Source organism: Anabrus simplex, chromosome 5 (genome assembly GCF_040414725.1).
Source record: "Anabrus simplex isolate iqAnaSimp1 chromosome 5, ASM4041472v1, whole genome shotgun sequence".
Lineage (NCBI taxonomy): Eukaryota > Metazoa > Arthropoda > Insecta > Orthoptera > Tettigoniidae > Anabrus > Anabrus simplex.
Window position 1 is genome coordinate 27,367,215 of NC_090269.1, and position 72,089 is coordinate 27,439,303.

Here is a 72,089-nt window from a genome sequence, read left to right on the forward strand (position 1 = left end):
GTGGTATGGGCATATGATGAGAATGGGAGAAGAGATTGTGCCAAAAAAAGCTTTTTTCAGTGAAGTTAACAGGAAAGAGACCACAAGGAAGACCCCAAAAGATGTGGACAGATTCAGTGTGGGAGTGCATACAGAAGACTGGAGGAAAACCAGAAGATGTACTTAAAAAAGGAGAAGAGCAGTGGAGAGACAGGCAGCGATGAAGGTCCTTGATTCACAATCCGACCCGGGAAGCTGGAAACGGGAAATGAAGATGATGATATTTCAATTAATGCTCGGCAAAGGACGTCAATAAAATTAAGACAATATGAAGATTTTGAAGTAATTTTGACTTGAATGGCTTCAACAATATAACAATGAACCTGTAACCAGATGTAATGGCCAATGACCTTTATATCTGGTCCCTTAAAACAACCATCAACATGAACTGCAACTCGACAGACCATTAAGTTTTCTGTCTTAAAAAAGAATAATGCTATTTATTTTACATCTCACTAACTACTATTTATACAGCTTTCAGAGATGCTGAGGTGCTAGAATTTTTGTCCGACAGGAGTTCTTTTACGTGCCGCTGAAATCTATACTCTCATGAAGCTTGCATTCGGTTTATGATTGGATAGATTTAAAGACAATTATGATATTGTTTATCATGAGTAAAAGTAAAAAATAGCATGAATAAGAGATGTTGAAGTAACATGTTTTTATGTACAAGTTTTAAATACAATTCCTGGAAAATTTTGAATGCAAGTGAACATGGAAATATTAGCAAATGCATGGACAACAAATTATATGGTATTCAAAGGCGATGTATTGATAAATTCAACAGTGATATGGTAATAGCACTGATTTCTAAATTGCCAATCCCATACTGTTTCAAGAACGTAAAAATAGACTCTACTCGATCTTCAGTTAATGTAAGAATCCTCTAGCAATTTCATAGAAAGCATGCTAACGTTCACTATCTAAGAAACAATGACAATGAGAAGATAAACCTGTCGCGAAACCAGATGTATCAAATTACAATACCGTACATTAAATTCTCAGGTTCTTGCAACTGCTTTGGCTTTTCAAAACATTACAGTGGATAACATATTTACAGATCATGCTGCAATCAGGAATAAATAAATCATGTTAACTAATGAAGATGATAACCTTGTATGACCTAAAGCCCTTACAGTGGTGCTTTGATTTACTGATATTTTAGTACTACCACTTGTGTGTCAGGTGTAATTAACCCAACGAATGCTACGCCCGCCTGTAGACGGGCTGACGCGGCCGGTCCACCACTGCTACGCCTGTCTATAGACGGTGCGTGAGAATTTTAATTTTTTTTCAGTTTCCCGGTTCACTTTTGAGTGCGAATTTGATCTCTGACATGTTCTGCCATCTGTTGGGCATTATGTAGAACTAATTGATCAGAGATTATAGCTTTGCGAAGTAACTTGCAGAGCTTTTTGTAGACATCTGTGATGTAAACAAACATGGCAGAACAACAATCTATTTGATCTTGCAGCGATGTTATTTCAGATCACAGAATCTTTCACTTATTATCCACAGTGGAAAGTGATAATGGAGATGATCATTTTAATGAATTGTTAAGCGATTTTGAAAGTGCGAGTGATGGAGAGAGTGCCGAAATATTGTATGTAAAAGAGCTTCCTTCTAAACGAAAGAAGAAAAACACTGAATACAAGGCTATTTTATCACTATTTTCGTGGCGGATGGATTACTTTTCTTCACCAGAGATCAAGTAACTGACAGGCTCTGAGGGCCAAGTAGTGTTTGATGACAACCCGAAAATCATTGATTTTTGAAACTTTTGTGCCAATGGAGTTGGTGAAGATAGTTGAACAAATCGGCATCACAAAAAACCAGTAGAAAACATTTAACTATCACCAAATTCCAGGTTTGGAAAATATTTTAGAATATCAACTTGTATACTTCTAAGAACTTACATGTATTAGTTGCCTTCAGATTTTAGGAAATAATATTATTTTGGGCTCTTTACTTTGTATAAAGATAATGCACGCATGGGCACATAAGTGTAATTTTGTTTCTCTCAAAATAATATTGAACGTAAGTGTAGGATTTTCCATTTGCATTTAGATTTATAAACAACCAACATTTATAAACATTTTAAGGTAATCACCCCACTGATAAGTTAAAAATTGATACTTTTATCAATTTTTTTACATACGAATATAAAAACTCAGCACTGAGGTACCAAACAGCCAAGTGGTAACTCAGCACTTACAAGGTTAATTCCAATTCAATAATGAAGGGAAAGTAGCCAAGGAAATATATCTCCTTCTCCTTACCAATTAAAAAAAAGAAAACACTACATGAAAATGTGCAATTTCATTCTCCTTTAACATCTTCAAATATTTACACGTCAAATTCCTCTTGTTACACGGTTTTCACACATTCCCTTGCAAGGAATTTTGATTTTACTTGGATTTAAAAAACTCCATAAAATTATTCATAAACTCCCTAACTGTATGAAAGTTAATTTGGCAAATAACATAACAGGAGGAATGCTCTTACATTGAAGTGCAGCATACAAATAGAATGATATATCTTCATTAGAAAATTCAACAAAGTATACAATGGTAAGCTATTGATTCAGGAAGAGAAACCTCTCCTTTTTAAAATATAAAAATCTTTCACAATTTTTGTATTTCAATAATTTCTAAAAATATATATATTTCAAATTGAAAAAAAGATCATGCATGCTCAGATGAATGACTTTCAGCATAGTTTTATTTGTACAGATCAATCATTTTAAAAACATTTACAAGGTTGTCACAAATCCGTTACCTAGGATTGTCTCTTCATTGTAATATATTAAACAAAATATTTGATGAATCCTCATCGCTTTCACCTTCACTGCTGGACAGCTGATATGGAAGGAACTTTGCACTTGATTCCCGTAAATCACCACCCAACAAAGGTACACGAACTTCTGAACCAGCAGACTGAAGTTTAAGCTTCTCAATACTGTTAATGGACTGTACATCGAGAGTGCTTTGAAGATTTGCTTGCCGAGTGGCCAAGGCTTTTCGAAAAGAGTGAAACGATATGCCACCCAAACACAAAATAAGCCCAATAAGCTTTTGGAAACTCATTTGATCACCAGCCCATTCCACAGCCAGCACTAATGTAATTACTTCCTGAAATACAAGAACACAGAAGGGTGAAACAAACAGAACTAAATAACATGAGGTACACAAAATTAGAAGAGTCTTCTGAGAATTAGCAATGAGAAGAATAATACAGCAAAGAAACTAGGTATAGAATGCCAGATGAAAACATACAATATATTTCTACTCCTTAGTCCCCTTCCCGATATGGGATGAAGTGAGATGAAATTGTATGGCATGTTTCATGTCTGGAGACTCTTCCTGTCACCAACCCCAGTTGAGGAGCTGATAAACATGAAATGGATAATTGAGAATGAAACTGGGTAAGGAAGTGGAAGAAATCAGCTGTGGCCTATGACTAGGAACTGACCTGTCATTTTAAAGTGAAAATGGGAAACCACAGAAAACTATTCTCAGGACAGCTGATGGTGGGGTTCAAACCCACTCGTGCTCCACATGCAGAGCTTGGCTCCATAGCCATACCAAGTTAACATGCGTGACCACTCACCTTGGTAGAAAAACGTAAGGTATTTGAAGTAAACTAACTTCATAATGCATGATAAGTTATAGCAAATAATTTCATGATCATTCATAGCTAATAGTTCCAATTTATAAGGACCTTCATTAAATTTAAATACAACGACCAGAGTGGTCGCATGTGTTAACGCGCTATAGAGCCAAGCTCTGCATTCGGGAGACAAGTGGGTTCAAACCCCACTGTTGGCTATCCCGAGAATTTTTTGTGGTTTTCCTTTTTCACTTCCAGCCAAATGCTGGTACAATTCTTATTCATAAGCCACAGCTGATTCTTTCCACCTCCTTACACAATTGCATTTACCATCATTTTCATCTTCATTAGCTCCTCAACAGTGGTTGGCGTGAAGGAAGGGCATCTGGCCATGAAAAACATGCCACATAATTTCATCTCACCTCATCCCCGATACCATATCAGGAAATACACACACACATTAGATTTAAATACATTTTATAGATTTCCATACGATAAGTTGAGAATCCAGAAGTCAGTACACGTATAAAATGAAATAAGTGTAATGCTCACAACATAGTTACACTCAATGGTAATAATAAGTACAGTATATGGACAAATCATACCCCTGAGCACTTTAAGTTTGATGCCCCCTGCTAAGGTATATAATACAGTGGAACTTCGATTATCCGTTCCCAGAAACTACGTTTTCCCGCCTTATTTGTTCAAATTATAGCGCCCCGCAAACATTCTAAGTAAATCAAACTATAAAAATCCTGCGTTATCTGTTCCTCGAAGAAACGATTTCCCAGATCAACCATCCAGAAATATCAGTCCCATCAATACTACATCCTTGATCATTCAAGAAAGAGTATCTCACAAAAGGACAGCTACAATGTACCTATGGATCTTAACGTTAACGTCCCATCATTGCGATAATTAGAGCAAGTACTGTACCGAGAAAGCAATTGGTAGTGAACTTGCATAAGTGACCATCTTAGCATCGTATTCAGCTAGAATTATTTAGGGAATCCTTAGACATCGTTAAGCACAGTGGCCACAACAGCTGGAAGGAGACAGAGAGCATTTTGACAGCTCTACTTGAAGATGGAATGAGTTTTGTCAAATGTCCGTACTTATAAAACATCTACACTATGTCCAGAGTTAGATGTTTATTTTTGACTTTTTTCTATTGTATTGCCAAACAGGTTTTCGGCACTTCCTAAAGGACACTAGTTACAGTCACTGGGCTTTCAGACAGGAATCAAAATTGCTCCTTCCTAACAGGAACATAGTATTTTAATATGTTCGGATATGATTATGTTCTCGAGCCCAGAAGAGATGTTGCACCTTACATATATAAAGCCATTTTTGTTCTGGACCTAATATAAGACGGGAAGTTTTAAGTTTACATTTTGATGTTAAATGTTCTTATGAAAACAGCAGTCATTTTAATTGCGCAGCATAACATTTAAAAAGTTTCTATCATTCCTAACTCATACTTGCTTTTGCTGTGAGCGCGCTTTCCATCTGAGCTCTAAGTCACGAAGAAACCAAAATTTCTGGTTGATCCCTTTCCTCCGAGTTTCACTCATTTTCACTTATAACCAACATTTGCACACTGATATTATAACTAACTTCACTGACTATTCACACTAATGACGACGCTACACTACGCCAAAGAGTAGGCCTATGCTCATGCCAATCCTTAGCTTATCCTTACAAGCGTGCTACAACTCGTTATATGTTTTTGGTCTTGTTCGCACCCCTTATACCTGCTTCAAGGTTAACGGTAGCAAATGAGAAATATAGCAACTTTTTCTTAGAACCTATATTGTCCCTGCATTCCTACTGGTTATCATGGCAACGGGCATAACTGTCAAGAATTTCATAAATACCGTACAGCACACTCAAACCAGTAGGCCTATTAAGTTTATTTTCCCATTTTAACCCTACACAGCATGATTTTTTACTTTCTCTTTATTTTAATTCTAGACATGCATAATCTAATGTATGTATGTTGGGTATTCAGCCCGAAGGCTGGTTTGATCCTCTGCAGCTCCGCCAACACTGTCATAAATAGCCTAGGCGTCACTGAAGAGGTGTACTAGGGAAATGAGGAGTGAGGTATTTTCCAGAGTAAGGGAAAAATAGTTTAAAATATTCTTAAAGTGGTTTTGACAGAGTTTTAGCATGAAAACCCACATCTGACTAATTAGTCCTACCATGCACAGATGACATTTGTTTTCAAGGTTCATTTCCCATTTTCAGTTTGCTCACTTGAGATGGAAGACCTTGAAACAGTTCTTTCTGTTTGTGATACACAATGCTACATCACACTTTTCACAAAATATCAGGATTTTCCCCTTAGATGAGGGAAATTTGCACCATTGTCGAGTGTCTTTGTAAATTGCCAGTGTTCCAAACGATCTTGGCAAACTGCTGCTGGGGCCTTCTTTCACTGCTTTATGAGGTCTCCTTCTACTTCAAAACTTGGCCGTCCTCATTTTGGGATGATTGACAGCCCTACTTGACTGAGGGAAAGCGCTAAATCTTCCCGGAATGATGCCAAAGTCGTCATGGTATTGGATACCCCGCTGGGCAGCAACTCGTTGATACAAAATCCATGCATTCACAACGTCATTTCTAAACTTAAATGTACACTAGGTAAGCTGACTCACACTAACATCTTTGTAGCGAACGTGCCCAACAGGCATGATTTGATTAGAGACTCGTGTGTGAACACTGAAGTGGACAAAGTTAATACAGATATGGTTAAAATTTGTAAACATTTTTGTAATACACAGGTAACTGATAGCAGCAGTTTTGAGAGACACTGTTACATAAAGCATGGCCTCCATCTAAACAATACAGGTAAACAAAAGATAGCAAATATTGTTCTATATTTTATTAATCTTAAGATATGTACTGTAAAAAAGGCAACTCCCTTGAGTTATAATACTGACCAGGAAAACTAGTAGAAAGAGCTAGCTGTACTTCAAGCTGGCTCAGTCAACTAGAAAATGTAACTCAGGAAAGTAAGGAAGTTCAAGTTACCCAATTGCAACAGTCAAGTTTTAGGGAGGAAGGGGGTCTGAGATTGCTCTTGGTAAACTGTAAGAGTGTAGTAAATAAACAATTAAAATTCGATACATTGATGGAATCTTATGAGACTGATGTGGTGATAAGGAGTGGAATTGTGGTTGAGAGAAGGGGAGGGTAATAGAGAAGTATATCCAGAAGGGTACACAGTCTATCGTAGAGACCGAGGAGATAAAAAGGGAGGGTGTTTATTCTGGTGAAGGAAACTTATTGTTCACATGAATGGTTTACCGATGAAAGGGATGAAATATTAGGGATAAAATTAGTTTGTGATAATATGAAGGAGGTGGGAATTATAGGAACATACAGGCCTGGAAGAGAGGAAAGAGACATGGAAATATTTGAGAAAATAATCATTATACTCATAAAAACAATAATAATGATATGGTAATAATTGGGGGAGATCTAAACTTGCCTCAAGTTGAATGGAATGGACCAAGTGAAGCCCATGAACAGAAACTGGCAAATAAGTTAATTTGGGAGGGAGGATTTACACAAGTAGTACAAGAACCGACTTGTCTCAATAACTTACCAGATGTATTATTGGTTAAACCATGGAAAATTGTTGATAAAACTGAGGTAATTGAAGGAATAGGTAACCACAAGGCTGTAATAATGGATGTAGGACTGGTACCAAAAAGGCTTATTAAGAGGGTCACATAAGACAAGAAATTGTACAGAAAAACTAAAGTTGATGAATTTAGGACTTACCTTAAATCACAATTCAGTTGTTGGATAAGTGAAGGGAGTAATGTGGATACACTTTGGGCTAAATTTAAAGGAATCATTTGGGAAGGAGAGAAGAGATTTGTACTTGTTAATAAGGGTAAAATGACCTCAGACCCTGTTTATTATACAAGGTAAATAAGAAAATTAAAAAGAAAATGTAGAATAGTAAACAGGAAAATCAAAGAGGGTAGGGAGAGTAGAGATACTAGAAAACAGCTAATGAGGGAACTGAATAGGGCGAAAAAGGAAGCAAAAGAGAATTATATGAATGGCATACTTCAAGAGGGTAATGACCATAAAGGGAAATGGAAAAAGCTGTATTCATATATCAGGAATCAAAAAGGAAAAGGAATCCAAATTCCTACAATGGTGGGAGAAGGGGGTGAACACCATTTAACAGATACTGAGAAAGCAAATCTATTTAGTAGGGAATTCAGAGATTCAGTAGATGATTTCAGGAGTTGGAAACCGAAACAGAAGATAGAGAGGGAGAGAGACAGAGGGAAACAAGAAGCTTCTCATTCACAAATGAAGATATTTTCAGAGAAATCCAACTGCTTCAGCAAGGAAAAGCAGCAGGAAGTGATCAAATTACTGGGGAGGTGTTAAAGACAATGGGGTGGTACATAGTGCCTTATTTAAAATTTTTCTTTGACTCTTTCATAAATGATAGTGTAATACCAAAGGAATGGAAGGAATCTATAATAATACCAATTTATAAAGGAAAGGGTGATAAAAGGAAACCAGAGAACTACAGACCAATCAGTCTGACCAATACAGTTTGTAAAATACTGGAGAGTTTAATATCGAAGTACATCAGAGGGATACATGATGATAAAAATTGGTTCATGAGGAGCCAGTATGGATTTAGAAAGAAATTTTCTTGTGAGGCACAACTGGTAGGATTTCAGCAGGACATATCAGATCAATTGGATTCAGGAGGCCAGTTAGATTGCATAGCCATAGATCTTTCCAAAGCCTTTGATAGAGTGGAACATGGAATTTTATTAAAGAAATTGGAGGGAATAGGATTGGACGTACGGGTTACACGTTGGATAAAAACATTTCTAAATTCAAGGGTTCAGAAAGCCAAAGTAGGAAATAATGTATCACAGGACGAGAAAGTTTGGAAGGGAATTGCACAGGGTAGTATAATCGGTCCGTTACTGTTGTATGTCCGGCGCTCCCTTCTCGCTCCGCCAGCCAGCTACACGCGCACCAAGTGTCATTCTTCTAGCCTCAACGCGCAGCCCTCAGTGCGCGTGCCTGAACAGTCGTGTGTGTACTATAAAGAGGAACTCCCAGCCTGTCCAGATGCCCACTTGCCCCGGTGTCCAGCTCCAGAATACACCCTACGTCGAGCACGGAGGCTACTCCTCTTGAAAATGTGCTTCGACCAGGTGGACTGAATTTCTGGCAGTACGAGGTCTCACCTCTGGTCACCGCTCCTCTTCCGCTGCCCATATCCAGTCATACTATTACATACCGTCATATTTCCTTAATTGATGCAAGCTCCCTTGGTTTCGCCAAGTAAGAATTCTTCCAACATTGAATTTGCCTTTATGAACTCAACAAGGAAGGACTTTCCAAAACATTTATGTCAGTACTTCTGATAGTTTTCGACTATCGACTTTCCATATCAAGGACTATCTTTTCGAGATAGAAGTGGATGTAAATACTGTAAACTTGTATATAGTGTACAAAAGATAGACTCTTTCTCAAGATTCCTAATTCATTTGCTTCAAGTTAAATTTCATTTTATTTGTGTAAATAGTGTATATTGCATTTGAAGCGAATAATAAAGTTGTGTTTTGTAAATCTCAACCTTGGTTACAACACAACTCTATGGCGACGAGGTAAAAAAAAAAAAAAAAAAAGGAACGCAACAAACACTCCAATTCATCGGCCCCAGTCACCAACTCTGTGGCGACAGGATAATAACTTGCTATTCATCCACTCCTTCACGAGGTACAGCAAACTCAGTGCCCTCCTACACTTAGACATTGGCGACGAAGTCAATCAGTGCTCGGTGTGTCGCCCACTTAACAGACATTCCACAGCTCTCTGTCGTGCGCTCCACCTGTGTGGCACGCTCCAGCGTGTTTGCTTGCTCTCTCTCTCACTCCCAGCATATATCGGTCAAGGTCGCGCCTACAACCAGTTCTGACACACAGCTCTCCTTGCTCTTTATTGCACGCATCTCGCAATGGCTACAGCTGAGCAACTCGCTACGGTATTCCAAGCCTTACAGCAGCAACAACAACAGTTTATGCAACAACAACAGGCAGCATTAATTCAGGCTATTCAAGCTATTTCTGTCTCTACACAGCCATCAGCTATTCCTCCGTTCTCTGCTTTTGATCCGGCTAAGGAAGAATGGTCAGTTTATTTAGCACGCTTACAACAGCATTTCATCTGCCATTCTGTCACAGATGGCAGTTGGCAATGCTACGTGTGAATTACTACGTAAATTAGGTCCAGAAGAAAACCTTTCTGAGGTACCATTCGCACAGCTCCTGGCCCGTCTCACTGAACATTATGCCAAAGCTCCTCACATAGTGGCTGCTCGCTATAAATTTTTTCAGAGCAGAAAGCAACCCCATCAGACACATACTGAATGGATAACTGAATTGCGTGGTCTAGCTAAACCCTGCCAGTTCATATGCTCCAAGGACGGTTGTGGTTCACCCTACACTGATTCTCTCATTCGGGACATGGTAATTTTACATACTCCTGAGGACAAGATACGTTTTGACGCTGTCAAGCAGAGTAACCCTTCTTTAGAAGACGTCCAGCGTATTGCTACGGTTTATGAGCTTACTACCAAGACTGCCGCAGCCATAGCTTCTCCACACGAAGTTGCTCAAGTCTCGACTCAGGCCCGCAAGTCCTCTGCTACAGTGAACCGTCCAGATAAGGCGCTCTCTACCAAGCATTCTCGCCAGGGTCCCTCTCGTAATGCTACAAGGAAGCCCAATTCTAAAAGCACCTCGAAACTCCTGCCTTCCTGCCGAGGCTGTTTCAAGCATCATGAACGTCGTGACTGTCGTTTTTTCAAAGCCACTTGTGAACGATGTAATAAACTTGGACACATTAAGACTGTATGTCGGAGTTCGCTCCGCCCTGCTAAGACTCCTGCAGCACGCCCGAAGCATATACAGCCCCGCCAACAATCTTATTCTGCCCACAAGGAATTCTCACAAGATCATCGTTCCTCTCTCATTCTCTACTCGATCTGTCGATTTTCAATTAGACACTGGATCACCTGTCTCTATTATTAATCTGGCTACCTACCATGACTTAGGTTCCCCTTCATGCTCTCCAGCTGACATCCAGCTTGTGACGTTTAACAAAAGGAAAATTGACATTAAAGGTCAAATCCAGCTTCAGGCTAGTTATAAAGGAATTCAGAAGGCCATTCCTCTTCTCGTAGTTAACAACTACACTGCATCCAACATTATGGGCATGGATCTATTTAACTTATTTGGTTTCCAGATACATGACAACATTAACGTTGTATCTACATTGCATCCTACTTCTGATGTTACCGATCTCCTAAAGCAGTTTCCTGAAGTCTTCGACTCTCAGCTCGGAACAGCAAAAGACTATACAGCTCACATACAGCTGAAATCCGGAGCTAAGCCTCGCTTCCTCAAAGCACGTCCAGTACCCCTAGCACTTCAAGACCTGGTCACGAAAGAATTAGACCGATGGATACAAACTGGAATTGTGGTACCAGTTACTTCTAGTCAATGGGCTACTCCACTAGTGGTAATCAAGAAACCTGATGGTAATGTTCGACTTTGTGGCGATTTTAGATCTACAGTCAACGCACAACTCGACACAGATATCTTTCCTATTCCACGTCCAGAAGACTTATTCCGTCGTCTCGCTGGTGGACAATTCTTCTCTCGAGTTGATCTTAAAGAAGCATATCTCCAGCTACTTTTAGACGAAGACTCTAAGAAATTTCTAACACTCAACACTCCTCTCGGACTGCTCCAGCTCCAGCGGCTCCCATTTGGTGTTTCATCCTCAGCGGCTATTTTTCAGCGCTATTTAGCTCAACTCACTGCCTCCATTCCCGGTTGTGCTAACTACCTGGATGATATTATTGTTACGGGAAAAGATCATCAGGAACATCTAAACAATCTATGCCTCCTTCTACAGAAATTGAAAGACAATGGCCTACGAGCGAATCTCGCTAAATGTACATTCTTTCAGCCTCAAGTTCACTACCTAGGACATATCCTTGATAAGACTGGAATTCGCCCTAGTGCACAGAATGTCTCAGCTATCGTCAACATGCCAGCACCTCAGAACCTCAAGCAGCTCCAGTCCTTCATAGGCAAAGCGAACTACTATAACAAGTTCATTCCCCGCTTCGCTACAGTGGCAGCTCCATTAAACGCTCTACGTAAAAAAGGTGTTAAATTTCAATGGACTCCGCAATGCCAACAGGCATGGAAAACCATCAACAACGCCTTAATTCAAGCTATACAACTCACTCATTTTCAGCCCGACAAGCTCCTCACGCTAGCTGCTGACGCTTCAGACTACGGTGTCGGTGCCGTTCTCTCCCAGAAGGATCGTCATGGACGGGAACGCCCCATCGCTTTCGCTTCGAAAACACTTAATGACCATCAACGTCGATACTCACAGATAGAGAAAGAAGCTTTAGCCATCATCTTTGGTATTCGCCGTTTCAATGAATATCTCTATGGCAACCATTTCCTGATCATTACTGATCATAAGCCTCTCGTACACTTATTCCATCCTGGTAATAAGATCCCTGAGAATTCCCTCAGAAAGCTTCAAAGATGGTCCATGTTCCTTTCTGATTATTCCTATCAGATTGTCTATCGAGCCACATCCCAGCATTGTAATGCTGATGCCCTCTCACGCTTACCAGTTGGTCCTGATACTGCCTTCGATTCTCAAGAATCTGAATGTCTTCAGTTGGACATAGAACTTGAAGATACTGTCTCCAGTTTTCCTATTGATGCTACCTGCATAGCTCAAGCTACGGATAAGGATAGTACACTTGCTACTGTGCGTACTTACATCCGCAACGGTTGGCCTCTTCAGAGCAATCTTCCTGCCCACCTTGCACCTTATCATCGTATGCAGCATCGTCTCACGACTCGTGCTGGAGTCGTACTCCTAGAAGCAGGCACCATCTTCCGAGTGGTTATCCCACTTAGCCTACAGAAACAAGTTCTCGAATTATTACACCAAAGCCATTGGGGTATATCCCGAACGAAGCAACTAGCACGTCAACACTGCTACTGGCCCGGTATTGATGCCGCCATCGAAAAGCTCATCCGTCATTGTGAACAATGTCAACTGAATCAGAACGCCCCGTCTTCTGATCTAGCTTCATGGCCTCCTGCTACTACTCCATAGGAACGAGTTCACATCGATTTCGCAGGTCCTTTCCTCAATTCTATGTGGTTAATAGTCATCGACTCACTATCGCACTTTCCATATGTAGTGGATATGCATTCGACTACTACGACCGAAGCTACCATTCGTGCTCTACAGAAGATATTTACTACAGAAGGCTTACCTCAAGTCCTCATTTCGGACAACGGACCTCAATTTACAGCTACTGCTTTTAAGAAATTTTGTACATATAATGGCATTCGTCATATCCTAGCACCGCCTTTTCACCCTCAATCTAATGGTGAAGCTGAATGCTTTGTACAAACATTTAAGAGAAGTATGAAAAAAGCTGTCTCTTCAGGCTTAACTAAAGACCAAGCATTGCTCCAACTCTTAACCAACTACAGAACTCTGCCCGGCGCTGATAATATCACTCCTGCACAGAAGCTCCATGGACGACCTCACAGAACTTTACTTTCTCTGTTGCAGCCTATTCCGGCCCAGTCTCAGACCTCACCAACGAAGTTCTCAGTCAACGACAAGGTCTACACCCAGACATTCAGGTCAAACCCACTCTGGATACCTGGAGTCATCTGCAGATCTTTGGGTCATCGTCTCTACGAAATACAGACTACGGAGAAACGTATCTGCCGCCATCAAGACCAGATACGTCTGTGCTACCGCCCATGTCCAGCTATTGATTCTATTGCTCAGCCAGATAAATCTATTGCTGAACGAGCTTTAGACCATTTAATAACAATGGGTTCCTTTCAGGACGAGACAGCGCCACTCCGCCCGGTCCCAGCTCCGGACAATCCAACAGAGACATCAGCAGCTCCGGCCCAGCATCGCAGCCGCCGCCAGCGCCGCCGCCGTTTCACGCCGTACCGGCGTATTTAGGAGGGGAGGGTGTTGTATGTCCGGCGCTCCCTTCTCGCTCCGCCAGCCAGCTACACGCGCACCAAGTGTCATTCTTCTAGCCTCGACGCGCAGCCCTCAGTGCGCGTGCCTGAACAGTCGTGTGTGTACTATAAAGAGGAACTCCCAGCCTGTCCAGATGCCCACTTGCCCCGGTGTCCAGCTCCAGAATACACCCTACGTCGAGCACGGAGGCTACTCCTCTTGAAAATGTGCTTCGACCAGGTGGACTGAATTTCTGGCAGTACGAGGTCTCACCTCTGGTCACCGCTCCTCTTCCGCTGCCCATATCCAGTCATACTATTACATACCGTCATATTTCCTTAATTGATGCAAGCTCCCTTGGTTTCGCCAAGTAAGAATTCTTCCAACATTGAACTTGCCTTTATGAACTCAACAAGGAAGGACTTTCCAAAACATTTATGTCAGTACTTCTGATAGTTTTCGACTATCGACTTTCCATATCAAGGACTATCTTTTCGAGATAGAAGTGGATGTAAATACTGTAAACTTGTATATAGTGTACAAAAGATAGACTCTTTCTCAAGATTCCTAATTCATTTGCTTCAAGTTAAATTTCATTTTATTTGTGTAAATAGTGTATTTTGCATTTGAAGCGAATAATAAAGTTGTGTTTTGTAAATCTCAACCTTGGTTACAACAGTTACGTTTCTTAATATACGTTAATGATTTAGGGAATAATATAACATCAAAAATCAGACTGTATGCAGATTACATAATTGTTTATAGGGAAATAAATAACATTGAGGATTGTACAGAATTACAAAGGGACCTTTAGAGTATCCAGCAATGGGTTGAAGAGAATAATATGAAGGTTAATGGAGGCAAATCAACTGTTACAACATTTACAAACAGGAGTTTTAAAACTGAATTTGAATATACTTTGGATGAGATAGTTATCCCAAAAGATGGCAAGTTAGATTTGAAAGTAATTTGCACTGGAGGGGTCATGTGGATGACATTGTTGGGAAAGCATACAGATTGTTCGATGTCATAATGAGGCTACTTAAAGGATGCAACAAAGAATTAAAAGAGAAAAGTTACTTAAGTATGGTTTGTCCATTATTGGAATATGCAAACAGTGTTTGGGATCCTCACCAAGAATACCTAATAAAAGAAATAGTGTGCAGAGGAAAGCAGCAAGATTTGTAACAGGGGATTTCAGGAGAAAAAGTAGTGTATCAGAAATGTTAGAGGAACTTGGGTGGGAAACTAAGTAAGAGAAGGGAGAAAACTAGACTTATAGGATTATATAGAGCCTATACAAGAGAAGAAGCATGGGAAGATATCCATGAGAGGCTTCGGTTGGAAAATAATTATATCGGCAGGACTGACCACAAATATAAAATTAGAAGGAATTTTAGCAGAAGCGATTGGGGTAAATTTTCATTCATTGGGAAGGGTGTGAAGGAGTGGAACAGTTTACCAGGGGTAGTGTTTGATCCTTTTCCAAAATCTGTACTGATATTCAAGAAGAGAATAAAAAGCAACAGAGAAAATAAATGAAATGTTAAGAGGGCATTCGACCTGTGCAGGTTAATGTAAATAAAAAATGTGTGTGGATAAATTAATTCCATCCCCTGGTCCAAGGAGTTTGGACAGCCAAAGTAGGGGTGAAGTACAGTGGGGACTTTGAGGGCCCTGGGACCGCTACGGTAGCTGTGAAGGCCCTTCAGGAACTCTGAAAAGTGGTGGCAAAAGGGGCTCTGGTTAAGACACAGCAGGTCGTTATGCTACTTAGGTTCCAGAATGGGTAAAAAAATAAGTAAATAAATGCAATGTAAATTTTAATCTTATACCAGTTGTATAGTATCATTTGAAGTAATTACACATACTGTATATCAGTTTACTAAATTTGTAAGTAGTACAGGAGATATTATAAGTAGAATTTTGTAAACAATATAAATTTATTAAGGATGAGCTGTGTGTTTAATAGAAAATTAATTATTTTTCTAGGGGCTTTACGTCGCACCGACACAGATAGGTCTTATGGCGACGATGGGACAGGAAAGGCCTAGGAGTTGGAAGGAAGCGGCCGTGGCCTTTATTAACGTACAGCCCCAGCATTTGCCTGGTGTGAAAATGGGAAACCACGGAAAACCATTTTCAGGGCTGCCGATAGTGGGATTCGAACCTACTATCTCCCGGATGCAAGCTCACAGCCGCACGCCTCTACGCGCTCGGCCAACTCGCCCGGTATAGAAAAAATTGTTAGCGTAAATGGTATAATATTGTATTTTGGGAAAATTTTCTTCTGTTGTTAATTTAATATTTAGTGCTTGACAATAATGTATTTTAGTGTACCATTTGCCACCGAGGTAGACACCTCATTTGCAAATAAAGAGATTTTGATTTGATTTGATCTAAGGAATGGTAGAAGAGTTTAATGTACCATTTCTTAGTTCTCATTATGATTCTGTAACGTGCCATGATTTGAGTCCCAACAGGTTGATTCCTCCCATATGTAGAATGTATACAATGATAATTTTTCTTTCTTTCCTATCAAATCTTTTGACTTTTTTTGGTTGGTTCCGAGCCTACAAATGTGGACATTAGTGTTACAATTTTGTTGTCCTTCCATGCTACTGCAGACACATCAACAGAATCAAATTTAGCAATACACTCTTCACATGTTCCCCTGGGATTTTTCTTCATATCACTCTCAATCTGTAACTTCAGTCCAGGTACACTGTTCCTTCGTACGGTTCTAAGACAGCAAATACCTCGGTTTTTCATAAAAACCAAAAGTGGTAATGTGGTATAATAATTGTCAAAGTAAATCTTATGGTGAATATTACAAGGAACAATTTGGCACAAACGTTCTACTAAATTAGCACCTGCCCCAAGATCTGATTCCCCTCGCGATTTTCTTGGCCTGTATATACTTCCAAGTTATACGCAAATCCTGACACTCCACTAAGCACATATAGTTTGTAACCCCATTTGCGTGGCTTCATCTGGATGAACTGTTTGAGATATGAATGACCATTTGTTGGACACAGCTGCCCATCCATAGACAAAAGATTCTTCAAGAGGTATGCTTCTAAATTTTTCATTGAGGGAATTGATAACAGGACGAATTTTATATAGTCAGTCATCCCCTGGCTCACCTGCTGGTATAGCTAACAATGAATCATTGAAGTGTAAGTACCGCCTGATTGTCTTGAACACATTTAGAGGCACAGTTTCTTTTACAATACTGCAAACTAGGGTCTCCTTACAACAACTTTGTACATTAGGCAAGTGCATAATTGACACCAAAACACCAACTCTAATAAATTTCTGCAGTCCATTTGGACATAGTCCTGCTTTGTTATTTAAAGGGGCCTAACATCTAGGTCATCGGCACTGGAGATAGTCTCATTGATTTTTCTGGTGTCTTCTGTACACTTTCTTCACAAATTTTTTTTCAAGCAAATTATCACTGAAAAAATATTGAAAAAACTGCAGTTGAGAAGACAACTCCAATATGTTATCAGGAAGCTTCTCTGAACCTAAAAACGAGATGTTATCAGCAGAAACTGACAATAAACATTTTTTTCCACTGCACATTTTTATATTTCATGGGGTGAGAAGTATTTTTTTTTTTGTTGTTGTGCTGCTGCTGTTGTCAAGGATGTGATCACCATATTCACAGTACTAGCACTTGGCATCTGGAGGTCTTGTTCAGTAGGATGGCAATCTGGTGCTGTAATTGATGCCATTTCTTCCCTCGGGTCATCAGGTTTATACAAGTAGAAAGTCAGCAATGTAAATGTTTCATCTGAGTCTCCAGGCTTGCTGTAGTCTTCACTTTCATTTGACAATGCAAGTGCCTGCAGTATCTTCTCCTCTCTCAAGAATGTCATTTTCTATCACGTTTCACACCTAAAATATTATTCTAAATGGAATAATTAATATATTTGTTGATATATACACATGTAAAATGCAATAAAGTAGATAAACAGCATATGTCATTCCAGCTTTGAAGTTATCATACCACCACATGAACAGACTGCATAATGGGAGTAATTACTGTAGTTACATCTTTATGTTTCTTAAAAAAAGTCTACACCCAATATCAAAAATGCTTTTTTAGTGTATTTGGATATGAGCAGAAGACTTACCAGTAACAGTATGATTTTTCTTGAGCAGCACAAGAATCTAATTACATACTATTATCGCATGTGATTTTTTTTTTTTGTTAGCAGCTTTACGTCGTACCGACATAGATAGGTCTTATGGCGAGCATGTGATTCTAGTGCGAACAATGAACTCCCTATTGCTCTGGAGGACATTCAAATATTTTCTTCTGCTTAAGTGCTGCCAACCTTTATGAAAAGTAAATCATGCTTCCTTACATACACAGCTGTTCCTCCTTCGTCCCATCATGCATAAAGGTTAATTTTATCTTGCGTGACTATAGTTACGGAGAAATATTTATCATGTGCTGAATCGTCCCTCCGTGCAGTACATGCTATAGGTAATGAAGAAAAGAAAAGCACGTTTGAAGTTAGTTACTGAAATGAGTCCATGGGAAAGTTTCGGAGATACTATGGGTGTGTGATAAAGGCGCAGTGGTAGTAGGAACACTGTCCTCAGTGCACATGTAAACATAAACAGTACCTTTCCCTGCAAGAATTTGATTTCATGTCTCCTCATCTTCATTCTACGTTCTGATAATGTGATGTTATAATTATAAACAACACAAGAATACAAGGTTTAGCTCGTATAAAGGTAAAAATAAAAGGATTATTCAATTTCATGCGAACACGCGACATATGGCTTGTGCGTTGAGGAACGTTACTATACTATCAAAATCAGTATTATACTTGTTATTTGATATTGCAGTCTTGGTACATAATGCACCCACATAATATAAAAGTTATGAAGGTTTTATTAATTGTTAATTTGTTACTGCTCTTTCCTTATCTCCATGTTTGACGCTGTCTGAGGAATATTGTCAATATCTAGTTCTCTTATCATAGCATCAAAATATCCTGTGACTTGAGTATTGATACCAAAATATCATCAAATGTGGTATCGCAATGTCTGGGAGTGAGCAAGAGCAGGTGGTGAGACGTCACAGCATGGCCTTGGCAGGCAAGGAATGGCTCAATGATATCAGGGACCCACTGAAAACGTGCAGTCTTATACAAAGTGCAATTTGCATGGAGATGGGAGATTTTTAACCATAAGCTGCACTGTGTGGATGTTTTATATCTCAAGGGGCTCTAAAATCTGAGTTGCTTAACCAAGAACTCTTTATATACGAGAACATTTTAAACGGGAAAAAATATATGTATATCTAAATGCGATGAAACAATGGACCGAGATTATCGCACGCCTTAGGTGGAGAAACTTATTATGTGGGAACTTCTTGAAATAATTTTACTGTATAAACACACACTACATCTTGAAGCACCAGCATTCTCAATGAACAGATACAATTCATGAAGTTCCTTACGTTTAATGATACAATTCATATCACATGCACTACATGACCACATCAAGCAAAACTTGCCTTTCTAACTGCAGTGTTGGTAACATACACAAGTGGAAGTAAGGAGAAATTGAAGGAACTTACTAGAAAATTGAATCTAGCAAAGAAGGCAGCTAAGGATAACATGATGGCAAGCATAATTGGCAGTCATACAAATTTTAGTGAAAAATGGAAGGGTATGTATAGGTATTTTAAGGCAGAAACAGGTTCCAAGAAGGACATTCCAGGAATAATTAATGAACAAGGGGAGTGTGTATGTGAGGATCTTCAAAAGGCAGAAGTATTCAGTCAGCAGTATGTAAAGATTGTTGGTTACAAGGATAATGTCGAGACAGAGGAAGAGACTAAGGCCAAAGAAGTATTAAAATTTACATATGATAACAATGACATTTACAATAAGATACAAAAGTTGAAAACTAGAAAAGCGGCTGGAATTGATCAGATTTCTGGGGATATACTAAAGACAATGGGTTGGAATGTAGTGCCATATCTGAAGTACTTATTTGATTATTGTTTGGTCGAAGGAGCTATACCAGATAATGGAGAATTGCTATAGTAGTCCCTGTGTATAAAGAAAAAGGTGATAGACATAAAGCTGAAAATTACAGGCCAGTAAGTTTGACATGCATTGTATGTAAGCTTTGGGAAGGCATTCTTTCTGATTATATTAGACATGTTTGTGAAATTAATAACTGGTTCGATAGAAGGCAATTCGGTTTTAGGAAAGGTTATTCCACTGAAGCTCAACTTGTAGGATTCCAGCAAGATATAGCAGATATCTTGGATTCTGGAGGTCAAATGGACTGTATCGCGATTGACATGTCTAAAGCATTTGATAGGGTGGATCATGGGAGACTACTGGCAAAAATGAGTGCAATTGGACTAGACAAAAGAGTGACTGAATGAGTTGCTATATTTCTAGAAAATAGATCTCAGAGAGTTAGAGTAGGTGAAGCTTTGTCTGACCCTGTAATAGTTGAGAGGGGACTTCCTCAGGGCAGTGTTATCGGACCTTTATGTTTTCTTATATATATAAATGATATGAGTAAAGGAGTGGAATCGGAGGTAAGGCTTTTTGCGGATGATGTTATTCTCTATAGAGTGATAAATAAGTTACAAGATTGTGAGCAACTGCAACGTGACCTCGAAAATGTTGTGAGATGGACAGCAGGCAATGGTATGTTGATAAACGGGGCTAAAAGTCGGGTTGTGAGTTTCACAAATAGGAAAAGTCCTCTCAGTTTTAATTACTGTGTTGATGGGGTGAAAGTTCCTTTTGGGGATCATTGTAAGTATCTAGGTGTTAATATAAGGAAAGAGCTTCACTGGGGTAATCACATAAATGGGACTGTAAATAAAGGGTACCGATCTCTACACATGGTTATGAGGGTGTTTAGGGGTTGTAGTAAGGATGTAAAGGAGAGTGCATATAAGTCTCTGGTAAGACCCCAACTAGAGTATGGTTCCAGTGTATGGGACCCTCACCAGGATTACCTGATTCAAGAACTGGAAAAAATCCAAAGAAAAGCAGCTCGATTTGTTCTGGGTGATTTCCGACAAAAGAGTAGTGTTACAAAAATGTTGCAATGTTTGGGTTGGGAAGAATTGAGAGAAAGAAGAAGAGCTGCTCGGCTAAGTGGTATGTTACAAGTGATGAAAATCATTTTTCGTCCGTATTGAAAGTTTCATAAACTGTATATAGTTGAGAGGGGACTTCCTCAGGGCAGTGTTATCGGACCTTTATGTTTTCTTATATATATAAATGATATGAGTAAAGGAGTGGAATCTGAGGTAAGGCTTTTTGCGGAGAGTGTAATATATTGAATAGGTGGAAATAAACAAAAGATATTATCCTATATACAGTTTAAGTGGTATGTTCCGAGCTGTCAGCGGAGAGATGGCGTGGAATGACATTAGTAGACGAATAGGTTTGAATGGCGTTTATAAAAGTAGGAAGGATCACAATATGAAGATAAAGTTGGAATTCAAGAGGATAAACTGGGGCAAATATTCATTTATAGGAAGGGGAGTTAGGGATTGGAATAACTTACCAAGGGAGATGTTCAATAAATTTCCAATTTCTTTGAAATCATTTCGGAAAAGGCTAGGAAAGCAACAGATAGGGAATCTGCCACCTGGGCGACTGCCCTAAATGCAGATCAGTATTGATTGATTGATTGATTGATTGACTTCAAGCATTTCTGACTCGTTACTCAGTTGTTGAGGGTAGTACTTAAAAAATGTGGTTGGAAGTGTCCGAACAAAATACTCTGATCGAGCACTCTTGTTTGTTAAGAGGTCTATTGAAATAATTACACTGGCAATGTTATTAATAATAATTATTATTATTTTGAGTGGCTACTTCTTTTTACAATTTCCTTTACATCGCACCGATACAGACAGGTCTTATGGCGATGATGGGATAGGAAAGGCCTAGGAGTGGAAAGGAAGCAGCCATGGCCTTAATTAAGGTATAGCCCCAGCATTTGCCTGGTGTAAAAATGGGAAAAACCAGACAAGTTGGCATTGTGGTTAGGGGTGCACAGCTGAGAGCTTGCATCTGGGAGATAGTGGGTTCGAATCCCACTGTCGGCAGCCCTGAAGATGGTTTTCCATTTTCACACCAGGCTGTACTTTAATTAAGGCCATGGCCGCTTTCTTCCAACTCATAGGCCTTTCCTGTCCCATCGTTGCCGCAAGACCTATTTGTGTTGGTACGACGTAAAACCATTTGAAAAAATGGGATACCATGGAAAACCATTCTTCAGGACTGTCGACAGTAGGATTCAAACCCACTATCTCCCAGATGCAAACTCTCAGCTGCGCATCCCTAACTGCACGGCCAACTCACCCGGTGAGTGGCTACTGCTAGCCTGGTGCAGCCTTTGTAAGGCAGACCCACCAACGAGGTTAAATGGTGTACAGTAAACTGTGAGTTACTGTAGCGCAGGCTGCCCATGCTTGATGATAGAGATGGTACACACATAAGGCTTATTTGATACAAAGCAAGCCCATTCTACAGATAATTTTAGATACTATACCTTACAAATTCCTGCAACTGAAAGGGTGAGACTTGAAGTCTGACTCACAACTAGGAATTCAGCATTTTCCATAAGGAATGCAACTACAGAGCCGAACAGTACTTTCCACACAGTTCTCAGCACGACATGGACATCATAATACCGGAACACTTGGCAGCTGGTAGCAACCAATTTACCTAGAAACACAAATAATACAAGTCCCTTTCAAGTGCAAACAGTGGTAATGCAGAATATTTTCTCAAAATTCAGCAAGTTGATGACAGGGTTTCTAGGAAAAAGGCCTATTTACTAATATAAGCAAGTAAACCTACTATTTCCACTACTAGTCTACATTTGCCCTCCTGTAGAATATAGCATAAAGAGCCAATGACCAATGATATTCTGGAATCAGTTGACGACCACATTTCTTCTATGATCGAAGAAAATGTGGGTTGCTCTTTCATCACCAATAATATAAGCATGACGATCTCGCTTCCTAGTGTATGTAGCGTGTATACTGTGGAGTTTCTGCCATCTTAGAAGCTCTGTTTGCAGAGAACTTAACTAGCTGGTACATTCTATTGACACCTGTTTCCTGCAACACCCATTGGTACAGCAGATTCATGACCTTCTAGCCAGGTTATGTGATCACACAAGTATGAAGGATGAGAGTTTTCCACCTAACCAATACTTTATTATACAAAGTGTCTAATAATTTAAATTACATTAAAACACACTACCGGTTTTGACCTGTTAAATAGGTCATCGTTAGCTGTTGATGAACTTGCTTATTCAATAGCGACTGTACAGAATAAAAACACTACAAGAATGCCACTATTCTAATAAAATGTAATGCTTAATGTCAAAATATATACATATGGTACAGTTTTTGAAGTTGAAAGGCTATCTCTTCCTGGGTAGAATATACAGCGTGAAAGAGCCATTATGGCCTGACTTAGAAGCGAGACTAACCGTTTTAGGCAAGCCGCAATGTCCACAAAAAATAATGCGGCAGGAGAATTAGCAGCAATAAACCTTAAGACAGCTGTTTGTGGTTATTCTTGTCCAAAGGCGGGATACAGCAATATTGGTGTTGTGATTGTCACGATCAATAATGCTTATAAATTATGCGCCGAAACTTCTCAAATGGGCTAATTAACTTACGATACATAGCCATATTGTTGTAATGTCATAACATTTAATTTATACAAGATTCAAAATGGACTAACATTAAATTTTGTCTAAAATACGTAGCGTTTCGCTTTTTTGCTGGTAAGTGTAGATGGATTCTGAACATTTTATGTTTTATGCAGGGACTTAACATACTTTAAACCACTTCTTAAGACTTTTCGAATTTCTCGATTTACCATAATTATGCAGTATCTTATGTTGTAAGAAATGCTGCAGCAAAAGTTAAGTTGCATTGTGTGTTGTGTTTTAATATGGCAGTAAACATTAGCATGTAGAGTTTTAGCTCTTTCACTGTCGCTGAGTAAGTCTGGTGTAATGAGTAGCTTATATTTAAAGTTACAAAAATGCTTTATACCAGAAAACCATACCTTCTTTTACGCTACAAAGGAAAAATGCGGGTAGGGCAAGAAATATTGATTTTTAGATTTGTGCGCCATTTGTTATCCTAAACCTTGAACTATGTGGTGTAAGGAGTGACAGTGATATGACCATTCAGAAAAGTGTTCAAAATAACTTTGGAAACAAGCTGTGCAGTCTAACAAAACCACACCTTTAGTCACAATGGGAATTTAACATTGGCGACTTAATTACAAGTTATAAATTTCATTTTTGTTTCGTATTTAAGTGCAATTATAAGAAATAAGTATATCAAGTAAATTATATTACATCAGTCTTGGGACTAGTCTCGGTCACTTAGCTATTTTCAGCCAAATAGAAATTAAACAGATTATGTGATAACTAAAACATATGTATACCAGACAAAGAAAATGTTGCAGGAATATTTATAACATTAAAATACATATAACAACAAAAATTATGGTTATGATCTTCTTATGATAATATGATAGTGCAACTGATGCCATCACCACTCTATCCAATCTTAATCATATTGACCCACATATCAAGTTTACACTAAAACCAGAGAATGACAAAAAACTCAATTATTTAGATCTATCATCAGACAACCTGGTTCATTGAGCTACAAGATTTTTAGAAAACCAACGCAAACTGCTAAAACAATCCATTACTATTCCATACACCCGCATGCCCATAAATGTGCAGCATACCATAGTATGGTACACCGTGCTTTTAGTATCCTGCTGTCTAACAAAGAACATAAAAATGAATTAAACACAATTCACAGTAGGGATACAGCTGAATTGAATGGCTACAACAGCTCTTTTAATAATAATAATAATAATAATAATAATAATAATAATAATAATAATAATAATGTTATTTGCTTTACGTCCCACTAACTACTTTTACGGTCTTCGGAGACGCCGAGGTGCCGAAATTTAGTCCCGCAGGAGTTCTTCTACGTGCCAGTAAATCTACCGACACGAAACAGCTCTTTTATCGAGAAAAACCATTAATAAACATAAACACCGACCTTCAACCACCTTAACAAAAGAAAAACTCACAATTTTTTATCTACTTTTCGTTTAATAATAAACAAGTCTACCAAATCACAAACACGTTTTAAAAGCATGACATAAAAATAGCCTTCAAAACTTGAAACAGAAACACATATTTTACACAATACCAATTCTATTAATCAAAGCAACAAGTTCACCCAGTCCGGTGTTTATAGACTCAATTGTAATACAGTAGAACCTAGATTATACGTTCCCAGAAACTACATTTTCCCGTATTATTCGTTCAAATTACGTGGTCCTGCGAGCATCCTAATTAAATCACGTTGTAAAAATCCTGCATTATCCGTTCCTTGTAGAAACTATTTTCCAGTTCAACCGTCCAGAAATTTCAGTCCCATCAACGCTAAATCCTCGATCACGCATTTTTCAAGAAACTGTATCTCACAAAAGGATGGCTATGGCATACTTACGGATCTTGGTGTTAACGTCCCGTCATTGCGATAATTAGAGGAAGTACTGTACTGGAAAAGCGATCGGCGGTGAACTTGCATAAGGGATCATCTCAGCATCGCAATTGGGTGGTACTGTTTAGAGAATCCTCGGAAATTATAACGCAGAGAGTGGACACAACAACTGGAAGGAGACAGAGCGCATTTTGACAGCTCTACTTCAAGGCAAAACGAGTTTCATCAAATGTTCGTACTTGCAAAACGTCTACACTATGTCCAGGTTTAGATGGCTTTTTGTTGTTTAAAAAAAAAAAAAAAAAAAAAAAACTTTCCATTGTATCGCCGAACAGGTTTTCGGCACTTCCCTTAGGGCATTGTATAGTCACTGGGCTTTCAGGCAGGTATCGAAACTGCCCCTTCTTAACACAAATTTAGTATTTTAATATCATTGTATACGATTAAGTTATCGAGACCACAACAGATGTTGCATCTTACATAAAGTCATGGGAGGTTTTGGGACTGCCTATTACTGTTTTGGTCCTAATATAAGACTGGGAATTTCATGTTTTGTGTTAAAATGTTATAAAAACCGCAGTCGTTTTATTTGCGCACGTTACATTTAAAAAGTTTGGAGCATTTCGCACCCATACCGACTTGTACAGCGAGCATGCTTTCCTGCTGAGCTCAAGGTCACAAATAACTAACTTCTGAAGTTTTCATGATATTTTTTTCTCTAATAAAGTTTCCCCGGTAAAACTGAATGTAAAGTTTTGAGATTTTTAAGTCGTGTACCGGTAATTAAAGTTTGAAACCGGCCCCGCGGTCTAACTTCCTTGTCTCTCACCCGGAGGGCGTAGGTTCGATTGCCAGGTCACGCATTCTACGATTACCTTTAATTGAGGAACTATCGACTGGTGAGATTGCGACCTTGGTCTAGCGAGCCAGGAATAACAAGCGAGAGGATTCGTTACACTGACCATGTCTCACCTTGTAATCTGCAGGCTTTTGGGATGAGCAGCGGTCGCTCGATAGATGGAAGGTCCATTGGGACTGTAGTTTGGTTTTGTTTAGGAGTGTTTGTAGGATTATAAAAATATATATTTCATTTTTTGTGACATTTAACCAAATTCTTGATGGTTAATTCGTTCCCGGATATTCCGTTTTCCCGGGGTCCCTCCAAAAACGGAGAATCGAGGTTCCACCGTAATTGTGACGCATCTCATGTCGGTCAAACAGGTAGGACCTTCCGTACAAGATACTTAGAGCATTTTAATGCACTGAAATATAACATTTTTGGCCATGGGACAGCATAAGTTCACTAATATCAACCAAGACATGAAAATTCTCGAAGTTATACAAAAAAGGCCCCCCCTCAATATTACAGAATTTTTTTTATCCACCTGGAACAGTTTTTCAATCCTAACTTCAATCTAAATGAAATTTCAGAGAAATCAAACATTTTATTTGACCTTTCAATTCCTATCTTCAGTAATGTCACAGATAAAATGAATTCTCTCTTTTGTAATCTCTTTAAATTCCCTCTCATTAGCAGTCTTTCTTTCCGCATCCTTCAGCCCCACCTTAGACACCCTTTCTCTCCCCCGTTCCCTACAACTCCCTTGTTTCATTGGCTGCTTCCTACAACAAGTCAGTGCTTGTTCCCTATCCACTCATCTGTTTACATGGCCTGCCTGCTTCCTCCAGCAAGTCAGTGCTGGTTCTATATCAGACATTAGATCAGTAAAACCTCGTTAAGACGTTTCTGCAGGGGACAAGAAAAATGAATGTGTTAAGCGAGAAAACAGAAAACGTACTACTGAATATGTACAAGAAAAAAACCTGTCCCGACAGGGATATGGAAAAACTAGACAAGTCTTTTTCTTTCAGACAAGAGGACATTTTACGTCTTGAATCCGCAAGTACAGTGAAAACTACTGTATATCTAACATTTCTAAAAATGAGAGGAAAGTATTAAAATGTGTGAAAACACGAGAGAACAAATATGAAAACCTTTTCTGCTGGAGCTTATAAAATAACAAGTGCACTGAAAGGTTTGAAAAACACCAAACAACAAATATGAAAACATATGCACAGGGGCCAATAAAAATATCCAAGTATTATTGCAAATCACCGAGCTCGATAGCTGCAGTCGCTTAAGTGCAGCCGGTATCCAGTATTCGGGAGATAGTAGGTTCGAACCCCACTGTCGGCAGACCTGAAAATGGTTTTCCGTGGTTTCCCATTTTCACACCAGGCAAATGCTGGGGCTGTACCTTAATTAAGGCCACGGCCGCTTCCCTCCCACTCCCTAGTCCTTCCCTGTCCCATCCTTGCCATAAGACCTATCTGTGTCGGTGCGACGTAAAGCAACTAGAAAAACGAAAAATTGCAAATCACTAGGGAGCAGATTTTTATGTGCTAAAAATGTGAAAAATATTAATTTTTTTATGTGCTGAAAAACTTTAAAATATGTGATAACAAATTAAAATTATTTTCCTTTAAATATCACATAACTACTCGCGCTCAAGAAGTAAATAAGTATAACGTTTTGTATTAGAATATGGTGCTACCAAACGTGCTGCTTAAGGCAAATTGGTGTCTGTGTATGGAAACGTGCAGTATGGTATATTAATTTTTTATATGCCAGAGTAGATATTATGAATGTTTTTGTTTTTTAAAGGTAATGTTTTGTTTAAATATGGAAAAAGCAACCTATCATCTTTGAGAAAATGGTACCAGTTCATCCTCACCCATCACATGCTGGAATATTAGTTGCTAGAAGTAGTCTCAGAAATGCAGTGAACAACAAAGGTCATCTCCAAATTGTCCATCACAAATGCATGCCGATTATCTCTAAAGAACGCCTTACACTGTGAAAACGATCGTTCCATAACACAGGAAGTCAGACGTACATAGTTAAAGAGAGGAATGTCACCAACACTAACGCTATCAATTTCGCCAACATAAGCACCCTCTAATACATTAGAAATTTGGCACATTGTTTGAAATCCTCTGTTTTTCTTGAACAAATTTTGATATCTGACCTTCAACAGTCCCTGTACCTGCGAAGCTGGGAGTGAATCTAATTTATTTTCAACAGCGAGCACTTCCTTCACTGTTTCGGACAACAGGTTAGTGGATTTTTCAACTATGTTTATAGTTTTAGACAAAAAGCTTAGATTAGCCCTGGCACGAAAGATATACAGCAAATCATTTTTCAAAGAGCTGTCTTTCAGTATCTCCTGAAGAATCTCAATTGATGATGTGTCGTTTTTATCTAGTGCATTCACAACGGATGCAAAACTTTCGAAAAAAAGTCTTCATAAAAGCACCCCACCGCATAATAGGCAGAACAGGAAGCTAAAGATCCGGTTGATCTCTTTAAAAAGATCGATTCTTGAGGGTGCTTTTACGAAGACTTTTTTTGCCATTAGACACCAATTTATCCACTTGAGGATACTGAGCCCGCAGTTTCACATAATCTGTGTAGAGCATGAACAACGCAAGTTACGTGTATCATTTTCGGAAAGCTTACCGGAAGGCCTTCGGCTGCCTTTTTCATGTAAGCTGCACTATCAGTAAGGAAAAGCAATACATGGTCGTATTTTATACCTTTTGGCCAAAGTAAGTGCATGGCTTCATTGAATAACTGAACTACAGTGACATGGTTTGCAGCAAGCATTTCTTTACACGCTAGCATATGAGAATGTTCACCAGCAGTTTTTCCATTCTTCAACACAACCAACTACAACATTTCCTACTTTTTTGCCACTTGAATCAGTGATTTCGTCAATGCTCACCCACAGTTTTTCGCTATCACATACTGCCCGAATTCTCTGTAAAGTTTCTTCGTAACATTTTGGGAGATAGTTTTTCCTTAATATGGATTCGTCTGGAGAGTCAAAATTAATTAATTAATTAATTAATTTGTGTCTTTATTAGCCCTGGCACGAAAGATATACAGTAGAACCTTGATAATTCGAAATCGGTTAATTCAAAATCTCGCCTAATTCGAAGAAGCTCTTGTTCCCTAAAACATGAGGTACGGTTTTGCATGTTATTTAAATTGTTTAATTCGAAATATGGATCATTCGTAATTCAAAGAACAATGTCGGTCCCATTACCAAAATTCACACTTTTAATTCGAAACTGCCTTTACATTTTACAAAAATAGATTTTACAGAGTATTGTAAATTCACAATGTCTAAGCGTCATGAACGAACGCGTCTTCCGGGCAGGGCTAGCTTTACCTACTTTCACTCACTTTGGTGTGTCTACAGTGTGCTTCATAAGTGCTAAGTTCGAGTGAAATAGTAATTCTTTTGTATTCAGCATTTTGAGGAATGCCACAATATCACGTAGCAGGCAGTGTGCGGAGAAACGTAATCCGCAAACACTGACGATGCCCACAGTTAGCGAAAAGCATGGCTCATATAATCAATTCGTATGCACCAAAGGATACTGTCAGAGCCGATGTAACTGCATTTTTTATTTCTTTAATGCCGAGCCCAAACGGACTTACGGTTTTAAGGAGAGAAGTGCCAGCCGGGAAATCGTACAAGGGTACGGGTCACTGTACTGTACTACAATGCACACAGAAGCAAGAGACTTCCTTCCCTAGTCATATGAAAGTTCAATAAGCCACGATGTTTTAAGGGTGTCAGGCACTTTCCGTGCAAGTACTAAAAATGCAAATGGTATAGTAATCCAAGAGATAAAGCATTTGCATAGGAGAGCCAGCATAATTTGTCCTCATCTTTGAATTTTTTTCTTTTGTTGCGTGAGGTTATGTTTGCCAGTGTTTTATCCAAGTGCATTATTTGAATAATGTAAATGCATCTTGCTGGATACATTTTGTAAATAGTGTTTTCCATGGTATTTGAAAGGTTTAAACTGAGAATCAGGGTGACTCCATGCATTAATGGGTCTTAGAATACTTTGTGACGCGACAAGAGTTGCCATTTCTAAATTACGAGAAAAAGCGGCCATGGACAAGTGCCATGGCGGGAAATCATATAAGGATAGTCACTGTACTATGTTGTAATGCAGACGGAAGCGAAGAGACTTCCTCCCCTCGTCGTAGGAAAGTTCGATAAACCACGGATGTTTTAAGGGGATTGGGTACTTTCCATGCAAGTACAAGATATGTAAAATGCATCCAGTACAGTAATCCAATAAATAACACACTTGCACAGAGAAGCCAGTATAGATTTCTCGTCTTTGAATCATTCTTTCTTTTTTTTTCAATTTCATTGCGTGAGGTTATGTTTGCCAGTGAGTTATCCAAGTGCATTATTTGAATACTGTAAATGCACCTTGTTGGATGGATACATTTTGGAAATAGTTCTCTTTATTTTACATGGCAATTTGAAAGATTTAAACTGTGAACCAAGGCTAACTGCATGCAGTAACGGGTCTTAGGATACATTGCGACGGCGCAAGGGTTGGCATTTCTGAATTACGATTTGGCGGTTAATTCGAAATCACGTAATTCGAAGTCCGATTTTTGTGTCCAATGCCTTTGAATTAACGAGGTTTTACTGTAACGCTGTTGATCGTCAGTTAATGAGAAAATGTTTACATGCTAAGCAAATTAATTTAACACAGACTATCTCTAAACAACAGAAGTAAATTAGAGGCATACCTGCCAACTTTCAGAAATACAAAATACGAAGATTTTTAATTCTTGGATTTCATCACACATATTGCACACGGTTTAGGTGAAAAAAGTCAGGATAAAAAGCATACATATATATATTTCCAATGCAAATCGACCATTAAATTCAAAATCTTAAACTAAGAAAACATAAAAATGGTTGCAAGAAAATGTACCTAATCATTCTCATTTACGACACATACGAATATTTTTTGTCACCCCAACACATGCAACAAAATGCATAATATTTTGCTTTATTAGACGGTAAAGTGAAAGGAAATTTATAGGTATCTCTGAACACTTAGAGATAACACTTGTTATATTTTTTGACCATAATGAGAAGAGAAAATACCAGAAACTGTCACCAACAGAATTCCCTGCAATACATTCAACTCAAAATTATGCACTGAAACATGCAAAACTACCACATACAAAACAATTTAATATGTCCCATACATTATGGATACAAGACTTTGACAGGGGGGGGGCACTGAAACGCAAGAAAAAATGCGTGGCCTACAACACCAACGAAACTATGCACAGAGCTTGCAGGACGATTGCCGTCTCGAATCCCCAGCTGTATAACGCTCACGCGCTGCTGTGGTGAGCAGGAAACACGATACACAAAGGCGACAGATAAAACACTCTCGAAATAAAACATCAAATAAATACGCTTGAAAATGAGGTTGCGCAATTTACACAACCATGTAAGAATTTATCCTATAGGAAGAGTATTGATCGTACTGGAGGTTATAAAACCAAACCCCATGGTGCAACCGTCCCGAAGGGCCATGGCCTACCAAGCGACCTGCAGATTATGAGGTGTCCTGTGGTCAGCAAGACGGATCCTATCGGCAATTATTCTTGGCTTTCTAAAGCGGGGCCGCCATCTCACCGTCAGATAGCTCCTCAACTGTAATCACGTAGGTTGAGTGGACCTCGAACCAGCCCTCAGATGCGGGTAAAAATCCCTGACCTGGCCGGGAATCGAACCCGGAGCCTCCGAGTAAGAGGCAGGCATGCTACCCCTACACCGTGGGGCCGGCACTGGAGGTTATACCGGTCAAAAATAGGAAAAACTATAAAATAAAATAAAAATCAGAAGACGAGTTAAGAAACGGAAAGTTTCTGGGTAGATCGGAAGGGTTGGTAGATATGTAGAGGGAAAGGTTTAAAATACACACCTTCAAAAGCCACAGCAAATGGTAATACTGACACAATCATCCATGGCTGTACATGATAAACCATATCCAGTGGGTTCGACAGACCTAACTTGGACTTCTGCATGACTAACTGGGCAAGTGTCCAACGCAGCCCACTGGAAAATAAGAAACATAATTGTTACATGTGACAAGTTTTGCCTTAATACAGAAAAGACAGAAAGTATTAATAGCTTACAAAGGAATAAGGAGAAAGTAATGACAGTTACCTGGGTAGTACAGGTGGAGATTATAAAGGGTTTAAAAAACCTATACACCACAAAGAGTTTAACAATACAGTAAGGAATAGAAGATTGTAGAAGGAAGGTTCAGATACAAATCATCTTCACAGTATAATCCCCTGGCGCTATACACCACGAAGGCCTGCAAATTATGAGGTGACGTGGAATCCTCTTGACTGTTATTCTTGACTTTGTAGACCATAGCCGCCATCTCACCGTCAGATAGCTTCTCAATTGTAATGACATGGGCTGAGTGAAAATACCTGACCTGGCCAGGAATCAAACCTAGGGCCTCCAGGCAAGAGGCAGGCACGCTACCCCTACACCTTGGGGCACCATTTTAAGCGTAACTATTTTAACCCCCTACCTAATATATCATACTAAGTTTCAGCGAGAAGAAAAAAATTTCATTGCATCATATATCGTACTAGCTTGTACCTGTGTTTTATGGGCATATATGTCTGCCATCTCTTGGTGAATTTTATAGTTAAATGTTGGCACTCTTAGCACAGAGTAATTAGAAAAGATTGCTATGTATCTTAATGTTTAGTAATCTTTGGAAATATGCGACACACGTATCACTTCAAGGTCGCATTTGAGGTAAACACAAATGGTGGCATGGTGAGCAGTGGGTTGTGTTACTCATGAGGAAATACCATATTTGCAGGACAAATGTGTTGATTTAGGAGGTTATATCGATGAAACTGATAGCTACAGCAGTGGTGGTAGTGATTTAGAAATAGAAAGTGAAGGATTTGAAGATAAGGAGTATTAAATGCAGGAAGATATTGAACTTCCACCGACAAAGATATTTCAACGGATTAGGTCTACGCCTGTACAATGGTCTAATTATTTGAATTATTAGCACCCGATTCCTGCACTGAAGATCAAGGTGCTTTCCACAATTTACTTGTAGGATCAAGTGTGTTGGACTAGTTTTCACTGCATTTTGGAGAGGACGTGTTTTTTTTTCAACTTTTGGCAGACAATACACGAAAATGAAGCAATAAAATAAAGAGGATTAAAACCTACAAGGGAACCTACGAGTATATAATTTGTATTACAGTGAAAATAATCTTTTCAAAAGTAAATATACCTTTAGAAATAAAAACAAAATCGTTCAAATCGCCTGCTATAAATTTTCCAAATTATTTTAAACTGCCAGAATTAATCTGCCCAATTTTGGTCAGTGAAATTTTCATTTTCCTTTGCCACAATGTTAAATTACATGTATATAGAAGTATTTTTATATTTACTACTGTTGAAACGTTGGCTCTACAGATCTGGAGTTGTAAAGAGAAAAAAGATGTCTGGAAAGTTGCATTTGAGTAGCCTCAAAAATCTGAGGGAGAGGGCAGCCGTCACATTCATATAGATGTCAACCAGTCACCTTAACAGTTTTCGCAATGATTCATGATGTATTTAAGAATGTCTTAGCAATTATCTAGGCTACTAATAAAAATAGTTACTGTAATTATTGTCTGTAATGTGACATACAGAACTGAGCTTTAATGTACTGTACTGATTATACTGCACAAAACATCTGCTTCCATATGTGACAGGACTAGAATTTTCCTGCTATTGGTAATTTGATATTGTAGGACTCATTTTTATAATAACAATGGCTAGTGGCCTCTGGGGAGCCTTGATGCAGGTAATTTGATGTGACCCCTGTGTGTGATGTGCATCTGTGAGGATGAGGGCCTACCTATGATGAAATCCAACAATGAAGACATGCAAATACCCAGTCCCTGAGCCAGAAGAAAAACTAATGAAGGTTAAAATCCTTGAACTGGCCAGGAACCGAACCCTTGGATCAAAGGGCAACATGCTAATCAGTTAGCCAGACAATATTTCACAATGACCTTCCTTTTGCTATAAATTTTAAGAAACACTAGGCCATAGGGTGTCGGAATTTGTACTTCTTTAATGTGTCAGGAGACAATGACAGAGTTATTGCATTAAAACACCCTCGAATGCCATCAAATTCAGTCATGATGAAAACCTCTATCTTGAAAACAGCCAGTGACTAACAGACTGGACCAGTGAAGTTCACAAGATTGAACTTGTACAACCAGTTATAAAAAAATAATTGTATAAAAGAATTCAATGAAAATCATGATATATTTTACTGGCAGAAGAGCATAAAATAAAGTTACTAGTATCATAAAAATAAGTCATTCCAAGGAAAAAATTAACGAAGAAAGCACTGACATTACTTGCACTGTATAAGAGCTGGTCACTAACCTTGAAAATGAAGCTGCTAGGACAAGCAAAAATCCCTTCATGTTAAACTCAGTGGCCTCATAGGTGAAGAGAAATAAGCCACCAGATATCATACCCACAATAAAAATCAATGTCCATGACTGAAAGGAAACAATCATAAATGAACCTTATATCTAAAGCACAAAGGATAAAAGCAACAACAAGATTCTATTCTTAAACAAAATATATTAACAACAGTATTTGTAATTGTATGGTCTCAGTTAATGTGCACAGGTATTTTAATTTGATGCCAATTAAACTAAGTACAGTAGAACACCGTTTATCCGAAATAAAGGGGGCAGAGCCACTTCGGTTGACAAGTTTTTTTTGGATCATCATTATCGAAAGGCTTCGCCTTGTCGCTGCAACCATTGATCTCTTCTCTCTGCGATCCTTTTCATCTCTCCATAACCTTGTCATCCCATCATCTCAACTAACTCTTCAATGATCTTCAACCGTGGTTTCCCTCTGCCTTTCTTTCCCATCACCTTGCCTTCGAACAAGTTCTTTATGAAGTTATTATGCTGGAGAATGTGACTGAAAACTGACGCTTTTCTCCTTTTTTTTGGATAACACATGGTAAATAGTTTCAGAAGTTAAACGTCGAAATAAAAATGCATATAATCTGTTACGCAAAGTTGCATACTGTATGCAAACATTAAAATGTTTACGTGTCACTCATTGTATAAAATCAGTGATTTTCTTCTCAATTTGCTTGGTGCAGCACTGTCATGCAGCTATGTCGCGCCACCGTTTAATCAACAATACATCAGCTGGTGTAGACTCATTGCTTTGTTCAACAAAGCGTAAAGCAATCTGATATAATGAAACAATTTATTTTGCAATGGGGTAAGAAAAGCATTGGAACTACAGTATAAAACCGCAAGGCCAGTGGAACGACCTTGGGTGAAAGAAAAATGTCAATGTAGAAAAGTCACAGGACTTCCCTGGTTTCCTAACAGAAGCTGCGGTATAGCAGTAAACAAAATGAAACTTCCGCAACTGAAGCAAAGTTAACCACAGTCTACATAATCGACGAATAATACAGTAATAATAATAATAATAATGCAGTAACAGTAATAATTCCTGCTTATTCAAAGAAAAAACAAAAGAACGAACTAGATGGTAAGAAACTGTTTTGTTTTATGCTACACGTGCATTCTGGTATAAGTCATGATCTAAAAGTAGGGTTTGCCTAGTAGCTCTCAGCACATATAGCAAGAGAATTACTAATATCGACGGCTAAGAACGAGAGATTAAAAACAAAGTATTAAAATACAATTTTGCCAGAGCATTTCGGTTAAGCCGGGTTTCGGTTAAATGGGGTTCTACTGTAATTAAATTCAGTCAGCTAAACAGTAAAAGTGTCATCAGAGAACATTTGCATGCCAACATCATAACATGGCATGCTAAAATGATTTTTCACCACCCTTCAATAAGTTGACAACCTTCTGCTGGGTTTTACCTACCATCCTGGGATTTGGAGGCAGACATTCTATCACTCACCCATAGAGGAAACTAAAAATAAGTGAACAGAAATGCAATGTCAATTTTCCTTATGGAGATTAGTGCATATGAACACCTTGTACAAGAAATGTACAATTTGTTTCATCTCTTACTGGGAGATATTTCTGAAGGCCAGAGGGGAGTAGAACAACTTTATGGAGTAACAGTTCAGTCATATAACAGACTACGTACATTCAAAATTACAGTACTTCAAAGTATGTATCATTTGACTTTGTAGAACGTGTTCTTTGGAACCACAGACGTACACAAATGAATTTACATTGCGTTTATTTGGCTTAAGTTCTTGAACATCAAATTTTGAGTTGGTTTCTTCCGAGGAAGCAAAGTCTTTGCAAAATGTGCAAATTTTCCTGTAATTTGTCTCATTTCACATAGGCCTAACATTAACGTCAAATATATAATGTCTAGTGTATCTAATCACAGGCACATTTACTTGGTAAAAATCATGATTGCACTTCACTTCGCAAAGGGGAGAAACTTCAAATAAATCAATCAGTAGCGTTGCCAGGATCGGCCGATGTGGGAGAGTTATAGTTACAAAATGATGACAGAACACAATGAAGGTGCTTTTGCGTGTGAGGTGCACGCATGTAAGACTTGCCATTATAAGGACAGTGATACAAATGACTTATGTTAATATTCAGACTGCAGTATACATCTTACATTAAAATACAAAACAAGAAAAATATGATCAAGGGGTCAACAGTTTTTTAGCGAATGGTATGTTCAGTTTACAATTTAAAATCCCACTTTCGAGATCTTAGAAAATAGATTCAACAGATCTGTTGACTCTACAATTATATCCCTGATTGTTTAATCAGTTTCTCTTTATTTTATGTTTTGGAAAATTTCCATGGGGGGCTCTAGCCCCCTGTAACCACCCCGGGAATCAAGCAACATCACTGATCTGCCTTTAGGACTGTCAGCGTTGATACTGATAAGCAATGAAAGTCTAAATTCATTAATTCTATTATAGTCAGTATGGTAAAACTGTATACGACATAAACAGAGGTTGTATTCTTTATAACTTTGTTATGTAGTACTTTTTGATAGGGCAAATAACACAGGTATTTAAAAATAAAATTTGATATGCCTTCCCCTAAACTACCATTTCATCCAGCTTGAATAAAATATTTATATCCATGACTTAAGTGCCTTATTTCCTGACTTTACATCCCAATTTTAAATTCTGTCCACCCATTTTCTCGTGGTTCGGCACTGATATGAAATTAGCAACAAAAATCAAAATTCATGAATATCTCAATACAGAGGTTTTGTATGTGCAGTAGTTTACCCTTAATATAAAAACAAAAATAAGAACCAATTAAACTCCCAGCGAACCTGACTTCATAAAAATAATCTGCAGCTTCGTTTTTCCTTCTTTTATCTTGAACTTTAATACTAAGTTTCAAAAATGTATGTGCCACCGTTAGGCTGTGACAACTAAAATGAGATATCTCAAAATCTCCATTCCCTTGAGTTTATAAAATTAGTAAGAAGTTTGGTTTCTTCCCCAATTTATCTTTAACTTAATACAGAGTTTCACAAATTTATGGGCTGCAGATTTCCTGTTATGCTGTGAAAACCAACATGAGATACCTCTAAACCCCTCGTCCCCCAGGGTTTTTTATTTACAATTTTGCTTTACATCACACCAACAAAGATAGTTCTTATGGCTGTTATGGTGTACGAAAAGGGCTATGAGCAGGAAGAAAGTAACTTTGGCCCTAATGAAGGCACAGCCTCAGCATTTGCCTGGTGTAAAAATGAGAAACCATGGGAAATCATCTCCAGGGCTGCCGACAGTGGGGCTCAAACTCACTGTCTCCCAAATGCAAGTTGGCAGCTATGTGACCCAAACCACCCAGCCACTCGCTCGATCCCATAGGGTTCATAAAAGTAACTTGCAGCTTAGTTTCTCTTTTCTTTTATCTTGAACTTATATACTGAGTTTCACAAATTTACATGCTGCCCATTTTCCCAGTATGCTGTGAAAACTAAAATGAGCACCCTCAAAACACCCTGTCCCTTTGAATTATTAAAAATATTCTTTTTTTATAATTGGATTTATTTCGCACCAACACAGGTAGGTCTTATAGTGACTACTGGATAGGAAAGGGCTAGGAGTATTTAGGAAGCGGCCATGGCCTTAATTAAGGTACAGAACCAGGATTTGCCTGGTGTAAAAATGGGAAACCACGGAAAACCATTGTCAGGGCTGCCGACGGTGTGGTTCAAACCCATTATCTCCCAAATGCAAGCTCACTTTGTGGCCCTCTTTGGCCGATGCCTTCATTTTTTGAAGTGTCGGATCCCTCCTATTCTTTCTCTCTGAATAGCGTCATTGAGGATGGTTGCCCAGACTTCCTCTTAAAACAATCACCATCAACTCACAGCTGCGTGCCCCTAAATGCACGGCCAACTCGCTCGGTAAAAATAATTTGCAGCTTGGTTTCTTCCCCCCTTTAATCTTGAACTTATATACGAGTTTCACAAATTTGTGAATCACCATTTACCTGTTAAGCTGTGATAAGCAAAATTAACCCCCTCTATACTCCCCAACCCCTAAGTTCAAAAAAATAATTTGCAGCGTAGTTTTTTTCCACCTTTTATTTTGAACCTAAATACTGAATTTCACCAATTTACATGCAGTCGTTTTGTTGTTGTTGTGCCTTGAAAACCAATATGAGCCCCCTGTAAACCTCTGGTGCCCTTGAGTTCATAAAAATAATTTGTAGTTTAGTTCCTTCTCACTTTTATCTTGAACTTAAATACCGAATTTCACAAATGTACTTGCTGCTGCTTTCCTGTGATGCTGCTGAGCAAAGCCATTCGATATGGCAACTCTGTTGCTTTTTTGTTCCAATAACTACTTTGACGGTTTTAGGAGATGCCGAAATTTAGCCCTGAAGGAGTTCTTTTACGTGCCATTAAACCTACTAACACGAGGCTGGTGTATTTGAGCACCTTCAGATACCACTGGGCTGAGCCAGAATCGAACCTGCCAAGTTAGGGTCAAAAGGCCAACGCCTCAACTGTCTGACACACTCAGCCTGGCTAGGCTACAAAACATGTAAGCCTAACATTTACAGGGGGAAATAAATTAGGCCTACCTCCAAAACTTCTTGGACAAGCACTTAAATTTGCACTTTTCTAGCACACGAAAATAAATTTACTTCACCACACTTTAACTTCCAGATCTCTGCCACAAATTCCAGAGCAAATCAATCGCTTAATTAACCCATGACAAACAAAAAAAATTCGTAAATTTCACTCGCGTGCTTAACACATTAACACACTAGGTAAACTATCCATTCTTCGTACAGATTCATGAGCAAGGGTAAAACTGGCCAGCAAGTATGTGTGTCTCACAACATACTCTTGTAGAAAATATTTACGACCTTCTCACCGGGTACATAAATATACCGACACTCAACAGTATGCCACGTAAAGCTCCCCATGACTGAAATACAGGTTCTCTAGATAATTATGCAAAATGAAATGTGAATTATAAACCCATTAAAAATGAATCCTAAACCTACAATATTAAAAAGATAGAAACATGAAATATGCGTATAATACGATTAAGATAACGAAAATGGTTGAATAAATAAACTACAGCTCAAAGCATTTCACATCAAATATGGATAAGCAAGCTTAGCACTCAACTACAGAATTCAAATGCTTTCCAAAGAATGGTGCACTCATTTGTCAGCTGGCCTGTTAGCGAACGGACGACGACTTACACATGAAATTAGTAGCCTATTTGTTAGTTAAGGTGACCACAGCCAAAAACACAAGAAAGCTAAATTTTCTCCAAAACCGTTGAAGAGTTATGAAGGAAATGCATATGACTTTTCTTGTAGAAAATTTCATTTCAAGGCCACATGGTGCTCTTAATTTTTTGATAGGGCTTATTGTTTACCCAGTATTTTAGTTGACATAGGGCAATAATAGTCAGAATTTGGGACATACGCCTATAAAATCCCCCACTAGTTTGAAAAGATCTAATAGCCTATATCAAAATCAAAAATATCCCTTGCATGACTTGGGATATACCTTACCAATATTCAGCTCAATCGGTCCAGTAGCTTGAGCCTATCTGGAACGAACAAAACTATCCAAAACAAACACCATCTCATCTTTATTAATAGTATAGATTACTGACCAGGTACCAGTGGCGTATGTTGGGATCGAAGACGTGGGCTACCACTAGACTTAGGCAAATACAGAGAGACAATACGCGACACTCAGCGAGATATCGAGGGACAGCTATTACAGCTCTCTCTAGTGGGTAGACCTGAGAATTACCGATTCTGTCATAAGAGCACGTGTATTTGTGTGTGAAGTTTTTGGTGTTATTTATGCGTTTTCAGTGAGTTGACATAATTAAATAGTAACGTGTGTCATTCCTTGATATCTCCTCTCAACGTGAGGGGAAAGGTATGTGCTGTGTCTGGCTGCAGTAACTATGAAGTAGAGAAGAATGCACGGTCTTTCTTTCACTACCCTCGTGACAAGAAAATGCCGGGGCTGTACTTTAAGGCCACGGCTGCTTCCTTCCACTTCCTAGGCCTTTCCTGTCCCATCATCGTCATAAGACATATCTGTGTCGGTGCGACGTAAAGCAAAAAGGACAAATCTAACTGTAAAAGTTCAGGCAGGAATGCTAAAGCAAAAAGAGTAATGCATAAATGAAAGATCAAGCCTTTTCACAGCAGTCCAATTCACATCTTGTTTATATGTCTAATTTCAGTTTTTAAATAATAACCTTTTAAATAATTCTTCATTCATTTATCCAAAATTGCCTTAGCAACTTCGAAGTTAATATCTCAATAATACTTTCTTTCTAGACTAATTTATTTATCCATTTTCGTATATGCATTTCCATTGATATTTGAATTTAGCGCGACTTTTCAGGTCAAGTCACTAGGAGCACCACCGTCGAATTGTCTCCCATTTTAACAAGGTTAAATTCGTGTCGTGTATTGTCTCGACTGTATTTGACTTAGGTTACCCCTTTTCGATGGTTGGTTTAGTGAACGACAAGCCTTCAGCATTTTGAACTGTAGCTATTAGTCAATGGAGTAGCCTGCTGTGTTGTCAAGGCTGCTTCACAAGCTACTGCCAATGCTCAACCTCTGATCAGTGGAGATGGTACCCTACGGTTTAGCAAATAAAAGTCCGGCTTTGTGGCTAAATGGATAGAATGCTTGCCTTTGGTCCGATGGCCCCGATTCAATTTTCAGAATCAACCCCGTCATACTGTTAATTCCCCTGGCTTGGGGACTGGGTATTTATGATGCCTTCGCCATACATTTTATCCTCATTAGGTCACCACCAAGCCTATACAGATTGCCATGCACCATTATTATTATTAAATAAAAATGTTGAATTTTACAGCGGTCGTACCCGTCATTCACTGGTTAATTAGCTTCCACGGGAGATCAGTGGTGGTGTCCGACCCATGATCACGGGTTCGATTCCAACCAACAAAAGAGAACACTAAACTTGAAAGATTGCATTTCATTTTAGTAGTTAACCGTTCTTTAAAGGGGCTCTTTCCAAATCTTTTGTTAGGGTTGTCTTGTGTTTTAATTAGTGTACATTGCGAGAACTCTAGTTGCCCGGGAATGGGCAAGTGACTGTTTACTCACAAGTTACAAAGGGATTTTTCCAATCAATCTTGCATGATTTCATTCATAACTCAAGACTGTTGCTGATAACGTCGAGGTCAGCTAGTTCAGTTGCCGTAGAAATTCAGTAAGACTTACATCACTTTTATAGCATAAGGATATGTTGGAAATCTTAAGTGGAATACCTTGTAGAGGAGAGATGTGTTCACTGCGACAGTTCAGAACCCACCCCCCGTCCCCCAGGAGTAATTTTCCTTTTATAACCTAATAGAATTTATCACGCGCCATAGTTCATCGCCTAACTACGTACCAGCATTTCCATTGGGTGAGACAATGGGATATGATGTCACTCCCAGCAATGAAGTAAAATGAATTCCGTTACCAACCCCCGCAAAAGAAATACACAACTGCCCAGACCAATGGAGGTGTCACGCGGGATACTAGAGGCCTAGGGCCGCTTCTAACCTGGGGGCTTATGCCCTCAGATTCCCTTTGCTTGACCTAGACCAATGGTCTAACCAATCCAGACCAATGGCTTTGTCACTAACCTACTCTAACCAATCCAGACCAATGAAGGTGTCACGCGGGATAATAGAGGCCTGGGGCCGCGTTGTGGCTTCTAACCTGGGGGCTTATGCCCCCAGGCCCCCTCTGCTTGATCCAGACCAATGGCTTTGTCACGAGACAATGGCTTATGACAGTGCAATCGTGCCTAGATGTGTGCGTTGGAAAATGTAAGTTGTTCTGAATTTTTGCCAAACTGGACAAGGAAGAGATTTTCATGTGCCAATTATTGAGACAGAAATACCATAGCATTTCAATCACCCAGTCAACATGAATAGGAGGGATGTAATTACAGAAACTGTAAAAGGGCTTTTCAGTGAAAAATTAAACTGTCAGAATACACAATTGTGAAGAATAAAATAACATTTATAGTCAGTGGGAGGAAAATAGGAATGAAAAGAAAGGAATCAGTTTCCACAGAAGTGAACATTGCGGTAACTTATAGGAGTGATTTAAATGTGTTCTAGTAAACAGACAGTGAGTGGGTCAGTGTTACAATAAAAAGAATTAGAAATTGTAAATAACCTGAAAGTTGAGGTGAATAAGAAAAGAATGAGTGTCCGCTGGGTAATTATTCCCTTTTCAAGAATACTGCAGCAAAGAAAAATGTGCTAAATTTTTATGCCCAACTGAATGATTACTTTCCGAAGCTGTAATGAATGTTAAGGTTGTAAAATCACTTGTAATATCTCCCAGGCAAATATTTAGTTAGAAATTATTTAGAATAAACGAAATAGAGATGTATGCTTATATTTAAGGTGGATGTTATTTGCCGTTAAAATGTTTGATTAATTTTTACAATTTTATTTCAGCGGACATCTCTTGTAATTGATACTTTTCCATGGAACCGACTGTGTCCGTAGAAGAGAGAGGTTCAATTGTACTTAGGCTAAATTATGCAGCCTACTTTTACACACACACACACACACACACACACACACGCACACACACACCCCTCAATAAAGCCAACCTCTTTTGCCAAGAGAATGGTGATAAATAACTCACGCTGATGTTTAACCACTATAAGCAGACCAATAGCATTACCATTAATATATACACACACAACTATGTATGTCCAACCACTTACACTGCAAAAAAGTCAACAATTTGACATTCTGTGTGCATCCACTGACATAGTTTAGTTTTGACAACTGTGTTTCCCAAAAATCATCGCAACACTGAACTGGTACCCACCATCTCAGGTTTTTATAAACATTGAAAATACCTAAATTATGGATGCGTGTACTATAAAGCATACAACTAGTAAAGAGAGACAGCCATTCAGAAGGCTAGAATTTAAAGAAATCTAATAGGGAACAAAATGATTACCTTCTTTTCTAATTTGAAGAGGAGAGCAAATCCAAGTATAAATATAATCACTGTAGATTTTGTCATAGTATATCTGCAAAAGTACAAAGGGATAAATACAATCATCACGAAATGAAGTTAAATAATATTCAAATATTTTCAAGCTACACCTTTGAGTATGCACACTGTTATGCATGCCAGATATTAGGTATAGTACACTTACAGTGACACAGTAATAAGATTGAGTCCCCAGTTTGAAAATCCAACATCAAGTCCACTTGCAATCCCTGTTGGGCCCACTTTCTTTACATAAGGGCTCCAATCTAGGACAACCCTTTCCTGTGAGGTAAAACACTGCCATACTGACCGACAAATTCCAGCCAGAATGAACTTGACACACAGATGGCACACAACCATCGACAGTGGAAAGTGTAATTCCTAAAAGTATTAGTAGACATATTTTAAAACACAGGAATAAAATATCTGTGTTAATTCAATGAAACTTTACATAGAATAATTGTATTTTAGGTCGTTTCTTTTCCATGAGCACTCCTCATTGGTTTATGATCAAAATCAAAATGTATAATCATCTGCAAACAAAATATAGCAAATCTTACCTGTAGCACCCATCGTTGATAAAAAGTTATTCCAATAGAAAATGCAAAATAAATTCCTATCAGTCCGAGAGTTTTAATTGTAAGCCAACAGAATGGCCCAATGCACAAATAACCGTTTCCATCTAATTTCTTTTTACCATATTTCACTTGTATCTTAGTCATTGTCTAACCTCACAACCTGTAAGCATGTGTCTGTCAAATGAAGTTCGCACGTAATGACTTTAAACAAACAGCTGTCAACAGGACAGGCTTTACACATCTCATAGGTTATTATCAACTCAAGTACTGATTAATTTCTTCGTAATTGTAAATGATGAAGGGGACCAGTTAGAAAAGATCACCTGCGTAAAGAGCTCAATACTAATTAAAACTGGTAGCGGCACAAAATATATATGCAGATTTTATTGCAATGTAAATAAAAAACGCTCTGCAAGAACATTCAACCTATCAGCACCACACAGTATCGGATAAAACAGCTGAGAATCACTTCCAAACAAACGACATAAAATGCAAATGTATCAAACGGCAAATTTATCTTCGAATTATCTCGTTCGAACACGTCATTGGTATTGTCATTTAATATTATGTGGTTATATTATTAAAAAACAATAAAACATATTTTGCGACGTAAAATATCAGAGCACACGGCGTGTTTAAAAATAAAATCACGAATCCATTCGTTAATTCTACAAACATAAAATAAGAATTTGTTTCCTCAAACATCCAATACGTGCTGTTACCAACGCCATGATAAAGATGGCGTCCACTTGAAGAGGATGTAATGAGAAATACTTCAAACACGTAACGTAACTCAATAGAATTGTAAAATGGAACACGAATATTAGTTTGAATTGTATGGCCCTGTTTAATAGAGTAACACACATATACTACACCTCATTTCACTACTATTTGCGCTTAAACGACATTTGTTTCTGACGGACACGTACAGAACTTCGAAACGATTTATGCGAATGTATGAAAAATGTAGAATAACCAAGTAGAATTGTTGAAACGAATCAAGCACACATTGAAATTATTTCTCTGGAACATGGGGAGATGGTAGGAAATCAAGGTTTCCTGGTTTGATACAACGAAGGTCACATAACCTCAAAAACAAAAAGCATTATGATCACTGGTAACAAAACATACTCAGATTTTAATATCAGACTCGAAAATTTATTTGGAATACAATTAAATATCCGTCTACCGGGGTAGATTGATCAATTTTCACTTCATTATCACTGTTCTATGTACCCTTTAAATAGTTCAGGGTCATATGCATTATAGGTGGATGACTCGTTTCGTTAAGATTCACACGCAATTTTAACATCAGACCAATAATTTATCAGTCGCACAAATAAAATCCCTTGTTACCCTACCTCCTTTCCCCTCGAGACCCATTTCTATGACTAGCTTTGCCTCTTTGATTAGGCTTAGCTTGAGGTTTACCACTTCCAGCTGTGTCACTACTAAATCTAGTGTTGGTAATATTTCCTTTTCCGGGCCCTACTGAATTTTGCTGCGATGTAGGAGTTTGTGAACTAGGAACACTCCCTGAATGCCGACTCAAAATACCACCATTGTTACTGTTTCCATTGTTGCTACCTGGTATATTATTGCTATTGGGAGCTCCGGAAGTTTGATTGACCAACTGGGCTGCTAAAGCCGGATTTGGTTCACTCATATTTAATTGCTCATTGTAGACCATGCAAAATTCGCCGATTTTTTGAATATCACCATTCTTTCCCGAGTAAAGAGTAAGACAATTCCGCCAAATTGAAGCATATCCTTTGGTCAGTCGAATGATATCTCCTGGCATGATTAACTTTCCAGGGTCGTCCCATATAGAAACATTTATACAAGCAGTCGCATCAGCCACTTTACAAGTTCTAACTTCACGATTCTCTTTGGTGACGGTAGGATGTCCTACTTCTAGCACAATAAATATCACATTGAGGTTCTTCAAGCCCGGTCGAATATCTTTGATGTGCACTGTCTCCATCTTCTCCGCCACCCAGAGACACACTATAATTATTAAAACCAATGTAAATAATGGCAATGCCTCCACATTTAAAGTATTGTAAGGTAATTAGCTCTTTACAGTATAAATTAGGATCGAAGATTTTCTTGTGTCTACACGTTTGACAGCCGTAAATACGTACGTCAGCCACTAGTTGAGTTTAAGGCGAATATTGCGTTCGCTGTGTTTCATGCTGGCTTCCACTGAAAAAGAGAAAAGAGCACTTAAATATTTGAACATCTACATTCTCCACTGAGACAGTAAATTTAAAAATAAATAAATAATCCATGAACTTCAGTTATAGCGGTACCCTCATGGTCGCTAAATCAGACCACCTTATGAAAAAGAAGAAAATAGGAATGCCATAAGGTTATTTACTTCCGAAGTGTAGAGTATATGCTTTACCTGATTAAAACTCAACATCGTTAGAATGGAGTAACAGCGTGCTAAATTACTTATGCTGCGTCGAAGCGCAACCAGCTTCGAAATACACCGCTTACCGATAACTTCAGCTCCCCACCGCGTTCCGCAACGTACTGAACGGGGATTGGCTCTGTTTACGCCATCGCCTGGCTCGTCCTTGCTTTCGTCAATTTTCGTTGAACATCGGCAGATCTCGGTTGATGACGAACTTCTTGCCATCCTACACTGTATTTAATAGCGTACTTGCTGCACACGAATGTACGATTAGTTGCCTACAAACAAGGCTCCTGATATAAACTCCGTGCAATAATAAAGTTGATCTTCCTTTCGGAACCTGTAAAGGATATTTCGTACAACTGGTAGCTGAGCCATATTCATCTCACAACTGAAAGAAGAATGCATAGTATTCAGAGTCAATAAATGGGGTGATAGAGGTTTCAGTATCGGGAAGTTGCAACGGACTGCTGTCGGGACAGTCTCTTCCATGACATCTTCACTTCAAATCTCCAATGACACTCAGTATGTCTAAATGGTTAGCGTGCTGGCCTTTGGCCACAGGGGTCCCGGGTTCGATTCCCGGCAGGGTCGGGAATTTTAACCTTAATTGGTTAATTTCGCTGGCACAGGGGCTGGGTGTACGTGTCGTCTTCAACATCATTTCATCCTCATCACGACGCGCAGGTCGCCTACGGGAGTCACATCCAAAGACCTGTATCTGGCGAGCCGAACTTGTCCTCGGACACTCCCGGCACTAAAAGCCATACGCCATTTCATTTTACTCAGTATGTAACCCACCACCAGGAAAATTTAACTTTAAATTTCTTATATATTGTCCTATGAATTTATTGGGGGATGTGGGGGTGGGGTAGCGATGTATTTTTACCTCCACGGAGTACCATTTTTTTTCCTTACGTCGCACCGACACAGATAGGTCTTATGGCGACAATGGGTTAGGAAAGGACTATAATAGGAGTGTGAAGGAAGCGGTCGCGGCCTTAACTGAGGTACAACAGCAGTATTTGCCTGGTGTGAAAATGGGAAACCACGGAAAACCAACTTCAGGGCTATCGACAGTGGGGTTAGAACGCAAGCTCACAACTGGGCGAACTTAACAGCGAGGCCCACTCGCTCGGTAAGTTATCTCCTTGCCTTAGGCCTTAGGCCTGTTTTGGAGAGTTCATCCATAAATTTAACTTGGGAAAAAAGTGTCTGTGAGGGTTTGCCTAATTGAAGTCAAGGACTTTTCATCAGCTTCAGACTCCCGGAAGACGCTCATGAGCACGCCACGATTTAAAGCATGCCGGGCTGAGTGGCTCAGACGGTTAAGGCGCTGGCCTTCTAACCCCAACTTGGCACGTTCGATCCTGGCTCAGTCCGGTGGTATTTGAAGGTGCTCAAATACGACAGCTCCGTGTCGGTAGATTTACTGGCACGTAAAAGAACTCCTGCGGTACTAAATTCCGGCACCTCGGCGTGTCCGAAGACCTTAAAAAAGTAGTTAGTGGGACGTAAAACAAATAACATTATTATTGATTTAAAGCATCATACACATCTCGAAATCTTTCTTATTGATCGTTTAACAACCTTTTCTGAACCCTGCCTGATATTATTATTATTATTATTATTATTATTATTATTATTATTATTATTATTATTATTATTATTATTATTATTATTATTATTATTATTTGTCCTGTCCTTGTCGTGTTTCTCTACGGGTTCGGGTATGAGGTGAGATGAATCTGTCGTGGCGGGTTTTTTACGACTGGATGCATTTCCTGTCGTCATTCTCATCAGAGGAGTTAATAAGATGAAATGAATGACGTGACATATGATAGTAGGAAGGGCGAGGGTGAAATCCGCTGCCGCCACATAGCCTACTCCTGTCGAATAGCATCAAGGAGTCTGCTCAAGGCTTAACAGCCCCATCCGACGGACGAACCACCATCAACAGCGTCATATGCTCTCACTCCATATAACCACTCCAGAGAGGTTTGGAATTTAATCCTGGCAAGCAATGTAGTGATTAGAAATTATATACCACCACCTCTCCTACCCTGCCGGCCGACATTCTGATGGTGATTTTTTCGACCAACGGGATTCGAACCGGCTAACCACGGTGTCAGACTGTTTAGACTTCAAAGCCTTAACGATCATGGCCACTAGGCGGGCTATTATTATTATTATTATTATTATTATTATTATTATTATTATTATTATTACTGTACCTGTAGGTACACCTCTACGCCGCACATTTAAATCTTGCGCCAATAAAACCTCCTCTACTGGAGGAACAGTGAACTTGGAACTAGACCTCCTTAAACTTTTACTCAGAAGATGTCACTACATTAATTTTGTGATTGTGAAGTCTCCAGGACTGTGTAAATTTCAACGTGTTTTGGTTACCATTTATCAAGAAGTTTGTACTTTCTACAACAGATGTCACTACAAAAACTATGAGCATGCACCCTGGTGCGAAGTGAAAGAACTTTTTGAAGAAATTTTGTATTCATAAGTTTTTCTTTACTAAATTTCGTTCATTCATTTGTGGGTTGGCAATATTTATATTTTCTTTCCGCCAGTTTTGAATCCAGCCAATCGCTAATTTTTGTAATTAATTTCCGACCAATCCTGGATTACTTCTTCGATTGTAAGTGTAAATTTTGTATGGCCCAATAAAATTGAGAGGGTGTGGCTTGATTATTCATGAAAGGTCTCGAACTTTCCCCGAGGATTTATAAACTGCGGATTTTCACTACTCTTGGCCATTTGATCAACATCTAACTAAGTGTGTGTATGTGAAGCAGGAGGCGGGAGGTGCCTTTTTCAGCAGGCAGCAGTTCTTTAGCAAGGTAATGGCCGTTTAACATCTTTATTTCTTGCTAGCTCCGCAGTTTAACCCGAGGGATAGGTCCGAAACTTTAATATCTAACCAACTTCTCAAAAATGTAAATTCTGCCGGCTAATGTGAAAATTTCATAAAATATGTAACTGTGATTCGGTGATAGAGAGTGATTTACCTTCTCGAGCTCCCCTTCATATTGGTTTGAGGTGACTACGTTTTGTAACTGGTTTTCTTCCTTTCCGTAATGTATTAAATCATTCATATACGAGTCACCCCCATAGTTTGGGAATAGCCCCTGTTTCATCGGCCTAGTGCCTTTTATGTTTTAAGAATGCATATTTAGGAGTGCAAGTACACGCCTCCATTCAATTTGGTGTTTCGGGCAATTTACTTAACCTGTTCTTTTCTGCTAAGGCCCAGTGGCTTGGGTACAAGATACCCCTGTTTCTTTTTTGTAAGTTGTGCCTTGATGGCAAATAATTTTAAGTTTTATGGTATTGTCTTAAATAAACCTGAAAAACCTGAGAGCGTGTCAGCTCTTTTCTAGTGTGGTAACTGTGCTTCTGGGAGGCTTGATATTTGAAGTTGGGAGCAAGTGCTCCAGGGATTAGGGGCTTTCTGCCCTTTGAACAATTTGTGCTCGCGTGCAAAAGTTGAGCTAGGAGCTCAAAATTATAATACTAGGGCTTGTAGCCCAAGAGTGTTAAAATTCTGAAATCTTGGATCTTGTTTCCAAATTGTTATTTCATTAAGTGACAAGTTGTTATGATTTTGTTGTTTCTTCTGAAAGTATAACCTTTGTTAAAATTTTAAATTAACTCTGACTTTGTAGTTAGACCCATTCATCCCGGCACCTTCTTTCACCTCTGCTGGTCCACCAAACCACGGTAACAATTATTATTATTATTATTATTATTATTATTATTATTATTATTATTATTATTATTATTCTCACACTCCACTGCAGCGGTTGACAGGTGCAATACTTATGTGACAGACCTAATACATATGTATACCGTACATATCCGCCCGTCCAACTTGAATACGGAGTCGGAGCGATTAACATCCGGTCTTGTATTACAGCTGCATTGTGCCACCTTATCTCCCGACCGTAAGCGTCAGGCAACTCAATAGAAAGAGCTTGGCGTTTCCCCAGTCAGACGTTGTTAATCCTGTAACTACCACCTGCTGGTAAAACAGATGGAAGCTACAATGGAGATGAACTACTTTTAGATGCAAATCCCTTGGTACTTTGTCTTCGTATTTACCACCTACGTGTCCAGCTCCATGGCTTCCAAGTAGTCCCGGCTTATGATTCCCAGCCGGGTCGGGGATTTTAACCTTAACTGGTTAATTCATCTGGCTCGGGGGCTCGGTATTTGTGGTGTCTTCAACATTGGAAATCATCTTTGGTAGGGTCCCATCCTCGCAGACATTAAGGTCATCTATAGGCCATCTACTAGAAAAAAGTGCTGTTCCAGGACTCTCTGGACGCCATTTATTATCACTAGACATCGGATATGTATGCAAATGCATATTTTGTTTGCCGATATGCAGACCTCCAAAACCGACAAAGAAGTGTGTTTAAAGGGGAAACTGGACAAATTATGAATGTTATCAGCACATGTACGGGGTCTTTCTTATAAACCCAGACCGTCGAGCGGCGTTTCTACTCTCCGAGACCTAAGCAGCTGTACGGGAGGAGCGCGCATAGTTCTTGACCTTGTAAGGAGCGTTCACGTGTTTGACCTAGCATCAATAGCTAGTCTGAATCTCAGCTGTTAATATGGTGTGACAGTTATCATTGCAACACCGTATTTTCGTATGTAAAAGTATTTTAAGTACGAGTCGCTCGACGGGTACGCGATGCATTTGTTCAGCAATTTCCTGGTGAAGTGCCATCTTCCTGAGCACAGATTCGCGTAATTATAAATAAATTTGAAACTACTGGCTCAGTGCTCAATAAAAAAGACATGCGCACACACGAATAGTTTTAACAGAGGAAAAGCGAGATGGCACTGGTGCGAATTTTGAATGGTCACCCAATAAATCACTCACAAAAATTAGCACGTGGGGCTTTCGGTTTCTTCTGCACGCAGAGCTACAAAGCTGTTGCACATGAAACCGTATAGGCATATGCGGGCTCATTGTTTAAAACTTGCTGATCCAGCCACAAGAGTGAGATATTGTGAGTTGTATCTTACATCATTTACCGGGCGAGTTGGCCGTGCGCGTAGAGGCGCGCGGCTGTGAGCTTGCATCCGGGAGATAGTAGGTTCGAATCCCACTATCGGCAGCCCTGAAGATGGTTTTCCGTGGTTTCCCATTTTCACACCAGGCAAATGCTGGGGCTGTACCTTAATGAAGGCCACGGCCGGTTCCTTCCAACTCCTAGGCCTTTCCCATCCCATCGTCGCCATAAGACCTATCTGTGTCGGTGCGACGTAAAGCCCATAGCAAAAAAAAAAAAAAAAATCTTACATCATTGAATGATCGTTTATTCGACCCACAGCTTGTGTTCTTTTCGAATGAGGCCTCTCGCTGTTGGTGTGCAGAAAATCTTTTTTTGTTTGTTTTGCTATTGGCTTTACGTCGCACCGACACAGATAGGTCTTATGGCGACGATGGGATAGGAAAGGCCTAAGAGTTGGAAGGAAGCGGCCGTGGTCTTAATTAAGGTACAGTCCCAGCATTTGCCTGCTGTGAAAATGGGAGACCACGGAAAACCATCTTCAGGGCTGCCGACAATGGGATTCGAACCCACTATCTCCCGGGTACAAACTCACCTCTAACCGCACGGCCAACTCGCCCGGTACAGAAAATCCTAATGGTGTTTATGAAGTCCCTCATTATGAAGGATGACACTTCCAGATAAACATAAAGCTGAAAATTACAGGCCAGTCAGTTTGACATGCATTGCATGTAAGCTTTGTAAAAGCATTCTTTCTGATTATATTAGACATGTCTGCGAAATGAATAACTGGTTCGATAGAAGGCAATTCGGGTTTAGGAAAGGTTATTCCACTGAAGCTCAACTTGTAGGATTCCAGCAAGATATAGCAGATATCCTGGAATCAGGAGGTCAAATGGACTGTATCGCGATTGACCTATCTAAGGCATTTGATAGGGCAGATCATGGGAGACTACTGGAAAAAAATTAGTGCAATTGGACTAGACAAAAGAGTGACTGAATGGGTGGATATATTTCTAGAAAATAGATCTCAGAGAATTAGAGTAGGCGAATCTTTATCCACCCTGTAATAATTAAGAGGGGAATTCCTCAAGGCAGTATTAATGGGCCTTTATGCTTTCTTATATATATCAATGATATGAGTAAAGAAGTGGAATGAGAGATAAGGCTTTTTGCAGATGATGTTATTCTGTGCAGAGTAATAAATACGTAAAACGATTGTGAGCAACTGCAAAATGACCTCGATAATGTTGTGAGACGGACAGTAGGCAATGGTATGATGATAAATGGGGTTAAAAGTCAGGATGTGAATTTCACAAATAGGAAAAGTCCTCTCAGTTTTAATTGCTGCATTGATGGGTTGAAAGTTCCTTTTGGGGATCGTTGTAAATACCAAGGTGTTAATATAAGAAAAGATCTTCATTGGGGTAATCACATAAATATGATTGTAAATAAAGGGTACAGATCTGTGCACATGGTTATGAAGGTATTTAGGGATTGTAGTAAGGATGTATGAAAGTACTTAGGGGTTGTAGTAAGGATGTAAAGGAGAGGGCATATAAGTCTCTGGTAAGACCCCAACTAGAGTACCCGTGTGGTTCCAGTATATGGGACCTTCACCAGGATTACTTGATACAAGAACTGGAAAAAAGCCAAAGAAAAGCAGCTTGATTTGTTCTGGATGATTTCCGACAAAGGAGTAGCGTTACAAAAGTGTTGCAAAGTTTGGGATGGGATGACTTGGGAGAAAGTAGAAGAGCTGCTCGACTAAGTGATATATTCGGAGCTGTCGGTGGGAAGATGGCGTTGAATGATATCAGTAGATGAATAAGTTTGAGTGGTGTCTTTAAAAGTAGGAAAGATCAAAATATGAAGATAAAGCAGGAATTCAAGAGGACAAATCGGGGAAAATATTCACTAATAGGAAGGAGAGTTAGGGATTGGAATAACTTACCAAGGGAAATGTTCTATGAATATCCAATTTCTTTGCAATAATTCAAGGAATGGCTAGGAAAACAACAGATAGGGGATCTGCCACCCGGGCAACTTCCCTCTATGCAGGTCAGTAGTGATTGATTGAGTGATTGATGTTATAAGGTAAGATTGCTTAAAGCAGAGCGGCCGTGCGCACCTAAGCTCGGCTGAGGCAGCTACTGTAGCGCAGAGTACGAACACCGTGCGCTCGGTTTGGGTGTATAAGAGATGCCCTGTATATGCATATATTTGAGATTAGTGCAAATGTTTCAAATTTAGGATTTATTGGGCATGCTTTCGATATGTATTATACATATTTTAAAATGTTTTACAAGCAGTCTTCAAGAAAATTTAATTAGTGGCGTGAACTTTTTCGGCAATGAAACGGTTCAAAGGGAACTGGCACTCATCAAGACACCCTTCCAAATCATGCCAGCTAGAATCAATGAAGAAGCTAGAAATACGTGGGTTTCATCTAGTTGATCCGCTGGACATTATGGAGAACGTGAAGCGTGAACTGGAAGGTAACCCAGGAAACCTCGGACTCCGTCTCCAAACAAAATATCGTCATGTCCTTAAACGAAACCAGGCTATGACATCACGGTAGCTGATAAAGATGTTGATTCCAATGGGGAACCTGAAATATTTGTTCCGAATGAATAAATTTATAATACCAATATAGTTAGTCCGTTATTGGACATTATAAACACCGAGCTCGATAGCTGCAGTCGCTTAAGTGCGGCCAGTATCCAGTATTCGGAAGATAGTACGTTCGAACCCCACTGTCGGCAGCCCTGAAAATGGTTTTCCGTGGTTTCCCATTTTCACACCAAGCAAATGCTGGGGCTGTACCTTAATTAAGGCCACGGCCGCTTCCTTCCCACTCCTAACCCTCTCCTGTCCCTTCGTCGCCATAAGACGTATCTATGTCGGTGCGACGTAAAGCAATTAGCAAAAAAAAAAAAAAAAAAAAAAAAAGACGACATTATAAATTTTCCATCTAACTCATTCCTGGTTCACAGCGTTTCGCCCCATTGTGCTAAGTTGGGCTCATCATTCGGTAAATAGCACACCTACCAAGACGCATGGCTAGTGCATACCGTGGAAGCCGCTGTGTAGGCTACTTGGAGCCACCACGGACCGTGGAAGCTACTGTGTAGGCTACTTGGAGCCACCACGGTATGCACTAGCCATGCGTCTTGGTAGGTGTGCTATTTACCAACTGATAAGCCCAACTTAGCACACTGGGGCGAAATGCTGGCACCCAGGAATGAGTTAGCTGGAAAATTTATAATGTCCATTAACGGACCTACTATATTGGTATTATCATGGTAGCTATCAAGAAATATTTGGCTGGTACTGATAATGTGGATCTACCAGAATGAATAATACCTACACTCGTTCCCGAATTTAAGTACTGGCCTATCACATCTATGGAGAGATCATTCTCCGCATTGAAGCTAGTTTTTTTTTTTTTTTTTGCTTTACGTCGCACCAACACAGATAGGTCTTATGGCGACGATGGGACAGGGAAGGGCTAGGAGTGGGAAGGAAGCGGCCGTGGCCTTAATTAAGGTACAGCCCAAGCATTTGCCTGGTGTGAAAATAGGAAACCATGGAAAACCATCTTCAGGGCTGCCGACAGTGGGGTTCGAACCTACTATCTCCCCAATATTAGATACTGGCCGCACTTAAGCGACTGCAGCTATCGAGATCGGTGAAGCTAGTTTAAAAAAAAAAAAACGCCACAGTACTGTACTAGTGGAACAGCCGCAGCTTAAGGAGTGTGATTTTTTGTTTTTCATTCAGTTGTTTATTCATGATCATGATTTTATGTACTGGTGAATCGCATTAGTATAGTGCAAGTGTTTAATAGCATGAAAATGAGGGGATACTTTAAATACATATTTCGCCACTTTTTGCAGCATAGTTCCATGCATATATTGGTGATTTATACAGCGTATAAATCCGATGTCTCATTATCGCCTACGCGTAAGCGTTAGAAAAAAAGTCGCGGCCTCCAAATTAGGCGGGTCAGAGAAATTACGCTGTTGCCAAGGTTGTAAGTGAACACATCATATCCGAGCGCGAGGCAGTTTGTTCTCTGCCAAGCTCCTGATGTAATTTTAATGTTATTTGCTTTACGTCCCATTAACTACTTTTTACGGTTTCCAGAGACGCCGAGGTGCTGGAATTTAGTCCCGCAGGAGTTCTTTAACGTGCCAGTAAATCTACTGACACTAGGCTGACGTATTTGAGCACCTTCAAATACCACCGGACTGAGCCAGGATCGAACCTGCCAAGTTGGGGTCAGAAGGCCAGCGCCTCAACCCTCTGACCCACTCAGCTCGGCAGCTCCTGATGTTACCTCCTACAATGCTGCAAAACAAATTATACTGCAAGCTTCCGGAAAGCCTACTGATTTCAGCGGTATAACTATTTTTCCGTATAAACCAATTTAAAAAAATATTAATAAAAACCTGAACAAGTAAATTTAAATCCGTAAAATCATGTAATGAAATTTTCAGTAAGCGGCCACGTTTTTGCTTCTTTAGGCAATAAAATGTCTGCGGGAAAAATGTAGAAAATCGTCTAGCTTAATTTTTTTATCCGAAACATGTTTCCGTGGGTCTTTTAGTTTTCCTGGAAAATGGCTCGGAAAGTGGTCATATAAATGTCGCTAGCTGAGATCGTTCAGCGCTGGACTCAGTAAGTACTTTTGGATTACGCATTAATTTGTATCCGTTTTATTAAAATATTGTTGTTTGCTTATGCTTCACAACATAACTTTACATTTTTGAATACTATATACTGGACTGCGTAATATAGGAAAGAGAACTACTTTAAGAGAATACGGGGACCTGGAGCGGACCGGCTTCGGCTACACAACAGTGCACGGTCACCATTCCAATCCGTGCTCAGAGGTAAGCGACTCTCGACCATCTGTCGTTTCGCCGTTCCCTTATCTGATAACAGTGCAGCTTTTCTCACCCGCTTAATTCAGTGGCTGCAGCCTTTATTAGGTAGCTAGACACCGTTATACAGGGGTTGGCTAGACTGATTGTCAGCTAATTCTGGCTTTAGATTGGGTGCTGTTAATCGTCAGAGGTATGGAGCTCTTTAATATTCTTCTCCTACCTCCTTATCGACACCTTATGAGATCACGGATGCGAACTGTGTAATACGTGTAAATTTGGCCCTGTTTTACGGCTGGTTGCCCTTTCTGACGCCAACCCTATGTGAAGGGATGTAATCACTATTGCGTGATTCTGTGGTGGTTGGTAGTATGGTGTGTTGTTTGAATATTAAAAAAGCGAGTGTTGGGACAAACACCCAGTCCCCGAACCAGAAGAATGAATCAGACGCCATTAAAATTCCCGGCCCGGCTGGGAATCGAACCCGGGACCCCTCTGAAGCTAAGACCTCAACGCTGACCATTCAGCCAAGGAATTGGACTAAGCTCGTTAATAACAATAACAACAACAACGACCATCAAGCCGGCGTCCGGAGAGCTTGTGTTGGGATAAGGACAAAGAAAGCGAGCAGAAAAAAAGTTTAAGTACCTGGGAGAGTGGATAGAACCCAGCATCTCCCAGAAAGAAGCCTTTGCATCACGCATGAACAAAATGGAAATTACATACCAGCTAACTAAGGGTGTCTACAACAAAAGGTCAATATCCCTCAAACCGAAAATGAGGCACTATTTATTTATTTATTTATTTATTTATTTATTTATTTATTTATTTATTTATTTATTTATTTATTCTCGTATCAGAAACATATACATATAAGGCGTGGTTCATATACGTATTTTATTCTTTGTGACCAGAACTTGGCTACTTCCAGTGCATTTACTCTGGAGTAATGAAGGTCTTCTTCAGTACAGGAGGCTGGACACAGTTGGCTTTGCAGCAAATGTTGCACAGTCTGGACTTTACATTCACACTGAATACAATTCTTATCAGAGTAGCCTCATCTTGCTAAATTAACCTTTGAATTGTCCATTCCAGATCTCAATCTATTCAGGGACTTCCAAGACAGCCATTCCTCGCCATGGCCAGGAGGCAAATTTTCCGAAATTCTTCTCCAACCAGTAAGAAGGTAGGTTGTGGTCTTCCATAGTTGTAGCCTAGCTTTTCCAGCGGTGGTTCTAAGTTCCTAGGGACTTCCAAGACAGCCATTCCTCGCCATGGCCAGGAGGCAAATTTTCCGAAATTCTTCTCCAACCAGTAAGAAGGTTGTGGTCTTCCATAGTTGTAGCCTAGCTTTTCCAGCGGTGGTTCTAAGTTCCTTTGATGTAAGGAAGCTCTTCCTTGATTTCAATTGTTGCGGATGTGGTTTTTTTATTTTTTTATTTTTTTATTTGCTTTACGTCGCACCGACACAGATAGGTCTTATGGCGACGATGGGATAGGGAAGGCCTAGGAGTGGGAAGGAATCGGCCGTGGCCTTCATTAAGGTACAGCCCCAGCATTGCCTGGTGTGAAAATGGGAAACCACGGAAAACCATCTTCAGGGCTGCCGACAGTGGGATTCGAACCCACTATCGCCCGGATGCAAGCTCACAGCTACGCGACTCTAACTGCACGGCCAACTCGCCCGGTCGGATGTGGTTCGTACCCATGCAAATGATGGGTTTTTTTCTGCTCCACTTTTTTATTTTCTTATTTGCTACTATTTCTCTTCGAAAAGAAGGTGGTGCTACTCCTGCTAGGTGCTAAAGCCATTCAACAGGAATGGATTTCAGGCAGCCTGTTATAATTCTACAGGTTTCATTACGAGCTACATCCACCTGTTTGGCAGGCGTCGAACTATACCAAACAAGACAGGAATACTCTGCTGGAGAATAACATAGTGCCATTGTAGAAGTTCGGATGGTATCAGGATGACTTCCCCACTGTGGTCCGACAAGTTTCTTCAGGAGATTATTCGTGGTGGACAACTTTGACTTGCAGTTCATGCAGTGCTTTTGAAAGTAAGAGATCTGCTAAGGCAGTACTGCAGTGTGATCCGACGCGAATGAACACACCAACAATGGCTAATCGGATTATTAACCAATTTCAAGACAAGGAAATCGAGGTAGAAAGAGATCACGATGAAATGGAGGTCACATGTAATGACGGTGCAGTCTCAAAATATCCGAGCATAAAATTGACAGAAAACAGTGTCAAAATATCCGCAATAAATGTGTATCCAAAATAAATAAGCTAATGAGTCTCAAAATATCCGAGAAATGTAGATAGCTGCATAGGTGACAGGGACTTTAAAAACAAGCACTTCGGAAGTTTACTAGTTGTGTGCCATTTCGCTACGTTAAGGGTGATTTTTTTATTATTTTAATATTATTTAGAAGATGTTTTCGACTACTTGGTCGATCAGTGGATGGACAATCCACAAATGCCACTTGAACTGTGGAGTTGACATAGAAAACGACACCGAACAAACAATGTCGTTGAAGGATGGTATTCTAAGTTCACGCGTCTGATAAAAAGACCTCATCCCCACTTCAAAGAGCTGGTATCCTACCTCAAGAAAATAGCCAAGATGGATATGAATTTCGAACGGTCGAAGAAAAAACAGAAATGCTGCATTTTAAACGGATGAATTAAAAGCCAAATACGAGGAAACTTGAGACATCGAAATTTTTCAGAATAATCTCTTACGTCATCAACATCATTAACTACTTTCAGGATAAGGAAATAGAAGTGGCCTAGTACACTGAGATAGAAAGAGATCTCGAAGAACGGAGGTCACATGTAATGACGGTGCAGTCTCAAAATATCGGAACATAAAATGGACAGAAAACAGTATCAAAAATGTTTTCATATTGAAATTTGTAAATGTTCAAGGTTGTTCATATCTGATAATGCAATAGCTGCATTTTAAACAATGGGACTAGACCTCACTTTGCGCGGGTTCAAAGCGTCCGTGGGTCTACTGACTCCTGTCGTATATGTTTGTGCGAGGCTATACGGCAGGCACATCCCAAGAGGTATCATTTTAAATAATGTTATTTGCTTTACGTCCTACTAACTACTTTTGAGGTTTTCGGAGACGCCGAGGTGCCGGAATTTAGTCCCTCAGGAGTTCTTTTACGTGTCAGTAAATCTACCGACACGAGGCTGGCGTATTTCAGCACCTACAAACACCACCGGACTGAGCCAGGTTCGAACCTGCCAAGTTGGGGTCAGAAGGCCAGCGCCTCAACCGTCTGAGCCACGCAGCCCAGCAGGTACCATTTTTAGAAGAGGGCACGCAGCCCCAGCCGGTGCCACTAACGAACATTTTCGTACCTTTTTGTATTACTTTATACTTATTATGATAATACTGTATCCACGCAGGGTGTTTTGAAGCAGTATCACAAATGAAAATTCGGATATTTTTTGAGACTCGGATATATTGAGACGTCACGGTAATGACGTCCTGGAGCCTACCCCACTCAAGAAGAAACTGCAAGGATGCCGTGGGGTCCAGGTAAAGCCTAAACTAAAAACAGGAAATGCATGGGGACAGGAGAGAAAGGAACAACACCGAGAACGCATGGGGAAGTACTCGGCAAAATGTCGAAGGAGACAGTTAAAACGACGCTGTCCATAGTTGGCCTAAACGAGATGAATGAATGAATTAAATAAATAAATAAATAAATAAATAAATAAATAAATAAATAAATAAATAAATAAATAAATAAATAAATAAATAAATAAATAAATAAATAATAAAAGCCTCCGTGGCTCAGGCGGCAGCGCGCCGGCCTCTCACCGCTAGGTTCCGTGGTTCAAATCCCGGTCACTCCATGTGAGATTTGTGCTGGACAAAGTGGAAGTGGGGGAGATTTTACTCCGCGTACTCCCGTTTTCCCTGTCATCATTCATTCCAGCAACACTTTCCAATATCATTTCATTTCATCCAATATCATTTCAGTCAAATGACTGGTAACAGGTTGTGGATTCTCATTTTCATTTTCAGTAATAATATGATAGTGATGATTAATGACTATTTAGCTCATGGCTCTAATGGCCAATCCGGTAGGCCTATAAGGGCAATGACATTCACAGCGGTTTTCACCGAATCGGCAGCATATTGGGCGCTGCCTACTTAGCATTAAGTCGATGAAACCACACACACACAGTGGCGACACCCATCTCGCAGTGCTTGTGCCGACTCTGCACATCATACTACCGATTCGCACCTCCGTCTATTGAGTTCAATACCACTGATCATAGCCAGGGGTTTCAGAGTCTGCGCGTATAATATTTTCATATAATTTGTAATTTGATTATCGAGTAAAATAAATAAAAGTAAATTAATTTCAAAATTAAAATGAGTGTTTTTTTTTGCTAGTTGTTTTACGTCGCACCGACACACATAGATCTTATGGCGACGATGGGACAGGAAATGGCTAGGAGTGGGAAGGAAGCGGCCGTGGCCTTAATTAAGGTACAGCCCCAGCATTTGACTGGTGTGAAAATGGGAAACCACGGAAAACAATTTTCAGGGCTGCCGACAGTGGGGTTCGAACCTACTATCTCCCGAATACTGGATACTGGCCGCACTTAAGCGACTGCAGCTATCGAGCTCGGTAAAGTGAGTGTTTGGTATTTACCTCAGAGTTATAACAAATTTCTCCTCTGGGGGTATACTGGCTCTCATACAAGTATTTTTCTTGGTTATTTTCGTATTTAGCAAATAAAGTAACTCATTGAAACAAGCGATTGCCATCCGGGTGAAAGTAAATAACTTTTCTTTACCTCTCGTTGCTTGGTCGAACAAAGTATAAACTTGACCTCTTGTTACTCTATCACTCACATTAGGATGGACCCACATTCGCCGATTCTTTCTTTTATTCTTTATTCTCCTCCAAGCTAAATAAATCACCGACGAAATAATTATAAACTCTTCCTCAAATAAATAATCTTTGTCGGGGTCCATATTATGTCGCGTCAGCATTAACACTGCAGTTCGTTCACAGCCACGTGTTTTCTGGAAAGTGTTGCAGCCGAATCTGCTGTCGACTCGGCGAAAAACTCTATCTTAAGAATATAAGGTACTTCAACCAAACATCATGGGTCTAATTTGAGCATTTTTGGTGGGGGGAGGGGGTAGAGATTACTGGGGGTTCCATGATTCCTCCCGTTTGAGAGCAATTTGCGATCACAAAATTCTTGCTAATATTCTATGTTAATCACTTTTTTTTATAAACAGACTTCTGTAAAGAATATTCATACAGAATTAGAAGCAAAGCAAAGCAAAGTCACCTCCGTACAGGCCATGAAGGCCCTTGGAGTAATGGAAGGTAAAGGCTTCCACCATTGTTAACCTCGGCACGTGATGGTGTAGAGTGGTTAGCTCTACGCCCGGCTGCCTTTGCCCCCAGGAATTAACCTGGTACTCATTTTTGGTGTAGGCTGAGTGAACCTCAGGGCCATATGCACCTCCTGAAGTGGAAATCTCATTTCTTAAATTTTTACGACTTCCTGACGGGGATTCGAACCCACGTCCTTCCGGGCGAACCGAGCGCGCCTTTACCACCTCGGCCAGGCAGCCCCTACAGAATTAGAAAGTAGACCTAATTCAAATATATTTGTTACTTGGCCTATTTTTTATCCTTAAAATTAACAATCAAGCAGACAAGACAAACAATAATAAAATATTTTTCTTTATTTTACATAATCTGATCACATCGTATTCTTACACAAAATGAAGTCTTCTCTTTGGATTTGAATTGAGGTCGTTAATTACCTTTGAAATGGCAACATCAGTAATACTTTTGATAGCCAAAATGTCTCTCCTGGGCGATCGTGTTCCTGCAGTATGTTTTTAAACGCTGCCAATCATGAAAAAATACCTCTCACAGATTGCCGAATTCATTGGAACTGTTAAAAAATACACTGACTGACAGAACAAATGCAACACCAAGAAGGAGTGGTCAGAACTTTATGCCAATTGCAGGGTAGACTGACGTCACTGAGGTATGCTCATGATGTGAAATGCGCCGCTGTGCTGCGCACGTAGCGAACGATAAATGGGACAGGGCGTTGGCGAATGGCCCACTTCGTACCGTGATTTCTCAGCCGGCAGTCATTGTAGAACGTGTTGTCGTGTGCCACAGGATACGTGTATAGCTAAGAATGCCAGGCCGCCGTCAACGGAGGCATTTCCAGCAGACAGACGACTTTACGAGGGGTATGGTGATCGGGCTGAGAAGGGCAGGTTGGTCGCTTCGTCAAATCGCAGCCGATACCCATAGGGATGTCTCCACGGTGCAGCGCCTGTGGCGAAGATGGTTGGCGCAGGGACATGTGGCACGTGCGAGGGGTCCAGGCGCAGCCCGAGTGACGTCAGCACGCGAGGATCGGCGCATCCGCCGCCAAGCGGTGGCAGCCCCGCACACCACGTCAACCGCCATTCTTCAGCATGTGCAAGACACCCTGGCTGTTCCAATATCGACCAGAACAATTTCCCGTCGATTGGTTGAAGGAGGCCTGCACTCCCGGCGTGGCGTCCGCTCAGAAGACTACCATTGACTCCACAGCATAGACGTGCACGCCTGGCATGGTGCCGGACTAGAGCGACTTGGATGAGGGAATGGCGGAACGTCGTGTTCTCCGATGAGTCACGCTTCTGTTCTGTCAGTGATAGTCACCGCAGACGAGTGTGGCGTCGGCGTGGAGAAAGGTCAAATCCGGCAGTAACTGTGGAGCGCCCTACCGCTAGACAACGCGGCATCATGGTTTGGGGCGCTATTGCGTATGATTCCACGTCACCTCTAGTGCGTATTCAAGGCACGTTAAATGCCCACCGCTACGTGCAGCATGTGCTGCGGCCGGTGGCACTCCCGTACCTTCAGGGGCTGCCCAATGCTCTGTTTCAGCAGGATAATGCCCGCCCACACACTGCTCGCATCTCCCAACAGGCTCTACGAGGTGTACAGATGCTTCCGTGGCCAGCGTACTCTCCGGATCTCTCACCAATCGAACACGTGTGGGATCTCATTGGACGCCGTTTGCAAACTCTGCCCCAGCCTCGTACGGACGACCAAGTGTGGCAAATGGTTGACAGAGAATGGAGAACCATCCCTCAGGACACCATCCGCACTCTTATTGACTCTGTACCTGGACGTGTTTCTGCGTGCATCGCCGCTCGCGGTGGTCCTACATCCTACTGAGTCGATGCCGTGCGCATTGTGTAACCTGCATATCGGTTTGAAATAAACATCAATTATTCGTCCGTGCCGTCTCTGTTTTTTCCCCAACTTTCATCCCTTTCGAACCACTCCTTCTTGGTGTTGCATTTGCTCTGTCAGTCAGTGTATATGGAGACATTTAAAAACCGAGAGTGAATACACTTTCAAATACTTCTCTACAAAACGGCTGCTCTTTCTTGGAGGTATTTGTTTTTGATTCTTCCAGCTCGTACAGAAGAAGTTTCTTGTCCAAAGTGTAAAAATTACTAACATATTTTACGCTGACCACGTCTACTTCGCTTCTATTTATAATTTGAACATTTATAACTTGACTTAAATGGTTGAGAACATCCAAGTTATTTTCTTGAGCCTGGTCTCTATGTCAATAACAGGATTTTATCTTAGAAGTGCTGTTACACTGTCTCAAATCGAGCTTTACTCCAACAGCCAATTTTCGATGGATTGTTGCCCTTTCTTGGCAACTCTGCTACCTCCGTGCAGTGATTGAATAACGTTGAATAAAAAATGACTCAGCTCTAAAAGCTCGTAAAACTTCAAGTGTCCTGTTCTTCACTAGTTTTACAGCTCCGTAGGTCACACTGCTGGACTGTAGGGGATGGCCTTGAATAATGAGTCATATTGTGTTAGAACTATTCTGAGTAAAAGTAAATAAAATAAATAACTGGGAAGGAGGACCAATATTTCGCCCATGCGGCCTCACCTGCTATGCTGAACAGGGGCCTTGTGGTGGGGGGATGAGAAGATTGGAAGGGACAGGCAATGAAGAGGGAGGGAAGTGACCATGGCCTCAAGTTAGGTACCATCCCGGCATTTTCCTGGAGAAGAAGTGGGAAACGACGGAAAACCACTTCGAGGATGATTGAGGTGAGAATCGAACTCCATCTACTCAGTTGACCTCCCGAGGCTCCGGGGGCGGCAGCTAATCACACTAACCACTACACCACAGAGGCCATTTTAAACCTAAGAAAATAAATGCAGTGAAGAGTTTGTTTACCATTTAGCAGTTAAAAATACTGAAGAATGCAGCAAAACAGAACAGACATTATAACTATAACTACAGGAGAACCTCTGAACTCTGATCATCGAGACAGTCGTGTAGAGCCACAGCTCCCAGGCCGTGGCGTTCGGCGCACACCCTTCAGCATCTTTTCGGAACTTATTAGCGACATTTTAAACAGAATGATGCGGGAAGGTAAAATTAACATTATATAGGTAGCCCAATTCAGCAACGATCATTGTGTGTCATCATCATCATCATCATCATCATCATCATCATCATCATCATCATCATCATCATCATCATCATCATCTGTTTACCCTCCAGGGTCGGCTTTTCCCTCGGACACAGCGAGGGATCCCACCTCTACCGCCTCAAGGGCAGTGTCCTGGAGATTCAGACTCTTGGTCGGGGATACAACTGGGGAGAATGACCAGTACCTCGCTCAGGCGGCCTCACCTGCTATGCTGAACAGGGGCTTTATGGAGGGATGGGAAGATTGGAAGGGATTGGCAAGGAAGAGGGAAGGAAGCGGCCGTGGCCTTATGTTAGGTACCATCCCGGCATTCGCCTGGAGGAGAAGTGGGAAACCACGGAAAACCACTTCCAGGATGGCTGAGGTGGGAATCGAACCCACCTCTACTCAGTTGACCTCCCGAGGCTGAGTGGACCCCGTTCCAGCCCTCGTACCACTTTTCAAATTTCGTGGCAGAGCCGGGAATCGAACCCGGGCCTCCGGGGGTGGCAGCTAATCACGCTAACCACTACACCACAGAGGCGGACACGTATTTCTAAATCTGTAATATTACGTAAATTTGGTTTCCCGTTGCCACCCCCGAATTACGCCTATGTCAACAGTGCTGTGTATTGTCACAATTTTATCGTTGTCGTGTTATCACTTTCATTTTATCGCATCTGCGTGTACTTGTCTTTATATATCGGAACAGCGCACTGAAACATGTATGCGCATTTTCAGTCCTCAGCCCGAAGGATGGTTGGATCCTCAGCAGCTCCACCATAAACTGTCATAGATATTTTTTTTTTACAATTGGCTTTACGTTGCATCGACACAGAGAGGTCATATGGCGACGAAAGGATAGGAAACGCCTAGGACTGGGAAGGAAGCGGCTGTGGCCTTAATTAAGGTACAGCCCCAGCATTTTCCTGGTGTGAAAATGGGAAACCAACGGAAAACCATCTTCAGGGCTGCCGACAGTGGGGTTCGAACCCACTATCACCTGGATGCAAGCTCACAGCTGCGCGATCCTAACCGCACGGCCAACTCCCCCAGTAACTGTCATAGATAGTCTTCACTGAAGAGGCGTGCATGGGAAATGTGGAGTGAGGTAGTTTCCTGTTGCTTTCCTTACCGTGCCAGAAAGTGATAGTACATATCAGTTCACTGCGCCCACTAAGATGAAAACACCAACCAACCCTACAAACCGTACCTTCACACCATTCACCACAGTGACTGCCTGCATACGGAGCTAAGGTGTTCTCATTACTCATACCTCAGCAATTTCCGATCATTTAAGTCTTATACATTTTTTACCGTACCGGATATTATAACAGAGATATTCATGAATTTTAATTTTTGTTGCTAAGTCCATATCAACGCCGAATTACTATAAAATGGGTGAATAGAATTTTTTAAATCGGTATGTAAAGTCAAAGAATAGGGCACTATAGTCTAGACCAGGGCTTCTCAAACGCCCAAAATCTCACGCGTGCAGATCGAGGCGCAAGAGCTTCGTGCACTGTGCATCGGTGACGCTCGGTATGGCTCGGATCAACGCTTCGTCTCTGGGCTACTCGGCTAAGCTCGGCTCTACTCGGCTATACTCGGCTCAACTCAGCCCGGATCTGGAGCGCTACGCCGCAAGTGGGGCAGAAGGAGACAGGCGGAGCGAGCGAGACAGGCGCGAGGAAAGAGAGAGTAAGCGCTATTGCTCCAAATCAAGGAGTGGGGGGTCTGCACTCTGGTCAACCAAGCCAAGTCGTCTTTTGCACAGTGCATGCACCACGCGCATGCACCCTGAGAGCCCCTGGTTTAGACTGTAAATACTTTTATTCACTTTGTATGAAAAGGCAGTTTAGGGAAAGGTGCCTAAAATGTTATTTTTAAATACCTATGTTATTGGTGCTATCGAAAAGTACTACATAACAAATACTGTTACCGTGTTTTAGCGGTAGGTAGAGGTGAAAGAAGGTGCGGGTGTGAATAGGTCTCCAACTACGGAATTAAAGTTAATGTAAAATTTAACAAGGTTATATTTTCTTTCCAAAATTCAGGTAACAACAAATAGAACAGGTACTTAGTAGCCGAAACACGGTTAAAAAAAAATACATTTACATAGGTACCCCATCTGGGGCTTCAAAAGTCAGAAACATAATTCTTGGGCAATCAGCTCAGTTTTACCCCAAACACAATTTTAACAGAGGGGCAGAAAACCCCATTCATACCTAGGAGCCCTTGCTCCAAATTACACTGAAAAGCCTCCTCGAGGCATACAATATACAATTTTCAAAAGAGCCACTCGCTCTCAAATTTAAGCCTCTCCCAGGCCACACCAAACTCCACCTTTAAGCTGTCCTCAAAGGACATATACACAGGGGTAAAATACCCAACCTACTGAGGTCTGTTAAATGACAAGAAGATTAATACATGACCTCTAAAATACAATTTGAGGGGAGGCGAACTTGCACTCCTAATACACTTTGTTTAAGACCTACTTGGCCTTAGGCCGTTAGTGCAAGGGCTAATCCCATACTACAGAGGTGACTTAAGAAAATAACAATTTACATTACATTACGGAAGAATAGGTTGAGAAAAATAAGTTCACCTCAAGACGATGTGAGTGGGAGCTCGAGAGGGTTAAGCACTCTCTATCCCGATATGTCGTTTTAAAAGAGAATATATGAAAAGAGTAGTTACATTTTAGGAAAAGGTTACATGGTTGAACGCTTAGAACCCGCCCCGAAAGTTAAACTGCTGAGCTAGCAAAGGAAGAATTTATTAATCGGCCATTACCTTGTTGTTGACCGCTGCCGAAGAAAGAGGCGCTTCCCGCCCCCTGCTATGTACTTAACACACTGAAAGATGGAACAGAAGTGGCCGAGAGACCCAAAAATCAGCAGTTTAAATACTCTCGCGGAAGTTTCTAGGCGTTAGGGGAATGAAAACACCCTCCCACAAACACTTTATTGGGTAGGACACAGCAACATATTCAAGTTGGGGGAAGATACATCTGATTGGATAGAAATTAATTTAAGAAATTCGGGATTGGTTAGGTTCAACACAAGGGGAAAGAAGGGGTGAATATTGCCAACTTAAACAATGACTGAAAGAAATTTAACAAAGAACAAACTCTTGAAATTAAATTTTCTCCAACAAAATAGTTCTTTGACTCCGCACTAGGTTGCACTATTGTTGATCTTCAGTAGTGTCCTCTAGGAGAGAAATTTTACACTTCTTACTTCAAGCGAAACAAAAACACATCAAAAATGACACAGTTCAAAAACTCCAAAATTTACAGGTAGTGACATCTTCTGAGAAGGTAGAAAATTAATACTGTCAATAAAGTTCAGACTTCCTCCAGCAGAGGAGTTTCAACAGGCGCACATTTTAAATTAGCGGAGTGGAGGTGTACCGCCCGGTACAGACCTCCCCCCCCAAAAGTTCCTCCAGGGATGACACATGAAATCAGTTTGAAACAAGGTCCAAGTTATGCTGTGGGTATGAAGATTGATTGCCAAAAAATTTATAAGATTTTCTTAATTTGGTTTGATTTGGTTTCAAAATTTGTTGTTGCAGATGAAGTAAAGTCTTTATATTTGTAGAAGTTGAATTTCTGAAGATAACTTTTTATACTTGAAGGTGAAGGAAAAAAAAATTTTCAAAGTCCACCAAATATTGCAGTTGAATTCCCAAGTGTAGTCATTACTTATAGTATCTGTTCATGTAGTAGATGGTGATGAAGTGGGATGGCCAGACCGGCCGTTGCTGCTTGCGTCCAAAGGAGGCCGCTCGGACCCCTCAAGTACCCTGAGATACCGCTCGCCCGCACTATGAGGGGAGCAGAGGTGTTGAAGCACGCCGCGCCCGCGGTGAACATATACAGACTGCGGGCAAGTAGCAGGTCGTGCGCCGCACATCAGCCTTGGCCGGGAGGAGAGCTCCGGCTCGCCGTGCACACGTCGTCCTCGCTGGGGCCGAGGGGGCCCGTCCTCTGCTCCAGTAGCTGCACGGCGCCGCGCGGCTGCGGGGGCACTGAAACATTAAAGCTTGGCGGCAGAATTGTGTTGGACTATCATCTTCTTTGAGGGTACAGGCTTGTGGAGAGGTTGAGGGGCCAGCGGCGTGCAAATATCCATGGCCTAAGTTAAGCCACTGTGTGTGTTGGAGCAGGAGACGGGAGCGTGGTAATGGCCGTGGCAAGGACAGGATGGCAGTTTAACAATCGGGGAGGTTTACAAGAAATGCTTACATATAAAATAAAATAGAAGGAGCAGAATGCCTTAAAAGTTGAACTCAAAAAAAATATAACCTTCATATTCCTTTCAAATTATATGAAGCAAGTTGACACAAAATTTACACTGGTTTCACCTGTGACAGGTGAACCCTAAATATCCTCTCGGTGGCTGGATTGCTTAATAACAACGTAACCGGGGTGAGGAAATCGAGAATTATACAAGGCCCATGAAATCTGGGGGCAAGCTTGCCCGCGGGAACAAAATTTTTGACCATAACCTGGTCACCTACCTTCAAAGGGGTGGGTCTCCGTCCACGATCATACCTTTCCCTAACCTTTTCATGAGACACTTTAAGATTGGCTTTAGCCTTCTTCCAAAGATCTTTAATGTTATCCGGATCTATTGTCTCGGGTAGAATGTCATTCAGAGACCAGAGGTTAGAGAGCGGCGAGTTGGGAACAAACTTGAACATCAAAGAAGCTGGAGTAAACTTGTGAGATTCATGAACCGCCGAATTCAAAGCAAAAGCTATCCAATGCAGGGACGTGTCCCACCTGGAATGATCTTCATGATGATAGGCAATAAGTGCGGACCTGAGATTACGGTTAACCCGTTCAGCCAGGGATGGTTGAGGGTAATAAGCAGAAGTAGTTACATGAGAGATTGATAAGTCAAAACAGAATTTACGAAATAAATTAGATGTAAAAGCCTTAGCATTATCAGATACAATATATTGACACGGACCAAAAGAAGCAAAAATAGAATTTAAGCAGGTAATGGTAGACTGAGCGGTAGCCAGCTTAGTCGGAAATAACCAAGAAAATCTGGTAAAACCATCTACGCACACAAAGATGAACTTGTTAGCATTACCCTTTGACTGGGGGAAGGGTCCTACATAATCGATATACAGACGTTCCATGGGGCGCGACGCTTGATGCGAAGACAAAAGGCCTACCTTGGTGGACATGGTGGGTTTACTGAGCAAACAAGATTTACAAGCTTTTACAAGTTCACGGATTTCACCGTCCATACCTTTCCAGATGAACATTTCACGAATCTTTTCACGAGTTTTAAAGATACCCAGATGCCCTCCTAGTGGGGTCTCATGATAATACTTGAAGATCATAGGTACCAGAACAGCTGGAACGACAACTTTCATCATCTTGTCATGCCTCGAAGGGCAACATAAAACACCATTCCTCAGAACATAAGGGACAACATGTTCCCCAGAAGAAAGGGTTTCCATTATCGGAGCCAGCGTCGGATCTTCACGTTGGTATTTCTCAATATCCCTAAAAAGCATGGGAGCATGTGTTAAGATGGCATTAACAGCAGATAGTATGGACTCGGAAGGTGATGAACTGTCGACCGGTTCGTGGGTCTCGACATCGTTATGAAACATACGGCTGAGTCCATCAGCAACAACATTTTCGGTACCTCTGATATGTCTAACATCAAACTGGAAGGCGGAAATACGAATAGCCCAGCGGGCTATACGACCAGTACGACGCGGCCTACCTAAGACCCAGCTTAATGCTTGATTATCTGTCTCCAGGTCGAATTTGACGTGTTCCAGATAGAGACGGAACTTTTCTAAGGCAAATAAGACTGCCAAACCTTCGAGCTCATAGATGGAATACTTGGCTTCTTGAGCCGACAATGTCCTAGACGCATAGGCGATGGGGCGCCTCCCTAGTTCAGTCTCTTGAAGAAGGACTGCAGCTACCGCTGACGACGACGCGTCTGTTTGGACGATGAATTTCTTCGAGAAATCAGGCATAGCAAGTACAGGGGCATTACAAAGTGCTAATTTAAGGTCTTCAAAAGCGGCTTGTTGAGAAGGTCCCCACTCGAATTTGATGCCTTTCCTACGAAGGAGGTTTAAGGGCGCCGCTCTATTAGCAAAGTTAGGAATGAACTTTCTGAAGAAATTCACCATACCAATAAACCTGGCGATGCCTTTAATGTCCTTGGGAGGTTTAAAATCACGGATGGCCTGTGTTCTAGAATGATCGACTGCTACCCCATCGGGTGACACAATATGCCCTAGGAATGACATAGAGGGCTTAGCAAAGGCAACCTTGGACAACTTAACAGTTAACCCAGCCTTACGAAGGCGATCGAGAACTTCTCGCAGATGATCTAGATGTTCTTCAAAAGTCTCTGAAAATACGACGACATCATCTAAGTAGTGATATAAGTACTCGAATTTGATGTCGGAGAAGACCCTATCTAGTAGCCTAGTGAGCACAGCTGCCCCCGTGGGGAGCCCGAAAGGCACGCGGTTGTATTCGTATAAATTCCAGTCCGTGGCAAACGCTGTAAGGTGTTTAGACTCTTCGGCAAGGGGAATTTGATTATAGGCCTGATTTAAGTCCAAGATGGTGAAGAACTTGGCCTTACGAAACCATGAAAAACAAGAATGAAGGTCAGGAAGGGGCACAGATTGCAACACCACCTTCCGATTGAGAGCCCTGTAATCAATGACAGGCCTGAAGCCTCCTTGTGGTTTCGGGACTAGAAAAATAGGCGATGAATACGCCGACTTAGAGGGCCTAATAATACCATCCTTCAACATCTGATCGATAATTTCTTTCAGAGCCTTCATTTTAGGTGGAGATAGCCTATAAGGTGGAAAACGGACA

General features: G+C 40.4%; 2 protein-coding genes across 2 annotated transcripts; both read right to left on the reverse strand.

Moving 5' to 3' along the window:
- Positions 1 to 2,742: 2,742 nt before the first annotated feature.
- LOC136873690 (solute carrier family 35 member C2) lies at positions 2,743 to 45,296 on the reverse strand. The gene is made up of 7 exons (XM_068228007.1): positions 44,318 to 45,296; positions 43,924 to 44,138; positions 43,722 to 43,794; positions 34,648 to 34,766; positions 32,144 to 32,277; positions 22,306 to 22,481; positions 2,743 to 3,170 (listed from the first exon to the last, which is right to left on the reverse strand). The coding sequence occupies exons 1-7, from the start codon at positions 44,477 to 44,479 to the stop codon at positions 2,832 to 2,834; spliced, it is 1,218 nt and encodes a 405-aa protein (XP_068084108.1). The 5' UTR covers positions 44,480 to 45,296; the 3' UTR covers positions 2,743 to 2,831.
- A 150-nt stretch (positions 45,297 to 45,446) lies between these two features.
- On the reverse strand, positions 45,447 to 46,879 carry LOC136873691 (SOSS complex subunit B homolog). Its single transcript, XM_067146816.2, has 2 exons — positions 46,743 to 46,879; positions 45,447 to 46,540 (listed from the first exon to the last, which is right to left on the reverse strand). The coding sequence occupies exon 2, from the start codon at positions 46,317 to 46,319 to the stop codon at positions 45,693 to 45,695; it is 627 nt and encodes a 208-aa protein (XP_067002917.1). The 5' UTR covers positions 46,320 to 46,540; positions 46,743 to 46,879; the 3' UTR covers positions 45,447 to 45,692.
- Positions 46,880 to 72,089: the final 25,210 nt, after the last annotated feature.

What these genes read in the sequence shown, in the direction of transcription:
- LOC136873691 (XM_067146816.2), bottom strand. Translation starts at nt 46,319, where the DNA reads ATGGAGACAGTGCACATCAAAGATATTCGACCGGGCTTGAAGAACCTC.
- LOC136873690 (XM_068228007.1), bottom strand. Translation starts at nt 44,479, where the DNA reads ATGACTAAGATACAAGTGAAATATGGTAAAAAGAAATTAGATGGAAAC. An exon ending in AATCTTATTACTGTGTCACT is followed by an intron (nt 43,795 to 43,923) that starts GTAAGTGTACTA and finishes GTACTTTTGCAG; the next exon opens with ATATACTATGACAAAATCTA. An exon ending in CTAGCAGCTTCATTTTCAAG is followed by an intron (nt 32,278 to 34,647) that starts GTTAGTGACCAG and finishes CTTATTTTCCAG; the next exon opens with TGGGCTGCGTTGGACACTTG.